At 52.0% G+C, this 69135-nt stretch overlaps 2 protein-coding genes across 9 annotated transcripts in view; both read left to right on the top strand.

Moving 5' to 3' along the window:
* Positions 1 to 12400: 12400 nt before the first annotated feature.
* WDR1 (WD repeat domain 1) lies at positions 12401 to 56438 on the top strand. The gene is made up of 15 exons (XM_059380940.1): positions 12401 to 12555; positions 13008 to 13129; positions 25668 to 25758; positions 30749 to 30896; positions 31880 to 32060; positions 39589 to 39666; positions 40039 to 40119; positions 40434 to 40667; positions 43406 to 43495; positions 44882 to 45036; positions 46361 to 46448; positions 49000 to 49110; positions 51928 to 52101; positions 53596 to 53740; positions 55303 to 56438. Exons 1-15 carry the CDS (start codon positions 12540 to 12542, stop codon positions 55407 to 55409), a joined length of 1821 nt encoding a protein of 606 aa, XP_059236923.1. The 5' UTR covers positions 12401 to 12539; the 3' UTR covers positions 55410 to 56438.
* A 10103-nt stretch (positions 56439 to 66541) lies between these two features.
* SLC2A9 (solute carrier family 2 member 9) overlaps positions 66542 to 69135 on the top strand; it is a 233475-nt gene continuing 230881 nt past the window's right edge. For 6 of the 8 annotated variants that reach the window (XM_059380894.1, XM_059380884.1, XM_059380851.1 and 3 more), the window contains exon 1: positions 66543 to 66787. The gene's annotated coding sequence lies outside the window, so the exon portion shown is untranslated. Of the gene's footprint in view, positions 66788 to 69135 lie in introns of all 8 variants that reach the window. The other 2 variants (XM_059380875.1, XM_059380909.1) reach the window with 1 other exon arrangement.

Here is a 69135-nt window from a genome sequence, read left to right as displayed (position 1 = left end):
AAAAAAAAAAAAAAAAAAAAAAAAAAGAAAAAAAAAAAAAGAAAAATAGAGGCTCTTACTGCTAGGAGAAATAAGGCAGAAGGAGAATTAGTGATATAGAAGACCAAATGATGGAGAATAAAGAAACTGAGCAAAAGAGAAACAACTACTGGATCACAAAGGGAGAATGAGAGGTAAGTGATACCAGAAGATGAAACGATATTAGAATAATTGGGATCCCACAAGAAGAAAGAGGAGCATAAGGTATATTGGAATGAATTATAGTAGAGAATTTCCCTAATATGGCAAAGGGAACAAGCATTGAAACCCAGGAGACACAGAGAACCCCCCTCAAAATCAATAAAAATAGGTCTACACTCCATCATCTAACAGTAAAACTTAAGTCTTAGTGACAAAGAGAAAATACTGAAAGCAGCTCAGTACAATAAATCTGTAACATACAATGGTAGAAATATTAGATTGGCAACAGACTTATCCAGAGACCTGGAAGGCCAGAAAGAACTGGCATGATATATTCAGAGCACTAAGGGAGAAAAATATTTAGCCAAGAATATTATATCCAGCTAGGCTATCACTGAAAATAGAGATAAAAAGCTTCCAGGAAAAACAAAAATTACGAGAATTTGCAAACGCCAAACCAGTCCTATAGGAACTATTGAAAGGGATCCTCTAAGCAAAGAGAGAGGCTAAAAGTAGCAGACCAGAAAGTAGCAAAGACAATATACAGTGACAGTCACTTTACAGGAAATGCAATGGCACTAAATTCATATCTTTCAATAGTTACCCTGAATGTTAATGGGCTAAATGCCCCAATAAAAAGACACAGGGTATCCTAATGGATAAAAAAAAAAATATGCGGTGTACAAGGAACTCATTTTAGACCCAAAGACACTTCCAGATTTAAAGTGAGAGGGTGGAAAACAATTTACCATGCTAATGGACATCAAAAGAAAGCTGGGGTGGAAATCCTTATATCAGATAAAGTAGATTTTAAGCCAAGCACTATAATAAGAGATGAGGAAGCACACTAGATCATACTCAAAAGGGTCTGTGCAACAAGAAGATCTAACTATTTTAAATATCTATGCCCCTAACATGGGAGGAGCCAGTTATATAAGCCAATTAATAACAAAATCAAAGATACACATCCACAATAACACAATAATAGCAGGGGACTTTAACACCCCCTCTCACTGCCATGGACAGATCACCCAAGCAAAACATCAACAAGGAAATAAAGGCTTTAAATGACACACTGGACCAGATGGACGTCATAGGTATATTCAGAATATTCCATTCCAAAAAAAAAAAAAAAAACAGAACACACTTTCTTCTCTAGTGCACATGGAATATTCTTCAGAATAGATCACCTCCTGGGTCACAAATCAGATCTCAACCAGTACCAAAAGATTGGGATCATTCCCTGCCTATTTTCAGACTACAATGCTCTGAAGTTAGAACTCAATCACAAAAGGAAATTTGGAAAGAACTCAAATACATGGAGACAAAAGGGCATCCTACTAAAGAATGAATGGGTCAACCAGGAAATTAAAAGAATTGAAAAAATTCATGGAAACAAGTGAAAATGAAAACACAACTGTTCAAAATCCATGAGACACAGAAAATGTGGTCCTGAGAGGAAAGTATACAGTGATACAAGACTTTCTCAAAAAACAAGGTTTCAAGTATACAACCTAACTCTACAGCTAAAGGAGCTGGAGAAAGAACAAAGAAAGCCTAAACCCAGCAGGAGAAGTCATAAAGACCAGAGCAGAAATCAATAAAATAGAAACCAAAAGAACAGTAGAACAAATCAACAAAACTAGGAGCTCATTCTTTGAAAGAATAAGATTGATAAACCCCTGGCCAGAGTTATCAAAAAGAAAAGAGAAAGGACCCAAATAAAATCAAAATGAAAGATCACTACCAATGGCAAAGAAATACAATTATAAGAACATATTATGAGCAGGGGCACCTGGGTGACTCAGTGGATTAAAGCCTCTGCCTTCGGCTCAGGTCATGGTCCCGGGGTCCTGGGATTGAGCCCCCATCAGGATCTCTGCTGAGTGGGGAACCTGCTTCCTCCTCTCTCTCTACCTGCCTCTCTGCCTACTTGAGATCTCTGTCTGTCAAATAAATAAAACCTTAAAAAAATATATTATGAGCAACTATACGCCAGCAAATTTGACAATCTGGAAGAAATGGATACATTCCTAGAGCTGTATAAACTCCCAAGACTGAGCCAGGAAAAAAAGAAAACTGAACAGGGCCAATAACCAGTAAGGAAATTGAAGCAGTCATCAAAAATCTCCCAACAAACAAGAGCCCAGGACCAGACACCTTCCCAGGGGAATTCTACCATTTAAAGAATACCTATTCTGAAATTGTTCCCCAAAAAATAGAAGGAAAATGTCCAAACTCATTTTATGAGACCAGCATTACCTTGATCCCAAAACCAGAAAATGACCCCAACAAAAAGAATTACAGATCAATATACTTAATGAACAGTTGCAAAAATTCTCAACAAAATACTAGCCAATAGGATCCAACAGTACATTAAAAGGATTATTCACCATGACCAAGTGAGACTTATTCCTAGACTGCAAGTTTGGTTCAACATCCACAAAATCAATCAATGTGATACAATACATTAATAAAAGAATGAACAAGAACCATATGATACTCTCAATAGATGCTGAAAAAGCATTTGACAAAGTATAGCATCCTTTCTTGATCAAAACTCTTCAAAGTATAGGGATAGAGGGTACATACCTCAATATCATCAAAGCCATCTATGAAAAACCCACAGAGAATATCATTCTCAATGGGGAAAAACTAAGAGCTTTTCCCCTAAGATCATGAACATGGCAGGGATGTCCATTATCACCACTGCTATTCAACATAGTACTAGAAGTCCTAGACTCCACAATCAGAAAACAAAAAGAAATAAAAGGCATCTGAATCAGGAGTGAGGACATCAAACTCTTGCTCTTTGCAGATGACATGATACTTTATGTGGAAAACCCAAAAGACTCCACTCCAAAACTGCTAGAACTCATACAGGAATTCAGTAAAGTGTCAGGATATAAAATCAATGCACAGAAGTCTGTCGCATTTCTATACACCAACAATAAGACAGAAGAAAAGGAGTCAATCCCATTTACAATTGCACCAAAAACCATAAGATACCTAGGAATAAACCTAACCAAAGAGGCAAAGAATTTGTACTCAGAAAACTATAAAGTACTCATGAAAGAAATTGAGGCAGACACAAATAATTGGAAAAATGCTCCATGCTCATGGATTGGAAGAACAAATAATGTCTATACTACCTAGAGCAATTATACATTTAATGCAATCCATATCAAAACACCAATTTTTTTTTCAAAGAAATGGAACAAATAATCCTAAAATTAATATGGAGCCAGAAAAGACCCCGAATAGCCAGAGGGAATGTTGAAAAATAAAGCCAAAGCTGGTGACATCACAATTTCAGACTTCAAGCTCCATTACAAAGCTGTCATCACAACAGTATGGTACTGTACTATGGTACAGACACATAGATCAATGGAACAGAATAGAGAGCCCAGAAATAGACCCTAAACTCTATGGTCACCCAATCTTTGACAAAGCAGGAAAGAATGTCCATTGGAAAAAAAGTCTCTTCAAAAAGATGGTGGCGGAAAAATTAGCCACATGTAGAAGAATGAAACTGGGCCATTTCCTTACACCACACACAAAAATAGACTCAAAATGGATGAAGGACCTCATGTGAGAAAGGAATCCATCAAAATCCTTGAGAACACAGGTAGCAACCTCTTCGACCTCAGCCGCAGCAACTTCTTCCTAGGAACATCACCAAAGGCAAGGAAAGCAAGGGCAAAAATGAACTATTGGGGCTTCATCAAGATCAAAAGCTTCTGCACAGCAAAGGAAACAGTTAACAAAACCAAAAGACGACGGACAGAATGGGAGAAGATATTTACGACATATCAGATAAAGGGCTAGTATCCAAAACCTATAAAGTTCTCAAACTCAACACCCAAAAAACAAATAATCCAGTCAAGAAATGGACAGAGAACATGAACTGACATTTCTGCAAAGAAGACATTCAGATGGCCAACAGACACACGAAAAAGTGCTCATCACTTGGCATCGGAGAAATACCAACCAAAACCACAGTGAGATACCACCTCACACCAGTCACAGAATGGCTAAAATTAACAAGTCAGGAAAGGACAGATGCTGGCGAGGATGCAAAGAAAGGGGAACCCTCCTACACTGTTGGTGAGAATTCAAGCTGGTACAGCCACTCTGGAAAACAGCATGGAGGCTCCTCAAAAAGCTGAAAATAGAGCTACCCTATAACCCAGCAATTGCACTACTGGGTATTTACCCTAAAAATACAAATGTAGTGGTCTAAAGGGGCACATGCACCCAAATGTTTATAGCAGCAATGTCCACAATAGCCAAACTAGGGAAAGAACCTAGATGTCCATCAATAGATGAATGGATAAGGAAGATGTGGTGTATATATACACACAAAATGGAATACTATGCAGCCATCAAAAGAAATGAAATCTTGGCATTTGCAACCATGTGGATGGAACTAAAGGGTATTATGTTAAATAAAATAAGCCAATTAGTGAAAGTATTATATGATCTCTCTGATAGGAGGAATTTGAGAGGCAAGGCAGGGGGTTTTGGGGGTAGGGAAGGAAAAAAATGAAACAAGATGGGATTGGGAGGGAGACAAACCATAGGAGACTCTTAATCTCACAAAATAAATTGAAGGTTGCTGGCCCGGTGGGGTGGGGGGGGGGGTAGAAAGGATGGTTTAGTTATGGACATTGGGGAGCTATGTGCTATGGTGAGTGCTGTGAAATGTGTAAGCCTGATGATTCACAGACCTGTAGCCCTGGGGCAAATAATATATGCTAATAAAAATAATCAATAAAAAATGTGTGTATACACACACAGGTATATTACTCAGCCATAAAAACATATGAATTCGTGCCATTTGCCAGAACAGAGCTAGAGATTATTGTAACACTAAGTGAAATGAGTCAGAAAGACAACTACCTTGGGATTTCACTCATCTGGAATTTTAAAAACCAGCAAATTTGGGGGGGGGGGGGACATCAAGGAACAGACTCCACTCTAGAGAACAAACTGACGATCACCAGAGGGGAGGTGGGTGGGGATTTAGGAGAGCACTTGTCAAAAGCACCAGGTGTTGTATGGGAGTGGTGAATCACTATGTTCTACGCTGAAGCCAATAGAACACTTAACTAGTTTTAAAGACTTAAAACTAGGGGGGCCTGGGTGGCTCAGTCAGTTAAGCAGCTGCCTTCAGCTCGGATCATGATCCCAGGGTCCTGGGATTGAGTCCCACGTTGGGCTCCCTGCTCAGGAGGCAGTCGGCTTCTTTCTCCCTTGCCTCCCTTCCCCCCTACTGTGCTCTCTGGCTCTATCTCTGTTGAATAAATAAAATCTTTAAAAGATAAGAATTAAAACCAAATGCCAGTCATCTCCAAGTGCACAGTGGTGCATTCCATCCACTCTGATACCCGAGTCAGAGCTCCTTCCATCTCCAGCCTCCCACTTTGCAGTCTCCCTGTAGAGCTGCTGCTTTGAAAAGAAACACTGCCGTATAGAATTCAAGTTGTCCTTGGACAGAGGCCTACCACCCCAGTCCCAACAATGCCATCAGTAGGTCCCAGAGCCCACCCAACCAGGACAAGGGGCCTAGGCCTTCCTGAGGACATTGAAGCCAAGCAGCAGCTCCTGGTTATCTACAGTTGCCATCACCCTGAAGCTGCACTTGGACGCAGAAGCCCCTTCTCAGCCACGCCAGCAGGGCTAAGGAATTGGGCTCAGAGCCCTAGGGGCAGCACCACATGCCAAGTAGCTCCAAAACATGACAAAAATGTTCTGGTGCCTATTTTAAAGGCTGCTATTCTAAGCTATTCTAAGCTGCTGCATTGAAGCATTTTGGAATGGAAGTTGGATTGGGGGTAGGATGGGGAATAGCTGTTTGATCATTTCTTTGGGGAACCTTTGCCAGGATACCTGCCCGTGGATCAGTTTGTATCCTAGTTGGTGGTTTTCCTCAAGGGCATCTACTCCAAAGTGGGTGGCAAAGCTCTAGTGTCAAAACTATTGTCCCTGCCTATTGTGCATGTCTGCATACTTAGGCATCTTGTGTCTTTCCCTCCAAGGAGGCCTCAGACTAGCAGTCAAAGGCACATAGAGGGAAGGAGGACAGAGGGGTGGAACAGGCAACCCTTTTACCTACTTTCATGGATTGAAATGTATCCCAATGATACAGTCAAGTCTTAATCCCCAGTACCCTCAGAAGGTTAATTGGATATCAGGCCACTGTATGTGTAATCCATTACAATGGGGTCCTTCTGGAGGAGGGAGGCCTCAGTCCCAAATGGCTAGGGTCCTTAGAGAAAGTGGGGGTAGTGGTTGGCTCAGAGCCTCAAGGAGATGTCACATGACCGTGAAGGCAGAGATCAAAGTGATGCTTGCATATAAATCAAAGATTGTCAAAAATCACAAAAGCTGGGGGACGAGTATAGAACAGACTTTTCCTCATGCCCTGCAGAGGGAATTAACAATTCTGCCATCACCAGATGGAGATCGTCTGCTGCTTAAGTCCTTCAGCTTGTGGTACTTACGGACAGCAGGTCTAGCAAACAAATACACTTTCCCAGCCACAGGCAGACTTAGTGGGCCTGGTTTCAGGGGCTGGGCAGTCTATATGCCAACACTCAACCAGTTGGAGGAAGCAAAGCACCTGTTTTCAGAATGCAGGCAAAACAAGTGCTCAGCAATGCTTAGCCAGTTCCCTAAGCTGACCTATTGGTCTGATCACTCCCCGCAGAAGGACAAAAACAGATTATGTCCAGCTAATCCATGTCCCTCTCTGTGGAAGCAAAAGGCCAAAGTCCTCTCAGCTACCAATAAAGCCAGCTTTGGGTTTTCTGTGCTTTGGAAAATATGGAGACTGGTTTAGGTCTTGGAGCAGACTAAAGTCTGCTCCTAAATGGCCAGTGACTCCTTTAATCAAGCAGGAAGTGTTGGCAGAAGCCAGGATGGATTTCTGGAGTGCTCTGGCACTTCCCAAGATCCTCAGCTATTGGGGAAGTAGCCTAGAGCCAGTTCTGCAGAACTGGGGCTTAAGTACGCCCTGTACTTCCATACACAGAGGTCCAGGAACTCTCCATGCCTGCAACAGCCAGGGAGAAGGACCCCAGTGCTGACCAGACCAGAGAAGGACAGACCTGGGGGTTGTACCAGGGTTTCTACACAAAGCAGAGCTCCCTTCACCCAAGGCTCTAGGTCATCAGGAAGGAGGCCAGCATGGCCCTCAGGCCAAATACCCCACAGCACTGCAGAATGTCAAGTGACATGCAGCCACATGCCTGCTTGATGGCAGCTACTGGGACAGGGGCAGCACCCAAAGCCAAGCAGATCACGACTGACCTAACAGACGGCTGGATCATTTTCTAGTGTAAGTCAGCAAAAAGAAAAGACAGTAGTATTGTAATCGAGTATTTGTCCCAGGTCACAGTTTTCAACTGAACAAGGACATCCTTGCACTTGACTGAAGAGCTACTGGATTCTATCGTTCACTGGAATGAAATAAAGTTGCCTGTTCAAGAACACAGGTTCACAAGTGTTGGTCTGGTTCACTTTAAGATTTTGGGGGTGGAGGGCGGTGGGAGGTGGGAAGCAGGGGGGTGAGAGATAAACAGACTCGTTCTGAGCTCAGAGCCTAATGCAGAACTCACATCTCATGACCCTGAGATCATGACCTGACCTGAAGTCAAGAGTCAGACACTTAATTGAGCCACCCAATTGCCTCTGGATCACGCCTTTTTACTAAGGAAAACAGCTGGGCTTTGGAGAAAGCGGACCCAAGCTTTAATCCTGCCTGTAGCCCTTTGCTTGGAAACTTGGGCAAGTCCTAACCTTCGAGCCAAAGGACATGCAAGCCAGCACCTGGCTCATGGGAAGTGGCTGGGGAAGTCCTCAGTTGTAGAAAGCCCTTCAGAGAGGCAGAGTTGAGGACAGCCCTCAGGGCACCACTTCAACCAAAGTTCTGAGTATCAGGCAGCAGAGAGAAGCAAAACAGCTGCTGTGTTCTTTCTACAAGCTACAGGAGTTCTTAGTGCAAAGAACAGACAAGGAAGTGGTGGGACTGCCCCAGAGGCTTCACAGCTCTATGCTGAAGGAGTGAAGTCGCGCAGGTTCAAGTCTCAAGCCAGGTTTGCTGTCTCCGGCTGATGGACCTCACCCAGACCTTAGGAAGATCAGATAGTGAAGGTTTAGTGGTCTGTGAAGCATGGCTTATAAAGAACTAAGATAGGTCAGTGACTGGAATAAGGGTATATTTCCTGAACATGCAGGAATGAACATGCAGGAATATGGAGTATATTTCCTGAACATGCAGGAATATGGAGTTTTCTCCTACAAATACATCTACTGTTGATCATCTTCACGGGAAAGTAACTTATGCTAAAGTTCCTGTAGCTTGCAGGAATTTGACCTCCCCACCCCCCCCCAAAAAAAAATCTTATAGCGGTTACAGGGGTTAGTCATTCAATTGACAAAGCCCAGGTCTCCTGTGGGATCCCAGTTTATGGAAGAGGAAACCAAGTCTCCTGAGCTAAGCACGCTCAGGAAGTGGTGGATTCATGTAGAGCTACGTATCCTGCGCCTTCATATTTCAGCACAAAGCATCCAGCAGAACTGACCCAAAAAGGAAGCATCAAGGCCTTGTACTGACACCTGGAAGCCGATCTAAGGGTTTTGTTGGGGTTACCTAAGTAACCGACACCAGATTACCCAGAGCCAGCCTAGGAGTTTAAGATTTAAGGAATCACTTAAGTAGGTTTTTAAGACACTAATTGCTTTGAAATTCAATGCAAATTCAGGGGATGCTCGGATTCCTCATTCCCTCTAGGGCAACCTGGTGGGCCCTTAGCTAAATATTCAAAAATCTTGCAGCCCCTCAACAGGGGGCCCCTGTTCTCAGTTCACAGTGGGGGTGGGGAAGCAAGTCAATCCAGCAAGGAGAGGGCTTAATTTGGCCTTAATCTGAGAGTTGACTGACTGGCCTTAAACTGGGCTGTGCAGGAAAGGCTCAGAAATAGCAGGGACAATAGGCCCAGGCAGGCGCTGTGCAGAGCAGCAGAGCTGAAAGGCCCTGGGGGTGGCCCCTTGTGACCCAAAGGAACCCAGGCACAGAGCTACTAGAAAGCTAGGCTGAGGCTGGATCCCCACAGGGCCTTAGAGACCAACATCCTCTTGAGATAGAAGATGTGTGGGGGTGCTGACAAGGTTTGAGATTACTGTGAGGATTCACAGTGCCTGGATAGAGGAGATTTAAGGGAAATGGGTCTCCCAAGAGAAGACTGATTACGAAAAACAAAGGAGGGGGGCCTGGAACGCTGGGTCTGCTTTGAAGTTTGAGCTGAAAACAGCCAGAGTCAGATCCTTACTGCAGCTCAAAGCTCTCACCTAGGGAGTAAACATTTAACTTAAATGAAAAACACTCTCAACCTTAAGGTCATGTATGCATCATACCCTTAGCCTGTATCCACAGCAGATGCCACTTGCTGTGGACGCCTGGACCCATAGGTCTAGGTCTTGATTACTAAAACCTCACATTCCTTTCTGCTTTTCTGCTCTTACTTGATGTATTGAGACTTGCAATAAAAATGGGAGTCTGAGTCTAGCTCGGGATCTGTTCACCGCTAGAGCCTCTCTCCCTCTCCTTTCTCCTATTTAGGTGTCTGAAATAATCTTTTCATTCGCTACCTCAGGGTTTACTGGCCACACCCAGTAGGTTAATCTGGCTCTGAGTGGACACAGTAGTTAGGAAGTGGTTAAAGGAGACTGGATGAAGCGTAGAAGCTCAGAACCTGGTGGTGTTGAGATGAAGGGATAGATTTGAGAAATGCAGGCATTCAAAGAATCAGATTTGGTGAGGGGTTGAACGCAGGGTGAGGGTGGAGGGGGTGAGGACAGGGCTGGAGCCAAAATAGTCAGAAAAACAGGGTCACCATGGGAAGGGAGGGAGGCCTCAGAGAAACAGCCCTATGGAAGGAGGGAGTGGGTGTGATCTTAGGCTGGTTTAATCTCAAGAAGTGCCTTGTGGACTTCCCTACAGAGATGCTGGGGAGGCAGTTGGTAACAGGTGATATGCTAAGAGAAGTAGCTGGACAGACATGTAGAAAAGGAGCCACCAGGATACTGACATCCAGGGTCCCTCCTAGAGAGGGGAAGCAGGCTGTTGGTTGTATCAACAAAGGTGTATGTAGAGGAACCCAAGGAAAAAGTGCCAGACAGCTAGCCACAGCTGATACTACTCAGGTGTTACTGAGCCTTTACAGCTGAGAGACAACCAAGCCTACAAATCCTGAGACAAGCCAGAGGAAGAATGTCCTGGGGTCCCTTTTCCCTTTCAACCTTGTAACTTTCTACCTCTTCCTGCTGTCCAGACAGGTTTTTGCTTTGTTTTTAAAGTAAGGGAAGCATTCCTACCCCCACCTAAACTTCAAGCCCCCAGATCAATAGGACTTCCTAGGATAGCAGCAAACCCTCCTACCAGCATTTTGAGAATGTTCTACGTTGAAGTTTTAGTCTCCTTGTGAAGTAGCGTTAAGTTCAACAAGGCTTTGTACGTGAGCTAAAGGTTACCAGCTTGCAAGAGTCCAAGGCTGGTGCCTTAGATTTACTTGCACGAGGGTCCTTCTGTTACATAAATATCCCAGGGGTGATTTTGAATTCACCTCTTCTAAACCCAAGTCTCATTAGGGGCTGATAATCAAACCCTGGTTTCTCCAGAGTTACAGCTACCACTTGTTTCAGGAATCACCATTTGATATCAAGACTTAACATTTCTAGGGTCCTTCACAAAACTACCTTCACAGCCACTGCTTCCTGATCAAAGGGCACACGTGGGGTACCGGGGTCACCCGTTTGAACATCTGCCAGGTGAACACTTAGACAAGTCACAGGAAAGTTAATATCAGGAATATGTTCCTAAGGGCTGGAAGCTTGGGATTTAAAATAAGGTGGTCAGGGAAAGAGACCTTCACTGAGCAAGTGATACTGTAGCAATTAGTTTCTTCTGGAGAAAAGAGTAAATTGCCAAGGACCTAGGGCAGGCCTATCTTGGGGCATTCCTGGAACAAGGCAGACAGTGTGCAAGAGAAAGGTACAGCTGAGAGCAGTAGATGGGAGTCTCTCCTAACCTTGAGACTTGTTACCTAGGGCCCAGTCAGCCGTCTTAAAGACTTTAGCTTGGGGACTTGGGAGTTCCTATAAACTTTAAGGTGAAAAGTAGGTTTCAGTTTATAGAACACACAGACTGCAACCTGAAGAACAGACTGAGGTGAAGGTGGGGGACGGTGGTAGGAGCAGAACAGGCACATAACACCTGCGATAACCCAGGTGAGCCCTGGTTCTGTGAGACTAACAGTCAAGGAGGCAAGAAATGGTTAACCTGGGTAGATCTGGAAACAGAGCTAACAGGTCTTTCCAGTACATCAGAGAAAGGTTTTTCAGGTTGGACTTCAGTACCCACAGGTGCTTTACATACCCTCACTTAGCCGCCCCTCAGGAAAGCTGTGCCCCCCTACTGAAAAAGAAGGCTTAAAGCAACATCTCAGAGCCCTTGCTTTTCCCATTTTCACGCTGCCTTGATCGTGAAAGTGGAAGCCCCCCCTTTCTTTCTGCCTCCTGACTCATAAACCCTGGTTTTCTGAGCCTACATGCCCTTCGCTCTCCTCGGCTTCTTAGGTTTCTAAAGGAAGTTATGAGAGAGTTCAGGCCCAGCAAGGCATTTCCCTGAAATCTATGCTGCCAGCGGCTGCTTTAGAGGAAGGGCGACTCCTACTCAGGCATGTTTTTAAGAAAAGAAAAACCAGTTTGCAATCCCTGCGCGGGCCTTGACTCTGCCAGAATGCTAGCGGCCCAGGATCGCCCGCTGCGCACACACAGGGTCGGAAACGGCTCCCCCAACACCCCGCGGCCCCCCGCACTTCAGCCTGGAGCGGCCGGAGCAGCCCCCCCTACCCCACCCTACAGTCCGCAAACTCAGCAGCACCCAGAAGGGACCCGACACTCAGCCCGCTGCCCGCGCCACATTTTTACGGGGCCGCGTGCAACGTCACTTCCGGGGCAGGACCCACGCGGGGGTGGGGGAGGTGCGGCCCGGTCCGCGCAGCCTCACGCGGGCTGCAGTCGCCGAGCTGAGCGCTTGACTATATATGGTCAAAGCTGGGGGCGAGCCGCGCGCGGGACCGCGCTTCCGGGTTCGGCGCGTCCGCAGCGGCAGCGCGCAGGGCAGGGCGCGAGCCGGCCTCGGAGCCCCGGCCTCGGACCGCCCCCTCCGCGCCCGGCACGCCCGGCGCCGCCTCTCGGCCCCCGGTCCCTGGCCCGGCCTCTGCCAGTCTGCTTCGCGGCGCGGGCGGCTCCGGAGGTCTTAGCGAGCGGGGCGCGGTAACAAGTGGGCGAGGATGCCGTACGAGATCAGTAAGTGCCGCGGCCCGGTGCCCCCGGGGATGGGCGTCCACGCCGCCGGACCCCCTCGGCCATCGGCGTGGCGTGGGGCGCGAGCGGCCTGCCTGAGTCCCGGGCCGCGGGGGAGGGGAGAGGGAGCGAGCGAGCGAACGCCTCTCCGCCCTCAGGGCGCCCGGCGGCGATCCCCGGCCCAGGGGGTGCCCCAAAGTTGGTGCTGCGGGCTGGGCCCGTGGGAGCCCCCGCGTTCCTGAAGGGCCTGGTCGGGAGCGCGGACCAGGAAGTCGCGCGGTCCCCTGCGCTCCTTCAAAGTGGCGGCCGCCCCTCCCGGTGGAGGCAACAGGTGACCGGCTGAGACCGGTCCAGGTCCCCTCTCTCGTCCGCTCCCGGCCCCCTGTTGTCAGTTCGGCCGGGGGCCAAGGTGGAGGGTGCCCCTAACGCGCTCTGCCTGGTTTGTGTCTCCGCAGAGAAGGTGTTCGCTAGCCTCCCCCAGGTGGAGAGGGGCGTCTCCAAAATCATTGGTGGAGACCCCAAGGGCAACAATTTTCTTTACACCAATGGAAAGTGCGTCATTCTAAGGAACATCGACGTGAGTAACCCCTTCCCACCTACTCCCTAGGCGCGGGTTCAGACCCTGGGTGCAATTCCCAGGTTCATTCTCCCTCCCCGCTCCCCACCTCTTCTCCCGCCCGGCAGCCTGGGGAGGGTGAGAACGCCACGCCCCCTCAGCCTTGGGACCACACCTCGGAAGCCTAGAAGACTGTTTTAGGCTTATTTAGGCTCTCTTCCTGGGGAAACTGAGGCTTGGATTAGTTAGACCAGAAGTATAAGGGCTCTGGATTGGGGGGATCAGACACACCCAGTCAGCAGCTGCTTGACCTTGGGGCCGTTGGTGACTTAGGCATCTGAATCCCAGTGTCCTCATCTGTAAAATGGAAGTGATGATGAGATGAGGCTCCCTTCCCCCCTCTTCCCCGGACTGCCTGTGCCTGCTGAATGAAATGATGTGTCCCTCCAGTCCAGCATGCCTGGCGCACACCCAGCACTTGGTAAATGGTACTTATGTATGATCATTATTAACACCCAGGGTCTCAGTGTGGCAGAGCCAGCAGGACCCATGTTCAGAGCTTTGCACTTCAACCTGGTGTGAGCCCCAGTGCAAAATCAGGAACCAGTTTATTCCCATGAATCATTTAGACAGACGTCCTGTACCCAGGCTGAGAATGCTGCTTGAGCCAATTTTGTGGGAAATCCTTCCAAATTCTTACTCCTCTGTAATTACTGAAATGACCCAGTCTGCTTTTTGGTCTCCACACTGCTGGGATTGCACACTGAAATCTTTCTTTTCCCTTCCTCAGGCCGAGTTACCGTATAGGGGAGGGAAGGTGGAAGTACCAGCACAGCCATTTGTCGGGGGAGGGGTTCTCCTGCACTGTGCTTAGGGTTGGGCCTCTGCACAGTATGTAGGTGGATGATTCTGATTGGTCATGCTCCCAAGGGATGTCAGTTTAGATTCACATCTGTTGCAAGTGATTACCCCTGGTGGACCAGGATTGTTGCTGATCAGATGCATTTGCCCTCAGGACCTCACAACTGGCTAAGGGAGTAAAGGGTCTCTGGGAGCCATGCTTTTCTTGCATGTAAAAAGAGAGGGCTCTGCATGATCTGAGGTGCTGTTGGCACTTCCCTCATCTCTGGGCAATCTAGCCGGTCACTGTCGTTCCTCTGCTGAAGGACCGAGCTCCGAGTGGCAGTTTCAGCCCTGCCCTGGATTGCCGGGCATGTCAAACGAAGAGGTGGGCGGGTGTGAATGCTCCCCGGAGGTGCCACACTCTGTTGTGCTAGTCTTACGGATTCCTAGAAAGCTGATCTGGCCTCACCCAGAACTGAGGGAAACCTTACCAGGGACTTAGATGGTAATGATGGAGATACCCAGGGTGCGGTCCTGAGATTGTGAGTAAATAAAAGTTTGATGGCCCAAAGTAGGTACTTGCTTGTAGTTGGGCAGACAGAATGGACTAAACCATTCTCAGGGATATATAGGGTGGGGAACGCTTGAGTTGGCCCCTAAAATTCCTGGACGGGTCATGGCAGTCTACATGTGCATCCAGGTGGGGGGCCTCATGTGACGTACCTGCCCTTTGTCGGGTGCCACGAAAGTTCTTGACCAGATGCATCTTTCAGCCCTGTGGGCCCATTGCTCTGCAGAGGGGTCAGGCCAGCACAGTGAAGGAGGCCGATCCTTGGAGCTGCTTCAAGTGAGAATTATTCACAGCTGCACACAAGCACCTCCACCCCCCTGCAAACATTCCCCTGCTTGTGAAACCCAGTTTGCTCATTCTTCGGAGGTGTTTCGTTTTTGTTTTTGTTCTTTAAATATATATTTATTTGACATTTGACATTACAAGAAGGCAGAGAGGCAGGCAGAGAGGGGGGTTAGGCAGGCTCCCTTCTGAGTAGAGAGCCCAGTGCAGACGTGAGCAGACGGCAGAGGTTTAACCCACTGAGCCACCCAGGCGCCCCTCTTCAGAAGTCTTTAGTTTTGCTGGTTCCTGAGTTCACCATTCTCTCTTGAGGGTGCGTCTGCTTTTCTTTCCCAGCTATTTGTCGGGCCCAGACAGCATGGGGAGCTGCTAATGTGTTCCTGTTCTGGGTGAAAATTAGGCCCTTAGGCTCTTTTTGGATTGGGGGATAATTGGTACTCAGTTAAAGATGGATACCATTTTTAGTGGGGTACAGCATTCCTGGGAAAAAGCTATGGGGAACTCTCATAACCATTCAGGGAATAGGAAAGATGATGGTCTGGTTATATTACAGGCTTGGGAAAGAGAGGAAACCCAGAAGAAAAGATTGGAATTAGGTCAAGGAATGTCCAACAGATGTCTGCTTGGCCTGTCCAAACCACATTCAGGTTCCTCATGTGTCCTTCCCCCAAAACAGCAGTGCCATTTCTCCAGCCGTTCGGGCCCCAAACCTGGGACTTCTGGATTTCCCTCTTTTTCTTCCATTCCATAGTTCCTTCGTCAGTGGATCCTAGTGTCTGTTGTCAAGCTAACTTCAGAATCTGACATTTTTTTCTACCTGTTATGTTTTTCACCTTCCTCCAAGCTACCATCCTTTCCGGATTGCAAAACAGAAAACCCAAACTGGTCTTCTTGATTCCAAGGTGGCTGTGCTCCAGTCTGCTCTCAGAGCTCAGCTGGACCAGTTACGTTAAAATACGAGATGGTGTCCATTGCCCCTTTGCTGTGCCGTAATTACCGTGCCTGATACAGCTTCACCATCTAGCCTGTCTCTTCCGGTCTCACCCCCAAACCTCCCTCCCCCACCCTTCCCACTCAGCTCCAGGCACTCTTGCTTCTATGCGCTTTCTGAGATCTGTCACCTATCTGTCTCAGGGCATAGGTCTCTGTAGCACTCCCATCCTGGCCTTTTCTGCCCCTCTGTGCTAACGCAAAGCGAGCCAGCAGGCAGACAAGTAGAAGAAGTAGAAGACAAGTGCCTGTCTTCTGGGACTGGACTGGAAACTCCTTGAAAGCAGGGCTTGGCTCTCCCCTGTTTCATTCACTGCTGTGTCCTCACCCAGGAAAGTACCTGGCCCGTAACAGGTGCTCAGTAAGTTTATCCATTGGTTAAAAGGCCTTGAAAGTGAAGCTGTGTCATGGAGATAATAGGCAGCCGTCGCAGGCTTTATTTCCTGGAAATTAAAGAAGCTCAGCTTGCTTGAGGTTGCTGGAGCTCAGTTTTGTGGCATTCCCCTCCTTTCAAACCAAACAGGTATCCATACCCGTATGACTTCCTTCCCACTTGGGACCACTGCCGCCGCTCATTGTGTTGACTTAAAAGTTGTTTTGTGAACCCAGTATAAAGGCATTTTATAAGCTCATGGAGAAGAATGTTTCTTACCTATTTTCTTTCAACTCACCTGAATTAAAGTATGCAGTGGTGTGGCTATCTACCAGAAGGGGAGAGCCTGGTATATTCTCAGCATGGGGCGGGCATGGCCACTGCTCCTGCTGATTCTGCAACGACAGGAAGAGTTACTCCCAGTGACCGTGAAGGAGGCTCTTCAGGATTCTGAGCTGCCCAGCATCACATCCCTGTACAGAACAGCTTTGGCACATAAACTTCCCAGCAGAGGCCCCTCGAAAGCTGCCAAAAGCAGCCAGCAGATTTGCTACGAGGGCAGGTTTGGATCTCGCTTTTAAAGCAGTCCAGGCCCTAGATTGTAGAACTAAAATATGTATGTTTGACAAAGTTATGTATATAAAATCCAATTCCAGGAAGTGATACATTGTAGTTCAACACAGTCTGCTTCAAAGCACAGTGTGAAGTTCAGGGTTGTTTTTTTTGTTGTTGTTGTTGTTTTAAGATTTTATTTATTTATTTGACAGAGAGAGATCACAAGTAGGCAGAGAGGCAGGCAGAGAGAGAGAGGAGGAAGCAGGCTCCCTGCTGAGCAGAGAGCCCGATGCGGGACTCGATCCCAGGACCCTGAGATCATGACCTGAGCCGAAGGCAGCGGCTTAATCCACTGAGCCACCCAGACACCCCTGAAGTTCAGGGTTGTTGAACATGAGTGCTGAGTTTGTCCTGGGGTGATCTGCCAGCCCTGTGCGGAAGGACCACCTGTGCGTGTGCCCCCAAGGGGTGGGGGGTGTCTGCGAAAGGACAGATGGCTCCAGAAGGATAGACATTGTCCCTTCTGTCTATTTGCACATGCCTCTTGAGTCCTTGCTATACATCCAGGATGACCACCAGCCCTGTGGGGAGTCCAGATACAGGGGAGGTCTGTCTAAACTGGTCTTGGGAGCGACATAAGCTTCCAGGTGGTAGGAGGGAGTGGCGTGTTGGAGTACCACCTGGACACGTGAGTAGGCAACACATGCATGAGATTGAACCAGAAGAGACCTGGGGGTTGGATCTTTAAGAAGTGAGGAGACAGGCTCAGACCAGGCCACGGGGCTGCCTGGAGCCCAAGTGACGTGGTGGTGACTTACTTCGTGGGCCAGTGATTCTTGGGTGCTTTGGCTGTCCCACATCCAGTCTCATAGGGTTCCCTGAGTGTTGCCTGACCCAGGATAGGCATTTCCTTTCCATCCCTGTCCCACTGCCCTGCCCCCCCACCTCCTGTACCTCAAGCTCCAGTGAACCGTGTTATAAGTACTTACCAAGCATCTGCTTTGTAGCAGAGCCCATGGGCCTTTCCTCACAGAGCTCGCAGTCCAGTGGGGAAAACTAACTCTGGAAACTGGATGGGACTGACCCTGAGAGGAAGCACAGGCGCTGTGCTGCCAGACAAATGAGGCAGGTTTGAGAAAGAGGGCCTCTACAGGGTTGTCGAGTTCCAGGGTCGGAGCCTGGGTGTGGGAGGGGCTCTAGCTGTCAGCGATCAAGCAGCCCTGTGTCAGAGGCTACCAGAACCATTAAGAGGTTAGGCAGACTAGTAATAGGATTGAATCTGTAGTTGAGATTGTTCTGTACCTAAGATTTGAGATTCAAGATGAAAACACCCAAGCAAATGCTTATCAGCACTTGGTAGAACCGCTCTTTGGTTCCTTTTTTTTTTTTAATTTATTTATTTTTTTTTTCAGCATAACAGTATTCATTATTTTTGCACCACACCCAGTGCTCCATGCAATCTGTGCCCTGTATAATACCCACCACCTCGCTCTTTGGTTCTTAATGTTTCCTGCATTCATGAAGCTTGTCTTGCTGAGCCCTGCCTGTGACCACAGTGCCCAAGATTCAAATCAATGTGAGGAGATTTTGCCCCCGCCCCATCCCCTAAGATACTTGGCAACGTCTGAAGATGTTTTGTGTGCTGCGGGTATCTGTCTAGTTGGTAGAAGCCAGGCGTGTCGCCAAGCATCCCACAATCCACAGGGCTGTGCTACAAGTTATCTGGCCCACAACATCAGTAGTGTTGAGATTGAATGTTGTTACCCTTGGTGGATAACATTCTAATGATCTGGTAAAGCACTTTAAAAGAATGTCCTGGTGATTTGGGAACAAGAAAGAAGAACCGGTTGTGCCACAGAGCAGCAGGGAAGGTTTTTGGAGAAGGGGAACATTTGAGTTGTGTTTTGGAGGATGAGTTAGAGTTTTCCAGGAGGAGGAGTGAGAAAGTGGAGATGGGAGAGAATCTAGAGAGGAAGCCAAGTGTGCAGCAAGGTTAGAAGTTAGACTTGTGTGCTCTCACACAGTTAGGGGCTCCTGCAGGGGGGTCCATGGTTTTGATACATTTCTTAGGCGTTTCTGTTCCTGGAGGTATAGAGAGGGATAGCAAGGTCTTCAAGGGTACAAAGAAAACAAGGCTATGACCTCATCTCTGAAGCCAGCAGAAAGGTGGTACTGGTTCTGCTTGGGTTATGGAAGTCAACCCTGTCCTGAAATGGTTGGAGATGCCCATTTGGGTCCCTGTGCAGTCTTGACCCCCAGACTGTTCCCCCACCAACCCATCTTTCCCCATAGGGCCTCATTATAGAGGATATGTAGACGCTGGAGGGAAGAGGGCTCTTTTTGCTTCTCTTCTAAAAGTCCCAGTGGTGGAACCTGCACACTTTTGGTTGTGGTGATAGCCCCTGTAGAAGAACCTAGACCTCAAGCTCTGGTCAGCCTACTAGTAGCTTCTACCCACTGATTTTGTCCCTGCTCCTTAGGATCCTACCCAGAAGATGGCAATTTCTCCACCATATACCATCCCATCATGGGCACTCCAGTCCTCTCCCCACCTCCCCACCAGCCCTGCCCATGTTCATCTGTTCTTCAGGGAACACAGATGTGTGCCAATCCAGCAGCAGCCCTGAGCCCTGCCTCTGGCAGAGGAGCTCCTTGTGCTTGAGTACATTTTGTGCTGGGCAGTGGCTGTACTTAAACCGGTTTGGTTTTCTGATCTGGAAGAGTAGGGAGAATAATCATGGGGTCATCATGGGCTTTAGAAGAGTTCATTCACAAGTATCCCTAGAGGGTTGCCTGAGCTGTGACGGTCCACAGTGCCTTCCTCACAAGTCTCTAGGCAACACAACCGCCGTGTTGCCTAGAGACTTGCTCTTTTTAAAAATGTGGACACCAGACCCCAGGAGGTGCTGGCATCTGACCCTGAGCAGCCTTCCCCAGACTCTACGCAGGACTGCTCAGTAAGGCTCTGGGCAGACAAGAGGAAAAGAGGGAGGGCAGGAAGGAAGGTGCCACTGTCCTGTGTGCAGAGGTCCCTGTGTTACAGCTTGATTTGCTGCACTGGGAAGGGATTGAGCTTGGAGGCAAGAGGGACAGGCCCTCAGGGAGCAGCAGACCATGCAGGACTGCTGAATGGCCCCACGCCAGTTCTGGAATCCTTACCTGTCGGCCAGACTAAAGTGCTCCTCTGAGTCAGAGAATCAGGCTGACGATGGTACCAACCACAGGTAAGAGAATAGAACTGAGGAACAAACGCCCTTACCTGACTTCAGGTCCCCACGCACACTGCTTACCAGCCGGGTAGCCTTGCACACATCCCGTTCTCTGTGTGCAGCTTTTGCCTGTGAAGTGGGTTATAAGGTTACCTTCCTGTGAGGTTTCAGAGAAGTCAATAGAAGGGTCCACCCTCATGGCTGAGAGTGAACCATCTGGGCACGATGTTTCAGAACCGGTTCTCAGGGTCTAGCCAGCCTTGGCCTTCTGGGGCCTTTGGAGGTGGCCGTGTTGGGTCACTTCCAGGCCCTGCCCTTGCGGGGCCCGCTTAGGGAGAAGGCACATGGGTGTAAGTGTGGCATGTGGTGCAAGGTGGTAAGTGGTGAGGGTGGCGGGGTGGGTGGCGAGGGCACATGGTGGGCATTCAGGGCTGGGTGAGATCATTTCCAGTTGGGGCAGCAGGGAAGGATTCTCGGAGGTGGCCTTTGCTTGTGTGGTAGAAGCTAATTAGGAGATGTCATTGAGGACCAGGGAGGAGGGAAGGAGTTCCAGACAGAGGCAGATAAAGTGAAAAAACAAAGTCACTCAGTGATTTCCTGACGGAAGGAGCAGGCATAATGGAAGATGGACTTTGGATTGTCAGTGGGAGGTGCCATTCTTCGGGCCAGCTACCTTGGTGGCCTGTTGGACTCGTACAGAGTACAGAGCATTCGTTCACTGCTGGATCCACAGGGCCAGCCCCAAGTGGGTGCAGGGAGTTCTTGGAAGGAGTGAATGAGCCACACTTACATGTTCTGTCTTTTGAGGCAGCGAGGTCGGGGCTCGGCTTCTGGGCCCCAGCTTGCGCTCTGGAAGCATACTTATCTGTGTGGCTGCTTCTCACTGGACTGCTGCGCAGTAATTCAAGTTTGTCCTTAGTCATCTATAGAGATCTCTGCACATTGTGTTGGATGCACAGGTCCAGCTACCAGGACTGCTTTTAGGAACTAGAAGTTGTTAGAAAGTCCATGCTCTGAAACGCAATCCTCCGGGAAGGTCACGCTCACAATGCCTGGGCTGGGTTCGGAGTTGCCCAGGGCTTTCTCTTTCTCTCTGGAGGCTCTAGGGACCATGAGCTGCTCCAGGAGAGCACAGAGGCCCCTCTTGCCATGCCAGGTCCAACAGCTTCTACACTGGTTGCTCAGGGAGGCCTTCCCAATCTCCTGATACGTCCACCAGGCTCCCTGTGGTTCAGGAGCTGAGGTCAGAGCTGCCACGCCCTGTGACCTGGGCCAGTCACTGACCTCACTGTGGATGGTGTGGTGACCTCTGATCCCTCTTCAGCCCTGAGGTTGAGAGGACATAGGACCTGAAAGAGCTTTGGGGAGTCGGTGGCTCAGTTAGACACTGCCCATATGAAGTGAGTTTTGGGAATCCTCCCTTGATGGAGGGAGTCTCCTTGGGCAAGGTGGAGACCTGGAGGGCGTGGGGGTTTGGATTTGTTTCCTGTTTGACAGGATTGGCGGAAGAAAGTCTGGTCTTGGGGATGGGTGTCTGCGCAGGTGGGAGGCTGGGTGGTATGTAGTCTGCAGGGGAGAGGGCCGCCTCAGGTTGGGCCAAGGTGCCTCCTGTCGTCTGGCTCCCACTGTGGCCAGAGCGCCCCCACCTTGCTGTCCCCACAGGTGTTTGCAGGGTCTGCAAGGCACATGGTAGGCCCTCCATGCCCGTGTCTTTCCTCAAATCTGTGCCTCTGTGTCCTCTCATGTCTTCTGTGAGACTCCCGACCTCCCCCAAGTGTGGGGCAGCCTTCCGGGGCTTATGCCAGGGCCTTAACAGCCCTGAGCTCTGCCCCTCACCTAGCAGTGTTGCTGAGTGCCCCCTGCCAGACCCTGAGCTGCAGGTGGTAGGGGGAGCGGGTGCCCCTGTTATATAGCCCTAGGTTGGCTTGGGGAGTAAAGGGGCCTTGGCCCCATAAGGGCATCAGCCCAGGGAGCGGCTTCTTAGCCTGGAAGGGCAGACCTGTGGGGGTCCTGTGTGGGGGGTGGGGGTCTGAGAAGAGTGGAGGCAGTGGGGTTAGGCCTGTCCTGAACCATCTCCCAAGACTGCCAGGGAGGGGAAGCCCGTGCCTTAGCAGGAATATTCCTTGGTGCACCCAGAATTGGCTTTCTTCCCGTCACTGGCTCATTTCCCCTGTTGCCTAGCCCTGCCCCAAATAAATTACTCACCCAAGTCCTATTCTCCTTGCCTGAGGCAGCAGGAGAGAGAGGGCAAGTGAGGGGAGCCTGCCGCCAGCTATGGCGGGGGGTGTTGGGTACAAATCCTAGTGCCTTGTGGCCTTAGCTGATCTGGAATGAGCCTGAACTGGCAGGACGACAGTGGGACATTTCTGCCTCTAGTAGCCAGCCTCCTTGTGTGTACTAAGCCGAGGTGGGGAGTTTGCAATGGACCCAGATGAGGTCATTATGCTCAATTTGGAGAATTTGGCCCCCTCCCTCACTGGCTTAGTTGTATTTGCAGTGCAGACAAGAGAGATGTCTCATCCAGCCCAGGATTCTGGAGCTGAGCCTGCTGGGGATGACCTTGGGTGTTTCACGCCCCCTGGACTCAGCACCCTGACCATTTAGGGGAAGGAATGTTTAGGGGCAGAACTTCTCCCAGGGCCAGTGCCTACTGATCTCACATGCCCACCCTTTTAAAAGCAGAGCCCAGTGGGGATGAGTGCCAGCATGGGTGGTCATTTGCCCATGGGATGGTTTCTCATCTGTAAAATGGGCTCGTGGTGTCCCCCGTTAGAATGTAAGACCCCTCAGTCAGCCTTGAAACACACCTGGAAAGGATCTCAGTGGGGGTGGCCTGTCCACAGACCACTTTTGGCCCACTTCTTTGCAAGGGATTTTGTCCATGTTGGGGTGTTAGGATAAGAAGCACTAATCTGGGCTGGAATGAGTTGGATTCGGCAGATGTTAATGGATACCAGGCATCTTAATTTTACTGAGGCATAGTTTAGATACAGCAAGATTTATCTGCTGCTCAACGTGACAGATACTCACAGCCCCATAAACACCACCACAGTGATTTCCAGAAGGGCTCTCTTAACCCGTTGCCGTCGGTGGGCTCCCTCCATACCTAACACCTGGAAAGGACCAATCTGCTTTCTGTCCCTGTAAGTTTGCCTTTTCTAGAAAGTCATAAGAAAGGAGTCCTGCAACCCAGTGTTGTCTTTTGTGTCTGACTTTTTTGTAATGCCTTTGCAGTTCACTGGTGTTGCTGGGCGTGTTAGTGTATGCCCCCTTGGTTGCCCGGGTGTGTTCCACTGTGGATATAGGGTGGTGTTTCTTCAGTGTCTATTGGTAGACATTGGGGTTGTTTTCTAATTTGGACGGTTAATGAGTAAAGCAACTATAAACCTTCATGTATATGTATCTTTTTGTGGACGTGTGCTTTGGTTTCTTGGGTAAATACCGAAGGGCGGGATTGCATGTTTGGTGTGTGGTAAGTATATGCTTAATCTCATGAATCACCAGCTAGACAGTTTTCCAGCTACACCATTTTGCATTCCCACCAGCAACACAGAAACTTTCCAGTACACTGCGCCCCCATCCTTGCCAGCATTTGGTGACATCAGTCTTTCGATCTTCCTGATTCTAGCGGGTGTGGAACGGTATATTTCTGTAGTTTCCATTTGCTTTTCCCTAAAGGCCAAAGACTCAAGCACCTTTGCATATACCTGTGTGCCATTTATGACATCTTATTTTGAGTACCTGATACCCTTCTAATTTCATTAGTAAATGTTTATTCCGAGATGGATCAATTTATGAAACACGTATATTAAGTGCTCACTACATCACATTAATGCCAAGTGTTAAGTCTTAGGGTGAAAAAGACTTTGTAACCACCCCCCCCCCCAAATTTATTGACTACTGGCTAGCTGTGAACTGCTTTGATGGCCGAAGAGATAAATGCACTTGAAGCAGGTCGCAGAAAAACTAATTGGAAGCGATGACAAGAAGGTTTGGGACTTCAGGTTTCCCCACTATCCAAAACAGAGCATTCTTTGAAACCTCACGTGAGCCCAAATGGCCTAACGCAAAGAGGCAGTTACCATTGTTACCATTGCTTTATATGAAAAAGAGTATAGAGTGTTCATAGACCCTCCCCAAAAAATCACCTCTCCTGGCGTTTCTGATACTTTAGGATATGTCTTGCTAACAGATGCATGAAATAAATGGAGAGCCCAGGTGCTCCCAGACACGGCTTAGAGTTCTGGCTGTTTGAGACTGAGATGCTGAGTGTGGCTCCTAGGGAAGGAGCTGGGGGTCACCCCACACTGCTCCGGGGTGCCTACTACCCCAGACCAGCTCATCTCACCACAGAAATAGGGCTAAATGCTATTTTGGCTTTTTGCCTTTTTTTATGAAAGTGAAAATCCTGTGTGGCTTGCTTTCGGTTAGTGAAAACTAGTATTAATGTAGATCTTGTGGCATAGTGCAAACTTTGTAAAAGCAGGGAATACCTTTATTGTGTGTCCTGAGTACCTTAGGGAACAAGGTAAATGATTTAAGGGGCATAGGAGGTTTCATGCAGGAAGTAACCCTGCAGTTAAGCCTTGTAAGTAGGGGTCAGAGGGCAGGTGGGGTGGTCCTGGCCAGCCAGGGGAAGGCCAACAGGAATGTCAGAGGTGGCTGGTGGTGGGCGGGGCTAGAATTTAGGGTCAGCTGCTCTGGTCTCAGTCTGGTAGAGTCAGGAGCTGGGGATGCGGTAGCCGGAAGGCTGAGAAAATTGCAGGCCTCTGACCTTGTGGTCAGGTTGGAGAGCAGTGGGGGCAGCTGGGCATCAGGCCAGATGTTCCTGCAGCAGCTGCCTCTAGAAAGCAGAGTGTCTACACTGGAACCTGATGTGTCCTCAGCCTCCAGCCAGGGGGATGTGGCCTCTTTGAAGAGCGCTTGGTTTACCTGACAGCAGGAATGGGGAGTAGATGACCGAGTTTTTATTCCTTCCAGAAAGAAAGCCCAGCCATAGAGACAGATCAGGAGCATCTCAGTGTATGTGTTTCCAGTTTGCTGAGACTGCTTGAGTGTGTGTGGAAGTGGGGGTACCGCAATCTTCTTTTGGTAAATCAGACATTAGAACCTTCTTGGCGAGTAGTGGTCCGGGACGCCAGCCCTGTTCTCGCTGTGAGTCCAGCCAGCCTTCCATCTGGGCTACGAAGCAGGTGGTAAAGTCCACATTTCCCATTGAAGGTTGTGACAGGGGTAGGGTCCCAGTGCTGCGCCCCACCAGGCTGCTGGAGCTAAGAGCCAGGGCTCCATTTCGGGCCACCTGCTGCTTGGCGTCCGGGGCAGAGCTGCTTCTGAACAGGGAGACCAGCACACAGCTGACTCCGGGAAGCTCCCCACCAGGAAGAGAGAGTGGTAGACTTTTCTCCCATGAAACTTGTCTTGAGTGTATCTTACAAGTACATATTTGTACTGTGTCAGGTGCAGAAAAGCAAAGAAAAGACAAGCATCTCCACTTCGACAGCTGCAGACTAAAGAGAAAGAGTTAAAACTACTTCGATTTCTATCACCCGAAGACAGGCAGGCAGGCACTGGGTGTGTGGGTAGGGAGTCATACTGCTGGGATTTTTCTTTATGGAGGTTTTGACTGAGATGTTCGTGCGTGTGTTATTTTTAGCCCCTGAATCCGCTCATCGGGAGAGGGAAAAGCAGTTGACTGCTGCTGCGTTCCTTGTGCTCATTCTGGTCTCCTCCCCGCAGAACCCAGCCCTTGCTGACATCTACACGGAGCACGCCCATCAGGTCGTGGTGGCCAAGTATGCACCCAGCGGGTTCTACATCGCCTCCGGAGGTACCTGTGTGTGCGCCTGGCTGGGGTGCGGGGGTGTGACCCAGGAGTTCCCCAGCCCACCTGGACTCCTAGCTGCAGGGTGGTGGGAGGAGGGGCAGGGGAAGTGTAAAGGAAGGGGTACAGGAAGGGGTGCCAGTCTGATTAATTTCATTTGGGGCTGACAAGGAAAGTACAAGCCACCAAAAAGCCCCGTTGCAGAACTTCATGGCTGGCGGTGTTCCAGCTGGTTCCCGCTCAGAGGTCAGCAGAAATGCTCATGTGAGATTGGCCAGAGGCCTTTGCAGTAGCTGTGTCATGATGTTCAGGAGCTCATTTGTGTATGTGTGTGTGTGTGTGTGTGTGTGTGTGTTTTCTGAGTTGCAGCGTTGTCTTGTGTCACCTTTATTCATTAGCTGCTCCTTTCCCAGTCCCTGCCAGTGCTGGCCTCAGGCAAAGGCTCCATTTCCCTGGGCTTGCTCAGGCCCTCTGCTCTCTCCAGCCAGGCTTTTGTGTGGCTCTGCAGGAGGCTGGCTGGGAGGAGGGACAGAAGGGTCTTTACCATGGTGGATGCTTTGTTCACCTACTTCTTTGAGGCAGATCTTTCACCATTTACAGATGAGAAGGGGAGGCAGTGGGTGTGCGTGCCCCACCCCCTCCGTTGACTTACTCATTCCCTCGTTTGCACGCTCAGCAGATAGTGACTGGTTGCTTTACCAGTCTCCAGCCTCTGGGAAAGCCAAGTGAGTGAGCTGCTGTGGGCCAGGGCCTGGTCAGCCTCCCCAGAGAGCAGCAGAGAGGAATGAATTGCTGGGGCAAAAGAGAGGGGCTGGGGTTCACATGCCCCATGGCTGGTCTGCACTGCCCTCCGCCCCTGCGTGGGAGGTATGTGGGGACCTGTCCCTGCACGGTTCGTCCCTTACTCACTGTGCAGGCTGCCTGGAATAGCTCACCTTCCTAGGCCTTGGTTTGATCTCGGAGAAGCCGGACAGAATCCTGAGCCGTAGTGTGTGTGCAATGCCAGGGACCCTCTCATGCTGGTGGCCTCCTGATAGCCTGTGACCAAGGTGTCTGCCACTAACCCTGGGACACGCCAGAGAGACAGGCGCGCTTGGCTGGTGGCTGAAGCTGGCAGTCAGGCTTGTGTGTGAAGGGCTTGGCCACGAGTCTGGCCCACCATGGGCACTTAATGATGTTGGTGTTTAGACTCACTCCAACTCGATCTATAAAACTTGCTCTAATTTATATGCCTTGGTTTATTTTAGCCATGTGATTTTTTTTCTTTCTTTCTTTCTTTCTTTTTTTCTTTTTTTTTTTTTGGCCAGCCCTGCTTGCCAGCAAAATACCTTTTCCTTGAAAGCCCCAAGATGTGACCCTTTTAAAATCATGTCTTCTCAGAAGAGGAGTGTGGTTGGCGAGGGCCCCGCTGCCTGCTTGGCGTGGTTTCCCCACCCTGGCGCGTGGAGCTGCAGGCCCGGCTGCTGAAGCACGTGGGAGCCCAGGCCTGCAGTCCACGTCCTGGGGCAGGGCCCTCCACCAGCCAGAAGTCTGGGCTCTTCAGATCCTAGTGCTAAATCAATGAGGAAGCCCAGCACAGAGACCGCTGCGAAGGACAGTCCACATAAATAAAGGGTCAGTTGGACATTCTGCTCTCATAAAGGCGCCCTCATTTGGTGGAGGAACTGAGGGAGGTCTGGGCTGCATGCAGATCACATTTACTTTTCTAGCGAGCTGGTCCCTTGAATCGAGTGAAGAGAAGGAAACCTTCATTGCAGAGATTAGGTGCTGGGCTAAAAATAGTAGGGTTGTACAGAGTTGGGAGGGAGAGAGAGGAAGGCTGAGAAAGGGCTTTGCTCTCTGGCTAAGTGGGTTACCTGGTACCTGGAGTTCCCCACATTAGGGCGGGGATCCCAGTACCTCAGGAGGCCTGTGGCTTGCTCCCAGATGGGGTTCCAGCCCTCTGTGGGACCTATAGGTTTCTGTGAGTCTGAATGGTCTGTGTCCACTGAATGAACCTTCTGGAAAGCCTACTATGTAAGAAGCTCATGCCAGAGACTGGATCCCCAGCCCTGAGCAAAATGGTCAGTCTGCCCTTGGGTTGACATGACCCATGGTGTCATGTTTTCTTGTTCAGAACCATTTCCAGGGCAAACCCAGTTCCCTTTTTCTAGCTGTGTCTTCCTTGGGTAATTTTGATGCCACTAGTCTATGTTCTGTGCTCTGTCCCTTGGGTACCCACCAGGGCTCCTGATCCCAGGCTGCCCTCAGAGCAGTGCACCCAGGCCACAGATAATCAGGCTTCCTAGGAGAGGGGCCTCTGCCCAGGGGAGAGGAGAACAGGAGGGTCGCTCAGGTGAGGAACGTAGGAAGAGAGGCCAGGCTGCGGAGCTGGTGAGCAGAGGCCTCCATGGGCACTGGAAGGCCCACCCCACTCCCTGTTGCCACTCAAGTTGCTAAGCTGCTGGGAAGTAGGGGCAGACTGCAGGCTCAGACTGCTCCCCTTGGTGTAGCGTGTTATCTGGAGGAGGAGATGCCTTCCCAGTGAGGGGACAGAAGGAACTCTCTCCCCATCATCTCTGGCTTCTTGCAGGTGTCCTCTGCCCCTGAGCAGGTGTCTTTGTTGTGTCCCCAGCACTCAGCACAGGGCTCGGCACCCATGGACACTTGATCAGATCTCCTGCCTGCACAGGGGCTGCCCTTGTCAGTGGGGCCCGAGCGCCTGGTCCCCGAGCCCCACTTTCTTTTCCTGGCTCTAGCTGCTTCCCAAAAAGAACTAAATGTGTGGAAGCAACCTAAGCTTCCCTCAATAGAGCAACAGATACAGAAAACGTGGTGCACATATACAATGGAGTCACGATGCGGTTGTAAAAAAGGTTGAAAGCATGCCATCTGAGACCCCACAGAGGCCCAAGAGGATAGCCTGAGAAAGACAAAGGCCATATGATTCCACTTAAGAGGGATATCTAGGGGGTAAAAAAGGATAAACAAAAGCAGAATCAGACTCTATAAATATAGAGAACACACGATGGTTGCCAGAGGGGAGGGGCGGGGATGGGGGCAGTGGGATACACAGGCTCCCAGGTGTGGAGTGAGCGAGTCGGGGGGAAAGAAGGGCACTGTCTGGGGAACACAGTCGCAGATGTTGTAGTAGTGATGTCAGGACAGATGGTGGTTACCCCCGTGCTGCACATATCGTAACTTAGGAACTTGTCAGGTCACTGGGTTGTACACCTGAAAGTAATGTGACATTGTCAGCTCTCCTCAGGAGAAACAGAAGGAGGATTAAATAGACGAGCAGGGTCCACGCAGGAGGTGGAGGGTGTGGTGGGGAGGCCATGGGAAAAATAGCTGGCTCCCAGCCCAGAGAGGAGTCTGAGTGCCCCGCACCCACCTGGGAGCGGGAAGGGGGTGGCCGGCTCCATCCTGGCCAAGAAGGTGGGATACAGTCAGCCTGAGCTAAAGACGCTGATGGGGCCAGACTTTAGAGCGACCTGGACCGGCCTGAGCCCAGCTGACAATATGGCTTGGTGTGTGCGTGAGCATGTGCGTGATACTGTGTGCACACGTGTCCTTCCTGCACACACCCTGCTCCGCTCCTGGTACTTCAGCCTCTGCCTCTTTCCTTTCCTGCTGGCCTGTTCACTAGAGACTGAACTAGTTCCAGGTCATCTTTGCAACTCCCTTCGGCCAGGCAGCCTTCCTGGACCTCACCCAGAGAGGCCCAGCACCCCCAGGGCCCCTCAGGTCGTGCTCTTCACATAGCAGCGAGTCTTCCCTTGTCTGCTCTGTGGACTGTGGGCACAGCTGCTTGCTCATGAGGTAGCATCTCTGGTGGCCCTTAGTTTTTTCGCTGGTGAGTGATGACCAGCTTGCAGCGGGCGCCTGCTGTGTATCCAGCACTTGTCTGAGATTTTCCACATGCTGACTCGTGTCACTTCTCAGTAGCCCCCCACCGAGGTGGCCCTGTCCTCCCTCTCTGTTCGGTGCAGCTGTAGGTGTAGGATGCTGTTTGATGCCCTCAGAGCCCCAGGAAGCCTTCGCCTACCTCAGCCTTGTGCCCTGAGCTAGAGGACAGGACCTGTGCTCACAGAGCAGCGGGAGGGTCTCTGTGACGTACTTAAGGGGCCTAGGGACCCTAGGAAGCCCCGGAGCCCCCCTCCTGGGAAGACTGCCCCCCTAAGCCCAATCTGGACTGAGGATTTAAGCCTGAGGAGTTAGCATAAAATCCTCCATCTTCGTGCTAATTTGGGAATTCGGTGCTCTTTTGGAAAGGGCTGTGTGGGGATCAGTCTCAGATCTTGGTGACGGGATCCTGCCTGGAAGGGAGGGGTGTGCCTCTCCCTTGGCTCCCGTGTCTCTTGGTTACTCATCCCCGAGGAGAGGCGTGGCTTTCTGTCTGGAGCACCACTTCTGCCTGCCTGCACCCACCTTGCATGCCTCCCACAAGGCTCCTGTGCTCACCTCACTCGTCTGGGCCAACGGGGGGGTGCGTCACTGTAGATGCGGGGGATGCAGGCGAGTAGCTGGAAGGGAGCCCAGGCGGGGGCTGCAAGCAAGTCCCGGCATGCACCAGCCGCACACAGCTCCACTCCGTTAGCACAGCCACTGCTCGGGAGAGGCGGCTGTCACTGGTCTTGGCCCATTTTGCAACGAAGAAACTGAGTATCAAGCATTCAGAAAGGTGCCTGATCCCCATAGGCCATTTAGACCCCTCTGTGAGGAGACTAGAATCAGACCCAGACAGCTACCTGATGCGTTGGGCCGTGCCTCTGTGTGCCTCAGTGCTCTGGTGCCCACACAGGGTTTATTGTCCAGGGAGTGGCTGGTGAGCTGCAGGGACCCAATAGTGGGCCTCACAGGCCGCGTACTCTGACGGGCCAGTGGCCCATTGTGCTCACTTGAAATGCCGCCTGGGGCAGTGGAGCCCCCGGGCCCTGCTGGACAGGCACGCCTCGTGCCCACATCACCCAGGCCCAGGGATGATCATGGCTGTCACCACCCTTTGTGCCCACAGATGTATCTGGAAAGCTCAGGATCTGGGATACCACGCAGAAGGAGCACCTCTTAAAGTATGAGTATCAGCCTTTCGCTGGGAAGATAAAGGACATTGCTTGGACAGAAGACAGTAAGAGGATCGCAGTGGTCGGGGAAGGAAGGGAGAAGTGAGTCTCTGGCCTTGGCGCCTCCCTGCCTGTGTGTCTTGGCTTTGCTCTCTTTGTGGGTACTCCAGCTGGGAGGGGAGCAGTGACCTCTGGGCCAGCTTGGACCAGTGTGTATTGAGGCCCCATGGGGCTGGGCCCTTCTCTTTCTGTCTCTGACATCCTCAGCCCCTCACCTGGAGCGCCAGCTGTCGTGCCCACACTCTAGGCAACAGGAAATGAGGAGGGGGAAAGGGAGCTCCAATCTCTGTTGGGGTCCCTCCCCGAATGCCAGCAGCCATACCTGGCTGCAGGAGAGCTGGGTACATCACCGAAGGTGGTGACCTTACGAAGGAATAGGGGCCCGGTGGAGACGGGGTACGTGTGCCACAGCGCAGGCTTCCCTCCAGGGCACCACGGCGACTTCAGGCACTCGGACTTGGCAGGCACGCCTCTCGTCTCCCTTACTCGGAGGCTATTTTTAATGCATGTTCTGGCAGGGGTTAGTTCTGCCAGTTTTTCAGGTCATCCTGTTGGTCTTAAGAATTCAGTTTGCCTCCAGACACAAGGAGGAGCCCCTGCAGTACTTACTTACCAGATGCCAGCTGAGAGCAGAGCATCGTCTCCTTTCTGGTAGGGGGTGGTGGCTGCTGATTACCTTGGTCCTGCCCAGTACAACCACTAGGAAACCGAGAAGTCACAGAGCTGTTCCCCAGCATGTGTTTCTAAGGGACTTTCCACATAGGGGAGTCTTGTTGGCCCTGGCCCATACAGATGCAGACATCCAGTCCCTTCCCAGAGCCTCTTATTCTTGGATTCTTTGACCAGCACCACACAGAGCCCAAACCACGGTGTCTCCGGTGTTGGCTCCTTTCACGAATGTGCGTGAAGTGTTGCTGTGAGCATCCCTGCACTGTACCACCCCGCGTACTAGCCTCGCTGCTGCCCACATCTCATCAACCGTCCCCAAGGTTGATTGTTTTCTTCCTGTGACTCTCTGGGTGAAGGTTTGGAGCTGTCTTCCTGTGGGACAGTGGCTCTTCCGTGGGTGAGATCACGGGACACAACAAAGTCATCAACAGTGTGGACATCAAGCAGAGCAGACCCTACCGGCTGGCCACGGGCAGTGACGATAACTGTGCTGCATTCTTTGAGGGGCCACCATTCAAGTTCAAGTTCACAATTGGCGTAAGTGGATGTCCCCCTGGGGATGGTTTGCACGTAAAACCAGCAGTCTTGACCTGCGGGGTTGTGAGCACGTGCTGTTTATGCTGTGGTGTATAGACAGAAGTGGGGTTTGCAGGGGAACGTCCTGTGATGGTGGGACAGCACACTAGCCCCAGGCCAACGTGGCCCTGCCCTCAGGCTGGAAGGGCTGCTTCTGGCAAGGAGGGACCCGCCCTGGGAGATGTGTGTGTGTTTCTGGGGTTGTGGGGTGAATGAGTGGATCTCTGATGGCCTGTGACCAGGGGAGCATCCTGGCCTAGAGGAGCTTTGTCAGAAAGGGGTGGCCCAGGCTTGGCTCTGGTTCTGCCAACTCAAGACCTGCTGGTGAGCTTCCAGGGACACCAGATTCGTCTCCTCTGGTGAGATGATAAGGGCAGGGTCACAGCTGGAATGTGACACTCGATGAGAGTTAGATGCTTTGCCTGTGGAAGACACATGTCAAAACACCTTAGCAGAGTGTCCCAGCTCTGCTCCAGCTCCCTGGTTGGGACAAGGGTCTGAACCTCAGCCTCACTTTTCCTATCTGCAAGGTGAGTGTGGGGGTATCAATAATAGTGCATTTTAACCATGAACTTAACTGCACAGCTGCCCACGGGTCCAGAGCAGTTCTCAGTACTACCTCATCGAGGATTAAATGAGAGAAGGTCCTTTATGAGGCTCCGCGGGGACCACTGTTTACTTTGATGACTGAACACAGTGACTCATAAACCAGGCAGGGTGTGGCTGGAAGGGACGATGCCACTTCCTCAGCAGGTCCCCATGGGGTAGCACTCGGGCAGTGGCAGAATTTCCAGTGCACATCTTGGCTTGGGGATGGAAGAGCTCTGCAGGGCTTCCCTGCTGGTGAAATGGACTCCTTTCTGCCCCCAGGGCTCCTGAGTGGGGCCAGGTGGCTGCATGGAAAGCCCCACGGGGTGTGCAGCTCAGAGCTCCTTTTGTAGCGGTTCTTGGTGGCCGTTCTTGTGGCCGTCCCCTGTGGCTGCTGCCCAGTTGGTAGGTGATGGGGTTTTTGTCAAAGGCTGTGTTCAAGGTCAGTATTCACTAAGTGCAGATCAAGGTTCTGTGGGATGAGTCAGATAGCTAAACTTCATGCCTTGCACCCAGGAGAGAGAGGAGGAGGGGTTGGGTTTCTGTGGCAACAGGAGGCGGTCTTTGCTTCACTGAGACAGCTCAGTGAAGCTGTCCCTATCTCCAAGTCCCCCTCCTCCTCGCTACTGTTTGATGTCACTTGGATGTGATCTGGGCTGTGGGCCAGTGAGGCTCCTCTCCCTGCCCCAGGAAGGGTCACTTCCCCTTTGCAGATGTAGATTAAACCCAGCCAGGAGGAGCACAGCGGCCCGTCAGCAGAGCCGGGTTTGTGCCCAGGCAGCCCGAGGCTGTGACTTCAGCACTCTGCCAGCCTTCCCTCTGCTCACCTGGGGACTTGGCTGGAATAGTCTTTCTCTTTTTGTTTTCCTTTCTAACGTGAGAACACAGCCCTCACCCCAACACTCCAGCCCAGGGCGATCAGATACGAACATTTGCCCCCTGCCTGTGTCCAGGGTGAACACACAGCTTGTCATCAGGTCTGCCTGTGGAGCCTATCGCCCATGGGTCCTGCTTCTGGACCTGGCTGCAGATCAGGAATGGAGGACGTTGGATAGCAGCCCAGCACCACAGCTGGCTGGCTCTGACCGTTGGATGGGCCAGTGGTGTGGCTCGGTCCCCTTGGGAGACAGGACGGTGATGGCCATTCTCCTATGGGAGGATGTAAGATGCTGGTGAACATCAGATCGGAGTGTCCACAAGGAGATCTTCGGGTGCTCCAGACAGGCTCAGGTGGCCAGCAAATGAAGGATGGGGAGAAAAGTGTTCGGGGCCCTACACCCACCCAAAATGGCCTGTCAAGTGTTGACAACTGTGTAGATCAGTCTGACTTTGGCATGTGCATCTCCCCTGGAACCTCAGAGACCCAGAGTGCACCTACCATGGGTGGCTGTCTGCCTGCCCCCCTAGGCTCCAGCTCCTCTCCGTCTCTCCTTCTGCACCATGTCTGAGGCTGTGGGACGAGGACTGAGCATGTCAGGAGCACAGAGGGGTTGAGCTCAAGTTGCTGCTGTGAGAAAGACGAAGTTGTGTTTCCATTTCAGTAAGTGCTAGAATAAAATGCTGGTGGTGTGTGTACCCAAGGGGAGGTGAGGGCAGGGTTAAGCCAGAGTGCCTGAACGTGCTCAGGTCAGCCCTCCCTGGCCATCCTGCTGCCCTACGTGGGGGTGCTGGGTAGCTTTTCTCTTTGGTTCTTGAGCTCATCTGTAAACTGGCTGCTCATGTTGTACAATAAGTGTAGACTCCTGGCTCCTGGGGAGCTGAGTAAGGACCCACTTCATCTCGAGCCAGCCAGGCCCTTGGGCTGTCAGGTCAGCGTCAGCATGAATTTTCCTTTGCCTGGACCTGCGATGGGCTCCAGAAGCTGCAGAAAGATGAGGTGAAGGAACCAGCACTGAAATAGGCTCTGGACCCCCTCATTTCAGAGGCCATGGGCCACTTTGGGCAGATGACATCCCAGGATTGTAGGGGACCGGCTAGGGGACCGAGGCTTGCAGCGTCTCTGTTTCTGCTTCGTGCTGGCATTTTGTGGCAAAGGTTGAGGTTCCCTTGGAGGACCCAAGAAAGAAAGAGCAAGTGTGTGTGCCTTCGCTGCCTCCTGCTTCTGCAGCAGGAATTTCTTCCTGCCATGGCACCTGTCCTTGTGACCAAGGCGCGGCTAGCAACCCACGGGCACATTGGGCAAGGTTCAGCACCTTTCTGGCCTTGCCCTTTTCCATCAGGGACAACCACAGACTCCCCTTCTAGAGCAGGCACCCGGGAGGATTACGTCCTCAGCCTGTCCTGCAGCCAGGTGTGGTGGTCTGTAGGTTACTTTGTCTAACTCAGTGATTGCTTAGGTGGCACTCATGAGGCCCAAGCCTGCTTGTCCAGGCTGTGGTCGTGTGATCTGGAAGTGGAAACTTCCTGCCTGAGCTTCTAAGGGCGGATAGAGTCCACCTGAGGCAGAGGGGACACCTGGTCTTACCTCTCCAGCCAGGCGTGCTGTGCAGCATGGTCAGCTCTGAGAGCAGCTTTCTCCAGCCACCTGTGGTGGGGGGATGGGGTGTCCCGCTTCCTTTGGCACAGTGGAGGTGAGTTGAGCTAGAAATGTGTCTTGGCTATTATTAGAGTCATTGCCTTTCAAGGCAGTTAAGTAAAATTGGACCTCTGCTATGCAGGATTTTCTTGGGGGGTGTTTTTCCCATTTTCTGACTCTAAGCAGGGCAGAATGCCCGTGTCAGGCCTTCGGTGTGTATCAGGTGCCTGCTTTGGACAGGCTCTGGGCTGGGCCTGCAGAATGGTCTGCCTTGTCCTTAGCCGTTCTGCCTTCTGTCCTCATATCTGCCGGTCTTGCTGTTCAGAGAGCTGTGGGTGTGTTAGTCCTGGTCACGTTGGGGGCCAGCGGGATAGGTCTTCTTCCTCCCATTTCCTTCCTGGTCTGCTCTTGCACGGGCTGTGGCTGATGGTGGGGCAGTGACCAGACAAGCCTTCTGCACCTTCCTCTGGTCCTCTTTCTGCAGAGGAAAGTGGTCGCTGAGCCAGTCTGCCCAGGTGGCAGGAGAGGCAGGCAGAGGATGGGGATCACTTGTGTCTCAGCCACGCTGAAGCAGGAAGAGGGTGTGGTGCTCCCCCTCCAACCACTGGACAGGGGAGACTTCCCAGAGGGAGAGGAGGCCAGGTGTGAAGGGGGCAGTCGACTGAAGGAGTGAGGCAGTGTTGCAGTTGAGGACGGAAACCCACTTTCAGAGCACTGTCTAAAGGTGTGTGCTGTGTGCTGAGGGAGGATGAGGAGGTGGGCCCAGGTGTCTGAGCCCATTTCTCCCTCCATGAGTTCATGACAGGGAGCAGGACAGGTGGGCAGGGCACTGTGCTGTGAGAGTTAGTAGCAGCTATATGTTCTGGGGACAGCTGAGGCCAGTGAAACCAGGGAGGGCCTCCCAGAGAGGACACCTGAGCTGACCACCTCATCTGCCTGTGCTCGCTGGAGTCAAGCCACAGAGCCCCGTGGTGCTCTGACCCTGTCGGTGACGGGGGCTCAGGTATGTTACTTATTACCTAATGGCTTCACAGCTCTTCTCAGTGTCAAGAGAGGGCGATGATGGGGGAGGGACAATGACAGTGGGGGTTCTTGGGAGGATCAGCTGATACAGGGCTCCACTGAGAGTCGGCTGTGACTAATGGGCGGGACAGGTGTCGGTCAGACACTGAGGACCTTCCACATCAGGGAACAGCCTGAGGGACCTAGGCCTGCGGGATGGTGCTGCATCTCCTCCAGGGAGCATGGGGAGGGGAGGGCCAGGGGCTGTGAGCCCCAGTCCAATAGGTGGTGGCTGGGTTGAGCAGCCAGAGGAAGGAGGAAGCCCCGCAGGTATGTGAACCCTCCCCATACCCCTCCCACACCCCTCCCCACCTTGATGTTTCCCCAGACCCCTTCCTTCATACTCAGGCCTCACCTCCCTATGGAACAGGCTATTTTTAACCCTCACTTTTTTGGTTAATGAGCCGTTCACTGCTGTTTTCCTTTAAGTGGGCTATTTCAGGAGCAGACATCAGTTTCCTACTCATTTGGACTCTTGGCCCAAGCTGCAGGAAAAGCTGACAGGAGTTTCTAAAGCCAAAGGCCTTGGTTCACACAGTGCCGGGTTCTCTGGGGGCATCCGCTGTTTCTGGCCCTCACTAAACCCAGGCTTTCCCACAAGCTTGCCTTGTTCCAGGGCCTGGGGAGTGATGTGCAGCATTCTTTCGGGGGAGGAGGGCCATGAGCCCATTGTGTGTGATGTCCCCTTCCCATCAGAGATGCTGAGTGCTATAAGGAGTCGGATTCCCGAGAGATGGCAGCCAGGGCAGAGGGCCCTTCTGAGGAGAGGCAGCGGCCTGGCCTCATAATGGGATCACTCGGGCCGCTGGGTGGACATGTGCAGGTATGCAGCTGAGTGTTTGGTGCTACCCTTCAGGAGGGCATCCTGACTTCTGTGAGCTGGGCTTGGGATCCAGGACGTTCCTGTTCTCTCAGGGAAGCAGCGGAAACTGGAGTTCGTTGTGCAGTGGAACTGAGTGGTGGCCAGCCACCTATCTCATGGCGTATTCCTTACACCCGGTGAAGGGGGCCGGCATTGTACTGTAGTGACCCCTGTAGCCGGGGTTCATTCCATTTCTTGTGCCCTCTTTTGGCATCCAAGTTGTTAGGGAGACCAGCTGGCTCCCTCACAGCCCTGGGTGGAAGGCACCATGGTGGCATTTGGCCTGGGGAGGGAAGATCTGACCCAGGTACTCCCCACAGCCAGTGCAGCCAAGCCTAGAGATCTGGAAGAGAAACCAGAGCCCCAGGTTCTCTCTGGGCCTGGCTGTCTCGGAGGGGTTGGAGGTTCCCCAAAGCCCTAACGGTGGTAAGGTGGTGAGTGACAGGTGGCTATGAGGGAGACAGAAGCACCCAGGAGGGCTTGAGAGATCCCGGCTTGGGAAGCAGACTCCTTCCACTGTGGTTCAGCTTGGCAGATTGCACCTGCTCTAAAACCCAGAGGCCAGACCTGGGAGCAGGGAAGGTCAGCCCTCACCCAGATGAGCACACACTGTAAACCCGGCCATAGCCTTGTCACCCTGCAGGCCTGAGCTGGCTGAGGCTGGGCCCTGGGAGTGAGGTGTGTGGCATGTTAGTAGTGGGAACTGCCTCCCAGTGGTCCCAGAATCAGGGCCAAGTTCAGGCTGAAGCTGTGAGCCCATCATAAACCTCCGTCACAGGCACCGGTGATGATGCCCTAGAGGACAGGCTCTTGAGTCAGAACCAAGTTGGCAGCCCCATGATTGTGCTTGCCGAAAAGAGATAGGAAGGCAAGCCAGCTTGGTGGCTCACCAGTGTCACTGCGCTCAGAAGGCTCAGGCTTTCCTGTCCCCAGCCTTGCGGGGGAAACCCCCTGAGGGAGAGGAAATGCTGGCTGCTTCCGGCCTTATTAGCTGAGGGGAGCAGTGGGATCTGAAGAGCAGCATGCCGGGCTGTCTCCGTGCTCCAGCACTGGACCCGAGGCTCGTGGGGCCCGAGGGGCCTGGCCTGGAAGTGTCCTTGGGCAGAGAACACAGTCTCCTGGCTCCGAGGGACGGAGCTGCCTGCAGCAGGGAAACCCCACTGCGGGGCAACTCCTCTGCTCAGCCTCCCAGGTGGACTTTGCAGACACGTGGATTCCTCTGGTCCTGGCCTGTGGCTTCCCTCCTCAGGATCCTGGCCCCAATTTCTCCTTCCTGGCCTGAGCTGCTTCGCCAGTGCATTAAGCATGGTGTCCTTGAAGGGCTCTTCCTCTGGGAGTGTCACAGACGGTGTGCCCCATGCCTGTTCCTGGGCTGCCGTAACAAGGGATGACAAGCCAGGGGTTCAGCATGGGTTTATTCTCGGTTCCTGAAGCCAGAGCCTGAGCTCCCCATGTCAGCAGGCTGGTGTTCCCCAAACTCCGTTGGCCCGAGGGGCACCCTCCCAATCTGCCTATGTCTTCACGGGCTCTTCCCGCACCCGCTATCTGTCTGTCCCAGTCTCCCTCTTCGGAGTGCACCAGTCACTGTAGTGGCGCCGCCCTAAGGACCTCATCATACCTCGACTGCATCTGTATAGACCCTCTTTCCTGAGGTTTCCATTCACAGGTGGCACAGTTTCAGCCCAATTCAGCCCCTTGCATGACACAGACACACATGGAGCCTTCACACGAGCGGCTCCTGACTTAAGTGGACTTGTGCTTGGCCTCAGGGAATGCTGTGGGGCAGGTGATGGGCGGTTAGGTGTTTATGCCCCAGGAGCCCTTAACCCTCCCTGCTTTGAGAAGCGCTTATATTATTAAGTTCACTGAAGGGGTGTTTCTTGAAGGTAGGGGAAGGGGCATGTGGCATTTAGAGGATGTTTTCTTATGCAGACCTTTGATGGGGGAGAGAATGAATCTTTAGGATAGGAAATCATCCCTGGAGGTCGTCTGGAGTCTTAGTCCCCAGAAGTGCAAAACCGTTGTTTAATTTCTTTAAAAGCTCAGTTGTTAACTCCACTCCATCCCAACCCTTCCCAGTACCTGCTGTGTGCCTAACCCTGGAGACTCAGGGGAAGAGGCCTAGGGTTCTGGACTTGAGCTACCTCTGGGGCCCTGACTCTGTCTGCTCTGCAGATTGAGGGTGAGGGGAACTCATGCATCCCACCAAGCATGGGGCTGGGAGGCCTAGCAGAGGACGGCCTGGGCACAGATGGGCCTGGGCCAAGGCAGGCGGGCTGAAGCAGACCTCCTGGTGAGTCAGGAGCTACTTCGGGAGTATTCTGTTTAAGGGCCGAGGTCTTCCTGTGGACTGACCGTTCACACTGGCAGCTGGAGCAGAGGTTTGAAGCAGACTGCGTATTTCATAGAGAACTTTCCAGAACCTCCTGCCATCAGGTGGATAATTGTGCTCTTTCTTGCAGGACCACAGCCGCTTTGTCAACTGTGTGCGATTCTCTCCTGATGGGAACAGATTTGCTACAGCCAGCGCCGATGGGCAGGTGAGAGCCGGGGCCTGGGGGTGGTAGGGGCTCATTTGATCACCTCCCAGCTCTTCAGGGCAGACTAGCCTCCCAAAGCTTGTCTTGCTGGGGGAACTATCGCTTTCCCTCCATTCCATTCCTGGAAGGTGCACAGTTCCCAGGCTGTGTCATCACAGCTTGGTGCGCACCCCCACACCCCCGTTCCCATCTCTCTCCTTTTAAATGGAGCTGGAAACTCCCCCGTTTAGCACGTTTTTCAGATTCCTTTTTTAAGAGTCACAGTAGCAAGCTCTTGACGGTAGAGCAGGGACGGGGAAGAGCTCATCTTGCCTGCCAGCTGGTGAGCGCGTCCTCCCACCTGTGACCCACGTGTGTGTTATTCTTTGAAAGATTTACATCTACGATGGAAAGACGGGAGAGAAAGTGTGTGCCCTGGGAGGCGGCAAGGCTCATGACGGAGGCATTTACGCTGTGAGTATGGATCCGTGGTGTGTGACCGTGTCAGCCACCGTTGGGGGCCGTGTCCATGAGTGCAGTGGTCAGTACACAACTAGAAGTTAGAACCATGAAGTGTGAGGGGGTGAAGTGGAGAGCTTCAGGATCACACAGAAGGGGTGTCGTAGCTTGGAGAAGCCAGTGGCTAGAGCAGGGAGGGGCCTGGACACCTGGTCTCCCCAGCCGTCGCTTCTCCCTGCTCAGAAATGGGGGCTTTGGGCAGGCTGCTTTCCGAGGCCCCTTCCCACTCTGTGTTCTCTGATACCGGGCCCGCTGTTTCATTTGAGTAGATCAGCTGGAGCCCTGATAGCACCCATTTGCTTTCTGCTTCTGGAGACAAAACCTCGAAGATTTGGGACGTCAGTGTGAACTCTGTCGTCAATACGTTTACAATGGGCTCCACCGTTCTGGACCAGCAGCTGGGCTGCTTGTGGCAGAAGGACCACCTCCTCAGCATCTCCCTGTCTGGGTACATCAACTACCTGGACAAAAACAACCCCAGCAAACCCCTGCGGGTCATCAAGGTAAGGCTGCGTGGCAGCCAGTGGGGTGGTGGAAAGGGCTGTGGCCCAGCGAGGAAGAGGGAGAGCTGGCAGGAGGCCGAGTTGGGGACCCACCTTGGGGGTTTGGTCAATGGCAGGAGGCTAGTTGCTTTGGGGTGTGTGTTTAGCAGAAGTGGAAGGCTGGGGCCGAGCTCCCCTTAAGCTTCTAGAAGCACTGGAGGCTCAGGGCCTTGGTCTGCGGACAGTGCCCCTCCCCCTACTGTCAGGAGTCCCTGTGTCCTGGGGTGAATAGCCTCCTTCAGGTAGGAGCTGACAGCTGGAATGCATGGAGCTCCAAGAGCATCACTACAGACTTGGAGGACCAGGAGAGCGCCTAAGGGACGGCCAGGAGGCCTGGGGACTGGACCTGGGCCCTGTGTCTCATTTGAACGTGGGATAGAGTGTGAGGAGGCCTGGAGTGTTACGTGGTTCGAGGAGGGAAGGCACATGGGAAGGAACAAGTTTGGAGAAACAGGCAGATCCTGAGGTTCAGAGGCCTTGAGAGGTGGTCAGGCCCCAGCCCAGCTGCCATCCTGTCACCTGGAGGGCTTCCTCGGGGCAGCTGGTGCCCAGGGTCTGCCCTGGGGACTCCTGCTTCGGGGGTGGGGGAGCATGCCTTCTCCCTGCATCAGCCCTAGTGGTCTTGATATCTCAGGAAGCCAGCAGCCCAGCGAGGACCTAGGAGGTTGGCTCTCGTGCCAGTCCCTGTAGACACTGCCTCTGCCTGGAGTTGATGGAGACAGTTGTCCGAGGTGGGAACTGCTGTGTCTCATTCAGAAGGGGATGTGGCTTGATGAGATTGAAGAGGATTGATGTGGTAACACGGCACTATCTATCCTCACTTTGGGTTCCATGCCTGCTGTCATGCTTCCCCCAGCTTGGACCTAAGCACGGGGCATTGCGGCCTCCTCCTTGATGGGTCCCTAGCTGGCGCAGTGCCTGTATTGTGCAGGTGTGTACAGCCTGGCACAGAGCCGGGGGGCACGCATGACACAGTCACTTGACTGGATCTCTCTCTAGATGGGATGGGGAGAGATTCCTTGAGAGGTTCAGGCCGTTGTCAGCCCACTTGGGCCCAGAAGAGCAGTTTCCCACTGGCCACTGAAAGCATGGAAACTACAAGCTGGGCTTCTGTTGCTCCCAGGCCAGGTTGCAGAATCTTGCAGGCTTTTACAGTCAGCAGTCAGAAAGTCCTTCCCGTTCCCGTTCCTGCCACAGTAGTGTACGTGAATCCCAGGGGGTCCTTGGTGCTGATCTTGTGCTGCAGAGGCATCTGAGCCAAATGTGGGCGCCCCAGAGAAAGCCGGAGTTGGAATAGCAGTTCTTAGCCCTCCCGCTCACGGAGATTGAAAGAGGGCTGGATACCTGGAGACCCTGAAGGAGGACCAGGAGGCCTTGGAACTGGACTTGCCCCAGAGGGATTTGGTCAGAACCTGTAGGGATGGCTCTATCTGTTGGTACCCCGACACCCGCGGCATTTTGCTGTGTAGCTGGAGCAGCAGTTCTCAAGCTAGAAGGTCTGTGAGAGGCAAACATGGTGGCTGGGTCTGTCTAGACACCTGCGGGGCATGTGTTAACTCACAAGTGCCTGGGGAGTGCTGCGGCCCCAGGCAGGGCAGGTGCAGGTCCTGAGTCAGGATGTGCAGGGGGGATGCCCAGTGGGGCTGATCTGGTCTGAGGACCAGATCAGTATCAGGGCTGATAAGTATCAGGGCTGGCAGGACTCTGCCCTAGAAGGAGACAAGAGGTAGAAAGGACCCACTGTGTCCCCTGAGAACTGTGTGTACCTTTCTTGGAAGCTTTTTGCCACAGTGTGGCAACAGGCGGAACCTGCAGAATGCTCGGGAAGCTCTGGGGGTGAGGCCTGTGCAGAATTGTGCCACCCGGCCACAGAGCATTGCTGAGAAAGACCAGACAGAGACCCACCCACCCTGGCCCCCAGGAGCAGTTATAGTGAGGTTATGTGTTCCCTAGTAGCAAGGGACTGGCTACAGAGGAGTTGACTGTGCCCCCCACGTTGCCGGTGAGGGAGGTATTGGGGGTCAGGGTCCGCCAACAGCTTGGGTGGGGAGGGGCATGTTGGGAGAGAAGAAGCTGCCTCACAAGCTAGGAGTCAAAGCTAGGGTTGTATGTTCCAGTTTGGGGAGAGAATAGACAGTAGAACCCGGGACTGTCTGGGTCTCTGAGTGGCTAGGAGGTCTCCCCTGGGTCCTGGGACTGTCTGGGTTCCTGCAGGGCCCGGATGTGTGCCCACCTGCCTCTGTGAGCGATGGACCCCCCTTGTGGCTGATCCCGCTCACTGCTGCTTCCCGTCCACGGGGGCTCAGCTCGGGACTGGGGCTCACCGGCATCTGCCAGATGTGAGCAGCAGTCCCCCCAGTCAAGGGCGCTGCCAGGGTCATTGCACGGACCAGGCACTCAGCTCCTAGGGTTTTATTAGATCCGGTTCTTGGCTGGGGTTGAGGTTGTGTCCTGGGAGGGAAGGGCTTCATGACAAGGTTTTGCCAGATGGGCCGTCAGCTGGGGAAGAGCTGGCCGCGGCTCACAGAGGGGGTTTTCGGGCACATGGGGCTTCAGGGTGTTGGCACAGACAGGCGCCGCGGTGTGGAAGGCCTTGTGTCTCGTCATCCCGCGGGGGGCAGTCAGTGGAGGGCGGCTGGCAGGTGGCAGAGGCAGGAAGGCGTGTTCTCCGCTCACCTGCTCTGTCCTCTCCTGTGCAGGGTCACAGCAAATCCATCCAGTGTCTGACGGTGCACAACAATGGTGGCAAGTCCTATATCTACTCCGGGAGCCACGATGGACACATTAATATCCTTTGACTCACAGAGCTGGCTCTGGGGCCACTGGCAGGACAAGTGGGAGTGTTCTGTCCCTGTGGAGCCGGAGGCCAGGGTAGCAGCAGGGCTGCAACCAGAGGGCCGTGTCCACGCTGAGGTCCCTGGCTCTGGGCTGCAGCCTTGACCCGATGGATCGCTTCTTTGCAGCTCTAAGTGGCTGATAACTGCATCGAGCTGCTGCTCCTGCCTGGGCCCCTAGTGCCGCCCAATCCCTCGCACAGGCCAGGAGTCAGGAGTCTGAGGATTCAGCAGGACCTAGAATCTCAGTACTTTTCCCGTTGTTTTAAAAATAAGAGAACAGAAACCCAGCATGCTCCAGTGCTTTCCCCAAAGTCACCCCACTGGTCGGTAGCAGCTAGAACTGGAACTGGAACCTCCCTTCTGAGTTTCTTTGTGGTCCCGCAAGACTTTCCCTGGAGGCATGTGAAGCAGCCCTTACAGGCCACCCCCACCCCCTTGTTTGAGGCCTGGGGCTCCCCCTCCTCCCACAGCACCCTCGGGTTCTGAGGTGCAGGCTGACGCACCCCTGTTTTCACAAAAGAGCTCTAGCTAGGGAGCTGTCCCTACGGCTCTGGGGTAGGAGGGTGGAGAAGTCACCCTCTATCCACTTAAATGTGAGGAGGGGAGTGTATGATATGTGCCCCTCCTGGAGCGAGGTGCTGGTCTGCAGTCAGGCTGTTTTCAGCTGCCCTGCATTGCTCCCCTCCTGGTGTGACGCCTCCTTTTCCAGATCTTCCCCGAGCACAGCGCCGGGGCAGCCTGGCGTGTATTCCAGTGCTCAGGTATCTAGGTTTCCTCAGGTATCAGGCACTGGGGTCTCCAATCCAAGAGCCTATCAGCCGTGGAGCATACCTGTGACACTCCAGAGGCAACGATAATCCTCAACTTGAAATGAGAACAGTCCACTCACTTACAGCACCCCTCCCCCATGAGCACCTCTGACTCACAGCGTGCAGACCATCCCTGCCAAGGTTGGGAGGCCCCGGGCAGTTCCTAGCTGGTCATCCTCTGAGCAGGGAGGCGCAGCCACCCTCCTGCTCTTGGTCCCAGGCTTCCAGCGCAGATGGGCTGTGGTCCATGGGCCCCGTTAGCCAGTGGGAACCCGCACACTTCCGTGCCCAGCTGCTGCAGGGGGTCCCCGTGCAGGGGTTCCAGCCGGACTGCTCACTCAGCGTGTCCTCCATGGTCCGACCGACCATCACCAGAACATCTGTTCTGAAATTCGGATTCAGACTTGCCATGGACTTCTCCTCAGGCCCCGTGCTCACAGTCTCATCCCGAGTGAGAGGCGGCCAGGCCTCCCCGGTGGGGCTCGCACCGTGTCCTGGAGGTGGCTTTTTCTTAACCCCCGCCCCACATTACTGGGATTCAGAGACAGGGGAGAACGACTCCTTCGCCGGAAAGGGCCACACGAACCAGGTGTCCAGGATGACGGTGGACGAGTCTGGGCAGTTGGTGAGCTGCAGCATGGATGACACAGTGCGCTATACCAGCCTCATGCTGAGGGACTACAGGTGAGGGCTGCCCGGGGCCCAGTCCGCAGTGCACCCCAGAAGAGGGGCTCTCTGCCCACATGGCTTCTGGCTCAATGGCACTTTGCTCTCCTCACTGCTCCCCCCAACTGCTTCTCTTATGGCCATGCTCTCAGCCAGGGGCTGCATGAGAGTCCAGGTAGCCCACCTGGACAGTGACCTGTGTAGACTCTGCCTGGGAAACCTCTCAGCCCAGATGCCCTCCTCACTCTGTTCCTCTACAGCAGAGGAGGGTATCAGTGGGGCCGGCCTTGCGGGCTGTTGGGAAGGCCCAGCAAGGCCCTCACGGCCTCCTGGCATGCGGCAGGTGCTCAAAAGGACACGTAGGCACCCAGGTGCTTTGAGGAAGCGGCCATGTTGTTTGGTTTGGCTCCGGTGCCTTGAATTGGCTGTCCTTGGCACCAGAAGACTAGCTGTTACCAAACTGCGGTTTCCTGTGCAGAGTGAAGAGGTGGGTGAGCAGGGTCTGCTTCGTGAAAGGACAGACTGGACGTCTGCAGCCGTGCCCCTCTTCCCCCTCACTGAGGCAGGGGACTCCAGGAGGACGTGTGACAGGCCTCACCTGCCTGGTGGGACTGGGCACTGGGAACTGGTTGAGCCTCGTGATGCGTGCGGAAAATGCCCCACAGTCTGGTGTCCAGGCCGCAGCCATTCTCTCTGTACTGGTGACCCTGAATTAGCACGGCCCACACGAGAGCCTTCCCGCTGCGTGGGCTGCTGCACCCTCGGCCTCCTCAGAGACCCCCGGGGCAGAGCCACAGCTGGTGACCTGAGCCGCAAGGTCCCCATGCTTGGCCTGGTCACATGGGATTTTTTTCCTTCATTTACTATTTTCAAGTTTTTGTGTGTGTGCAAGATTTCCAGGGCTTGTTTTCACAGCATTAACCAAAAACAAAGACATGATTTTCATCCATGAAAGTATCTGATTCTTCAGAAGAGTCACCCTGCTGAGCAGAGTGGCTGTGACCGTGGGAGCGAGAGGTGGGCTCAGTTCCATCTGTAGCCATGGATCGTCAGGGTCTGTGGCCAGTGGACTCAGGACGAGAGTGGGGTGGAGTTCCTGGGGGCGTCACAGCTATTCCACAGGTCATAGCGACTAGAGCACCACCACCCCCCGCCCCGCTCCCTGCCCCCGCTTAATTTCCAGTCTCTTTCCCTAGAGCTGGGGATCTCTTTCTCTCACTGCTCCTGGGTTTTGGCTCATGACTCCCTCAGTGCAGGTGGATCGGCATCTCTGAGTGTAGGCTTAACATACATGCTGAGCCCTGTGAGGTTGACGTAATGTGTTTTCCCTTGTCTCCACCAGCGGGCAGGGAGTCGTGAAGATGGACGTCCAACCCAAGTGCGTGGCTGTGGGCCCCGGAGGCTATGCCGTGGTCGTCTGCATCGGGCAGGTACAGTTTGCTTCAGAGTGGCGGGGAGCACCAGCCAGGCAGCTGAGCGGAGCTGGTGGGTGAGGCATCTGACCTTTTGCCTCTGGTGCAGTGGGAGCTCTGCTGCGTGTCTGTCCAAGAACCGCGTGCACACACATTGAGTCACTTGGTCAGCAGTTCTCTCCGGTAGCACGGCATCCTCCCTATCCTACAGACACGGAGGCAGAGGGAGGGCTAGTTGCTTGCCCCAGTCTGCAGCTGCCAGAGGGCACAGCTGTCAGGCATCAGCCTCCCTGTGTGTCCATCAGCCCGGGAGCCTGCTGGGTGCCCAGCAGCAGCAACACGGTTGTCTCAGCCATGAGCCCTGGAACCATGTGACTCCACACATGTTCCTTACCATCTGTGAGCTCCCTAACAGCTCCTAGGGGACTTGGGAGGCTCCTCTCAGTGTTGCCCGTTCTTTTTCTGACTTCTCCCGAGGCCACATGGTGTCTAGGGGCACCAGGGCCAGGATGGCATCTGGTGTCCTAGCTCTGTGGCCTGGCTTCTCATTGAAGACAGGTCACTTACAGACCTTTTCTTTTGGAATTTCGGGAACAAAGTGCCCTTGACCCAGACCCTGGTGTGACCCATTTTCTACAAGGTTTTGCTCTGATGCAGGCGGCGTCTGTCAGTAGACCAGGGCATCCAGGAGATCAGGGTGGGCAGGTGTGACTAAGCCCCCCACGGCAGGAGTGACAACCCTGGTAAAGATAGCTGCTGTTCAGGAGCCCACACCCGTCCTGCGTCACGTGCACTTGACGTGCTTCGGGGAGAATGTTTTCTGCGTGTCCTAGATAGCAGAAGCTTCTGCCAAGCAGTTACCGTCAGCAGCCTGGGCAGTTAGTGGGGGAACAATAGTGATGATCTGCATGGAGAGCCAGAGCAGAGTCAGGGTTGGAGGTGCCGAAAGGCAGCCTTCTAGAAGCACAGGCGGGCCTGGGCTGATGCTCCCTGTCTCCAGGCCTCACTTCCCTGTCGGTAGAGGGCAGTCCTGACAAGCCCTCCTCTGAGGCTCAGAGCGAGGCTTGCACAAGGAGGGTCAGAGAGGGGCAACCTGGTGCCACGTGGCGGGGTTGGGGGTATGCAAGGTTGTTCTGTGATGTGCCCCTGCTACGCAGGCTTCCTGCCCCGCTCCGGGTGGGATGTTTCTATAGAATATGCTGGAAGGGGCCTGTGATTTTAGTTCGGGAAATAGCTCGGTTTAAGTCTCACTTCTTAGGCAAGTTTTGGCAAATGCTTGGTCCCCTACTGTTTACCTGTCAGGTGAATCCACTTCCCGAGTCAGGCAGGTGGTAGGTAAACGTTCCTCGGGCTGCATTTTCATAGTAGATCTTAGGGTTCTGCCACCTGTCCACCTCTTCCCTTTTCTCGCCCCCCCACCAACCTCACAATACACACAGAAGCAGAGGCTACTGGAGAGTGGGGTCAGGGGCTGGCCCGCCCTTCATGGGACAGCTGGTAGCCTGGGCAGGGGTACTGTGGGATGAAGCCAGAGTTGTCACAAATCTAGGCCATGCTATCTGGGAGCAGTCCAGTGAGCAAGAAGCAGGAGGGGCAGCAAGAGTGGGGGTGGAGGGCGAAGAGGGTCCCTGTGTACAGAGGGCCTCTTCTGTGAGTGCTTCCAGGTGGCGGTGGGGGATGGTGATCCTGCTATCTCCAGGGGTGTGCCCCACTGTTAGCAATGCGTGTGTCTCACACTTGGTGAACTCGGAGCTGATACTTTTGTTTGCCTTTGCTGAGGACTTTATTTATCCTGAACGTAAAATTCCGGCTTTGTGCTGTGTAGGCACTGGCTGGTTCTTCTGCCCTGGGAAGCTGAGGCTCAGGACAGAGCTGTCCCCATAAGCAGTAGGCGACTGAGCCAGGATCAGGTCCCTGTTTGTGTGTCCACAGGGTGCTGAGGACAGGCTGGGGACTCCGTCCTGCTTCCACCTCTGTTAGAGGGAGGTGAGGCAGGGGCTGGCTGGGGTGGAGCCCCTCCCAGGTACCCTCCGGTGCCTCTGGCTGACTTGCCCTGCACCATCCGTCCTGCCCTCCCATGGGATGAGTCATGCCCTGGTGGGAGGCCAGTGGGGAGCAGAGAGACTCTGTGGAGTGGGAGCCCATGCCTGGGGCCCAGTTTTTGTCCAGAAGACAGGTACCAGCATTGTCCCCCAGCTGTGGGAGACGCTCTGGCTGGCACACGTAGGATGCTTCACGTGCTGCGGGTTGGAGCTGTGAAGGGACTTTTTCGGACCTGGGATACCAGAACTTAGAATCCAGCCTGTCCTGTTCGTTCCTGTTGTTGCCTTAGAGCCCTGCTCTTCCAAACGCTGTGTCCCTTGGATCTCGCAAGAAGGCCATTTGGGAGAGCTCATTCATTATGTGACAGGAGAATGAAAAGTTTAGAGGTCAGATGGCTTCCTGGTCCCCAGCGACTGATGAGGGAGGAAGCACAACACAGGGTCACAGGACGCCCGCCCCCAGTGAGCTTCGGGCCAAGCAATCTGTCCCCGGCCTCTGCACCTTGACCGCTGCCTGTGATTTTCAGATTGTCCTGCTCAAGGACCAGAAAAAGTGCTTCAGCATCGACAGCCCTGGCTACGAGCCGGAAGTGGTGGCAGTACACCCCAGTGGTGACACGGTGGCCATCGGGGGCACGGTGAGTCTCCTGTCCCTCATGTCCTCTGACCCCGGCTATGGGGGCGGTTAGGGGGTGACACAGGCTATGTACAGAGGGTCCTAAGGCAGAAGGGGAGGGAGCTAGTGGGAGACCAAGGGCCTGGGCAGTGAGCAGGGGCTGGGCTTGGGAGCACAGAGCAGGGGAGACTGCTGGGCCATCAACCACGTAAGTCCGTAGGGCACATGTGATTTAGTGTGTTGAGAGGGGACCAGCGTGGGTGACCTGGGCTGGCAGGTTGGAGGTAGGGACATGACAAGAAGATTCCTAACCCGTGTTTAGCAGCAGTAACCCGACGGGCTCAAGGTTTTCCTGTCGTTTTGGCATCTGTCTGGTCCAGTGTGGTGTTCTTGCTCCTCTAAACCTAGAGCGCAGGGACCCTGTGGTCCCTGCCTGCCAGGCTGAGTCCTAAAGTGCTTTACAACTTGGCTCCCTTTGTCCCTTCTGGCGCTGGGAGGCTTGGGTGCCCTGACGAAGCAGCTCTGCAGCAGGTATGGCGGACCTTCATGCCCCAGGGGAGGAAGTCAGTGCTGGGCAGTGCCCAATGTGCCAAAAGCCAACCCAGGGGTCACCTGCTGGTGTCCACTGTGAAACCACCTGCTCCCCAGCTGCTGGAGGAGCCCGGGGTGGATCTCATGGAGCAGGTGTGAGGGCTGAGGAAAGGCTGGACTGTGGGTGGGGCTTTGCTCCCCAGGCGGTCTCACCTTCAACCTCCGAAATGTCCTTGCTGCCCACCCTTCCAGCCTGGAGGAGGACCAGCCAGAGGGGCCCCTGGGTGCTTCGACAGTGGGTCAGGGTACCTGCCCAAGCAGGTGAGGAAGCCCCCAGCCACATCTACAAGCTCTTCCCTCCCCCAAGAGCCCTTGGGCACAGTGTCGAGCCACTGCTGCCCAGACACAGGAGCAGGGCTTGTCAGCCCTTAGCCCCTGCACTCGAGCCCTTCCTCTGTTTTCGTCGTCGTGGCTGTAAGACACGTGGACTTCCCTGGTTTTCAGATGAGTCAGATGTGTCCTGTGTGTGGCTGCCCCTCCACGGGGCACTGCATCCCCTCCTGCCAAACAGCCCCACTGCCTCCCACAGGGTTCCCGACAGCCCTGCTCTCCTGCAGTGCTCTGCCTGGGCTACCGTCCCTGTAGGCCCACACCCCTGCAGTGCTGGCAGTCCCTTCTGGGCCTGTCACCGCTTCTTTCCTAAATCCCCGCTCTCTGGCATGTTTTGAGGAGTTGTCTTCCCTTTTTTAGGGAGAAGTTCACAGCCATGGTCCTGGGGCAGGAGGTCAGAGTCAGACATGGGGTTTAAATCTGGTCTTCCCTCTTGTACTGTGCCCTGCTTACTAGACCTTTACCTTTTTAAAAAGAAGAGAGATGGCTATTCCCATGTTTCCTCAGCTCCTACTTCAAGGTCTTGCCAACTTTGGTCTTTCCTGGTTGTCTGCCAGCCCTGGGCCTGTGAATCTCCGTGATCACACGGAGCACATCTCTGTTTATCCTAGGTTTCCCCATTGTCCTCCACACACCAGTAGTCTCCATTTATTTTAGTGACTTTCCAGCAAGTGGCATTCCCATCACATAGTTAGCCCGGTGGTGGACGTTGGTGCTGTGTGCCTCCTATGACGTCCACTGTGTACAGTCTAAGAGCATAGCCTTTTCCTTTTTTGCAGTGCCTCCTGTAGGCCATGTATTCACAGAACCCTGGAGCCAGGCTCCCACTGTAGGTAGACATCAGGCGAGCATATCACGAGAGCTCAAGGACTTTTGTCCTCATCGACCTGCAGCATCTGGACGTGGCTCTCCCTCCTGCATTAGGGGCAGAGCCAGGGCTGTGTTGTGGCCAGAGCTAGGAGACCTTGGATTATCTTGGCCCCTTGGACAGCTCAGCTGCCCCAAGAGGGTGGCCTGGTCCTTAATCTGACTCCTCCCAGGGAAGCCTTGGACAGTCACAAGGACACTAGTCACAAGGACACCTGTCCTGGTTCCTTTTGTCTGTCCATCTCTGCCCCCTTCATGGATTTATTCCGTGTGTGACACTTCTCAGGCCAGGCCCTGGACAAGTGTGAGGGGTCATGAAATTGGGGAGAGACAGTCCCTGGCCTGGAGGACAGGTGCCCAAGGTATGTCCGCCTGGCTGGGCTCCCACGGCATGGGCAGAACTGTTAGCAAAGATGTCCAGACACCCTCAGAGGCTTCCAGCCGAGGAGAGCTGGGTAGAGCCAGGTGCTTGGGCATCCCAACCTCAGGGACCCCTGGGGCAGTTGGACCCTCTGAGGGTCCCTCTCCCTCAGAGAGCAGGTGTGCCTCCCCTGTGAAGCGCTTGGGTCACGCCAAGGATGGGGAGCTCGCCAGGAGCCAGCAGGTTGGACGGAGCAGGGCGTGGTCAGAGAGCGAGTCGGTGCCTGAAGGAACCTCCAGGGCGCTGGAGAGGGTGGTGTGGATCCAGAGCACAGGGGGCAAGCAGTGTGGCTGGAGGACAGAGCCAGACCAGGGCTACCAGTGCAGCACTAACGTGTATAGGCGGACCTCATGGTTTGCCCTGTGAACACCTGCGTCAGGACTGACTGGAGCGTTGATGGAAAAAGTCAGAGTCCTGGACACCCACACACATGGAATCAGAATTGGGGGTACCTAGCATTCAGCCTCTTAATTACTTCCCTGAGTAGTTCTTCCCACACTGCTGGTATGTCATGGGAACTGCTGACAGGTTTTGGGGGGAAGGTATCGGGAGCATGTGTGTGCACTCACGTATGCTCTCCTGTAGCGTGCACGCCGGGAAGTGACTCACTGCCCCCCTGTCCTCCTGCAGGACGGAAATGTCCGCTTGTACTCCATCCTGGGCACCACGCTGAAGGACGAGGGCAAGCTCCTGGAGGCCAAGGGCCCCGTGACCGATGTGGCATATTCCCATGATGGCGCCTTCCTCGCTGTGTGCGATGCCAGCAAAGTGGTCACGGTCTTCAGCGTTGCTGATGGCTACTCGGTGAGTGGGCGGGTGGGGGGCCGTGGCTTCTCTCCCTTGTCATCAGCCTGGCAGTTGCATGAGACCACAGGGCTGAATGATGCTTCCTTGCTCTCAGGGCTGAATGATGCGAGACGAGACATGCTGCTGTCCAGGGTCTTGGGGTTTTATGAGTGAGGTAGAGCACTTGCCACAAAGTTAGGGCCCTAGACGTCGGTGAGACTTGCCATGAAGACAAGCCGATTGGTTCACCTGGGCTGCCTGGCTGAGTGATTTCCTGGTTTCTTCTCTGTCGAAGGGCTGAGACTAGATTTTCTTCTTGAGTCTCATTACCATTTGGGTCTCACGAGGATGAGCGCGCATCCTCTCAGCACTGCCTCGCGGGGGGCTCAGGGCAGGAGACTGAGCTTGGTTAGGGGGTCGGTCACTTGGCTGGATTTGGCCAGAGCAGGGGGCACAGGCTGGCAGGTCTCCGGTCTCGGGGCCCTGCACCACGCCAGCCCCCCAGCACTTGAACGTTTTGGAATGCAGCAAAGATGAAAGAATTTACCACTGAGGTTTTGCCATTAACATCTCCCTGTATTACACTATCCATCCCATGATCTTAATTCGGGGTGCACTTAAAGTAAATTACAGGCATCTGTATACTTCCCCATAAATACATGCACTTACCCAGTAAATAGGCTTGCGTCTTTTCTTAGTCTGTGTGATGCTATAATGTCACTTCTGGTAAGAGGGGCGGGTGAAGGCAAGTGTCCGCCTGTGTTGGACAGAAAGCTTGTAACTTGCACCTCCATGGACATACACCCTGCCTCCTGGGGGATTTTTCTGCTCCCTTGCCACGTTTCTCAGCTTTTGTGTTTATCTCATTTTTAGTGATTTCATGTATGTACAACAGAAGTCTTGTTGACGTTATGCTAAGTAGGCAGGGTGGTATCAACACAGTATGGAACAGGCAAACTTGAAAAAGAAAATCCTCGGGAGGTCGACCTCATCTAGGGATTAAGGCAATGGAATGCCCTAAAGAAAAACCATCCCTACAGCGTCAGGAAAGTGCTAGTCCTCCAGCTTGCGGGCCCCGTCCAGTCCTCGCCCCACAGAGTAGAGAGTAGCAGGCAGATGTAGTGGGGAGGGGCCGGCTGCCTCCCTCTGCTGCCGTACTTTCCCTGCGCACCCCCTGCCCAAGGTGGGGCCCCTTGAGCCTTCGTGTCAGCGTGATAACCCTGGCTGGGCTGAGGGCCTCGTGAAGGAACGCACACACACCTAGCACCTCAGGGTAGGTGCTGTGGTAGAGGCCGTCTGGTCCCAGGGACACAGTGGCTGCTGCCCAGTGCTGGGCTGCATCCTCCTGGGCCTTGTCACGGAGTAGCGGACACCTCAGGAGGTGTACACGGGTTCTGGCAGGGAGCACTATGTCAGCATTGGCCCTCACTGTGGTCAGAGGGCAGGTGAGATGACACGTGCCCCTCTGGCCTGAACCCTGACCTACCCCCTCTGTTTTTAACCCGAAACTAGGAGAACAATGTTTTTTACGGACACCACGCGAAGATCGTCTGCCTGGCCTGGTCACCAGACAACGAGCACTTTGCCTCTGGTGGCATGGACATGATGGTGTACGTCTGGACCCTGAGTGACCCCGAGACCAGGGTCAAGATCCAAGGTGACTCTCGCTCCTACATCAGCTCCCCAGGCAGCCCCAGAGAGGCTGTCCCCAAGCCCAAGTGTCCTCTTTGTGCTTCTGGGGAAGTTAGCCCTGAGAAGCATGGCCCTCATTCCCCTGGCCCCTGCTTGACACACAGAGGGAGGGATGATGCGTGTGTTCCCTGAAGGAGAGGAGGTGGTGTCCATTCACCGGACACTCACCTTCACAGATGGGGATTCCTCTTGACATCTCTTCCTTATCCCGCTGGGCTCCCATGGCAAAGTACCGCAGACTAGGTGGCTCAGAAACCACAGAACTATTGCTCACAGTTCAGGAGGCTGAAGTCCCAGATGGGGGGTTGCAGGGCTGGGGCGTGGGGGAGCTCTTCCAGGTCAGAGACTTGCAGGGAGGGGCAGTGCTCTGTGGGGTCTGTTTAATAAGGCACTGATCCCCCCAGCCTTGGACATTAGGTTTCCGGCGTACAACGTGGGCGACAGATGCAAGCATTCAGACCACAGCACTGCCCCTTCCCCTACCCCACCCCCTAAATTAAACAGCTGAGCAGGTTTTCCCCACAGTGGGCAGCATTCAATAGGAGTTCAGAGCCGGGTTTTTTTTTTAAAGATTTTATTTATTTATTTGACAGACAAAGATCACAAGTAGGCAGAGAGGCAGGCAGAGAGAAAGAGGAGGAAGCGGCTCCCTGCTGAGCTGAGAGCCCGACGCGGGGCTCGATCCCAGGACCCCGGGACCATGACCCGAGCCAAAGGCAGAGGCCCTAACCCACTGAGCCACCCAGGCGCCCCTCAGAGCCGGTTTTTTAGCAGCCCTGTTTAAAAAACAAAACAACAACAAAAAAGTAAAACTATTCTTAATAGTAAGTTTTATTTAGCCCAGCATATTTTTTTCTCCATGTGGCAATAGCTCACTTCAAGGACTCTGGTCACAAGTGGTTCGTGGGAACTGTGTCTGTCCCGGTGTCACCCCCCCAGGCAGAGGGGATTTACCTGGGCTCCCTGCTCTGTTTGTAGTAAGACCCACCAAGTCAGCAGGGTGGAGGCAGGAGACTGGGGGGGAATGGGGTCACCCCTGGTGCACCTCACACAGGGGGCGACTCTCGGGGTCTTCTGGTCACGAGTCCACCAATTACAGAGGTTTCTCGGCCTTTTCATCCTCCCCCCCACCCCATCACCGCAGATACGCCAGGAGGCTGTGTATCCTCTGTGTAGTGTTGCTTATGCATGAAAAGAAGTAAGACTTTTCTCACACACACACACACACACACACACACACACACACCCCATGGGAGGAGCAGTTCTGTCCCCCAGGGGACCTTGTTGGTTGTTGAGACAGTCCCCATGTCTGGGAGGGACCGGCTTGAGAATGGCTGCACCCACTGTCCACCCAGATAGATGTTCACCCTTCCGGGAGAAGGGCCAGGATTGGATGAACAGCAGTCTGCGGTCAGTTCCTCAGGGCCCGCTGTCAGTGTTGCCACAGCCTGTCCCCTGCTCCTCGTCTGCGGTGTTGCAGGGGCAGAGACACGGGGCTCACCCTCAGCATAACTTCTCTCTCCCCAGATGCGCACCGACTTCACCATGTCAGCAGCCTGGCCTGGCTGGACGAGCACACGCTGGTCACGACGTCTCATGATGCCTCTGTCAAAGAGTGGACAATCACCTACTGAGGACCCCCTCCGTTGGACGGACCGAATCAGGGACTAGAGCTTACGCAGCCGAACACGTCATTTCTCCCAGTCTCTCTGCCATGCGCCCCCACGTCCCCACCCGCTCAAAAGGGGGGGCCTTACCGCGCGTACCCTCAGCTCTCTGCAGGGTGTCCATACCTGTACACGTCCTTCTGAAAGCTTTAGACAGTGACAGTTTGCACATGAAAAATAAAGCAAGCACTTAAACAACGTGTGAAGCGTAACTCAAACCCACCACCCACCCAGACTGAGTGCAGAACATTCCAGAGGCAGAGCCTCGAAAGCACACAGACCCGCCCCCGCGGCTCCTGCTGTCTGGCGGGGGAGGCTGCGGCTGTGGGCCGCACCCCTCTCTGCGAATCCCTCCCCTGCAGACCCCTTCCCCCTGCGCCTGGCCCAGCAAGGGGCCCTGGGACAGCTCAGCCCTGCAGAGTTCTGCAGAGCAGGTGCCGCTGGGAGGCCTGGGTTGCACACCCTGCTGTGTGGCCGCCCTCGCCGCTGACAGGGTGCACTCATATGAATCTTGGAGTCACTGTCTGTTTTTGTGCTTGATTCTAAGAATGGAATTGTGGGACTTTTTTTTTTTTTTTAATGTATCTTAACTGTTGCCTGTCTGTGTTTACAGGCTCGCGCGCCAAGGGTGCCACCGCCTCTGGGCGTTGAGAGCCGGATTAGCCAGACCCAGGAGTCTCGGCCACTGTTTTGCTCTCCTGCTTCAATGTGTTTCTGTCTTTCTTTACCCCTTCTGCCCCCAAGAGCAAAAGTTAATTTAAAGGCAGAGGTGACATCACTGTAAACTAACCTGTTATGGTTTTCACTTTTTTTTTTTTTTCAGTGCAGAAATTAAAAGTAAGTATAAAGCACGGTGATTTGTAGTTTTTTTGCGTGTGTTGGAATTACTGGTAATTGTTGGCTGAGAGCAATCGCTCCCTTTGCACTTGTGAAAACACTTTGAGCGCTTTAAGAGATAAGACCAAGAAGTGATTAAATGTCTTTCTCTTCACTGTGGATGGCTGACTTTGTGTGGTGGTGGGCTGTGGGGAGTGTGGGAAGCTGTGCGGGACCCTCGTGGCTTCTCCCTGGCTTGCAGCCTCAGAGGGATATGTTCCCGAACTGGATTGCTGGATCCACCCAGCTCGGGGAGAGAAGCCCCACAAGGGCCCGGCACATCTGGATCAAATAGCTCTGTGAGCTGGGCCCCCTCACCTCCCTTCTTTGGGCCTAAATTTGTTTTATTTGTAAGTGGAAAACATTGGATCAGATGATCTAGGGATCCCACCTGCTTTGCGAGTTCTGGGGCAGCCCATGACCTTTTTGGCAGTGCCTTCAAAAGAGGGAAGTAGCACGCATTTAGGCACTGAAGAACACTAAATTTCCAAGCATTCCTATTAACCATGAAAGAAGATCTTGGCTAGAAAGATAACACTGTAAAGATGTCTACATTTGCAACTCCAATAAAAAATACTTTCTCCCTTCTGATTTCATCATATTGCTTCCACAGTTCATATATGAAAAGGGACCTAAGAAAGGAAAAGAGAATTAGATGTTACTCTGTAATACATCTAAAGCTGGGGCTGCCTCAGAACAGAGTCTGGAAATGGGCTTCATGCTTCTGTATTCGGATTCCAGACAAATTACTAGATCGATATGGGTACTAATCTGAAAAATAAGATTGCTTACTTGTCCTTACACCAAACTAAATTAAAAGTAGCTCCCAAGATTTTAAATTAGTTTCAAACAATGGAGTTTAAATAATACTGGAAGAAAACTTCAGGGACTTTGTGTCCCCTCAGACGTCATTCTCAGAATGATAAAAACTATAAGGGACAAAAGATTGATACATTTAACTAATTTGTAAGAGTATCGAAGCAGGAAAAAACCCACAGTAATGGCATGCTTTTCTACACATGCTAGGCCAAAGAATGTGTAATGTTTGGGGTTTGTTTGTTTGTTTTAAAGATTTTATTTATTTGACAAAGAGATTACAAGTAGGCAGAGTAGCAGGCAGAGAAAGGGGGAAGCAGGCTCCCTGCTGAGCAGAGAGCCTGATGTGGGGCTCTATCCCAGGATCCTGAGATCATGACCTGAGCCAAAGGCAGAGGCTTAACCCACTGAGCCACCCAGGAGCCCAGAATGTATAATGTTTTGATGCTCAGCCTCATTTTCCTTGAGCACACAGGATTTTTCAAATGGAAATTTGTGCATATGTGGGACAGTTTTCAAAATCTGATAGAAACTCAGTGATAGAATATTGCATATAAACCAACCACGTTTATGGAAAAAGACCACAGGCCTTCAGGTTGAGAAGGGCTGGGAGGTGGGAGGGTACCCACCAGCCAGCCAGGGCCCACCTTCCTCAACTCCACTCCTCGGTAGAGACTTTTCAAAGCAGAACTGGAGTTTGGCCCACAATCCCTACCAGCGGAGGGAGACCTTCATACTGCACCCAGGGGACTCTAAGGGAGAGTAATGGGCACTTCCAGACAGGCACCTGAGGGTGTGTGTCCATCTCTCTCCCCACCCCTGACTTGGGAGGTCACATTCCATAAAGGCTTGGCCACAGGTGGAGGAGGGTCACCAGACCTGCAGAGTGCGGCGTGAACAGCAAGTAAGCCCGTATTCCATCCATCCCCTGAGATAATTTGTTACTGCAGCCGAGCCCATTCCAAGCTGACTTAAGACAGAAATAAAAAAGAACGGCCTGCGTATCGGGGTTGTCAGTGTCCACAACAACATGCATTAGTTTCCACGTCTGGGAGATGAGGGTTATACCAATGAGATACTCCAGGTAAAGCTGAAGTCTGGATTTGGGACACTGTAAACGCAGTAAATGTGACATAAATGTAGAAGGACGTTGGCTAAAATGAAGTAACATACGGTAGTTATCACTGTGTATGCAGGACACAAAATAAGTTTCCATCAGATGATATTGTATGACAAATTGTGACCTGTGCCCCAAGAGGAGCATCTCAGGAAGGAAATCGGGGCAGGCTTTCTGGAATAGGAGGTCTCTCGAAGCTAGGGAGGAGGCTTTCCGAAAGTCAAACAGGAATCAGGTTGTGACATTCCTAAAAAATATCCGGGAATATTTAATATCATCCAATGTCCTTGCTTGAATTCATTCGTCTGTCCATTCTATGGAGATAAACAAGTATAAACTTCATTCTTTAATACAAAAATCTTTTTTTCCCCCTATTCTTGCATTAAGTCCTAGATTTCTGTGACAATGCTGTTTCCTGACTTACCGCTGGCTATCATGATCCTGTCTAAAATGAGTAGTCAGCAGCTACTAAGAAACAAACTGGGAAGAGAAGTTGAATCATGGGTTTACTGTAAGCCAGGATCGTGAGGGGTGCAGGGCACAGAAAATCTCGGTAAAGGATGAGGAAACGGCACTGACCTACAGCTTTCCCCACTATCCGAAAGTACAGTGCACCTGTAGAACTTTTCCTGAGCAAAGAAGCAGTTACCATTAATTCCTCAGGGAAATTTAGTGGCACTCCCAGACCCCCAAATAAAACCTCTCTTAGGTTTTCCTGATACTTAGGACACACCTTGCTAACGGATGCTCACGACAGGGGGAGGTGAAGCCCGGATGCTCACACGCAGTTCAGAGTCGGTGGCCCCACGTGGAAATACTGAGTGTAGTTCCCATGGAAGGCGCTGGGGCCGCCACTCACCGGCCAGGTGTGCGCTGCCTCTGTTCAGGCTCCTCTCAGGGTAAACCCCAATGACCGCTACTTTGGCTTTTACATTTTCATAAAAGTGAAAATCCTCTTTGGATTTCTTTCAGTTCATGAAAATGGGTACTAATGTAGGTCTTTCATACAAGTGAAGGGGCATAACGTCGAGTTTGGAACAGTGAGGGAAACCAGTATGTGTGTCTGTGATCTCCACTTGTTGCGGTGGAAATTTGGGGCCCAGTGTCCCTCCCACTCCTACCTGATGAGGTAAAAGCCTTGTCGCCACAGAAGTGTCCTTGCTAGGGGGCTCGTAACTTATTAATTTACCATTGATTCTTCATTTCTCAATTGATCATCTTAATAACTAAAATCAATACTTCTGTTAATTATTAATAAATATGGATATAAATTAATATTGTTAATACAATTAATTCTTAGCCACTAACTGACTACTTTTTAAAGGAAAAAAGAACCTTGAAAACAATTGACCCCAGCAGGTCCCGAGACTTTAGAAATCCCTTGTCAGGAAGGGGTGCAGATGTAAAAACTTCTTGCCTGAGCGAGCCTAGCTCCAGTGATGCTACTCTGGGTCTTTTATTTTGGATTCTGTGGCATTTTGTAATTGTGAATCTGATCTGGTACCTTCCAAGCCCTAATTAAAAAAACAAAAAGAAAGAAAGAAAGATGATAACCGTTTTGCCCACCAGACTAGTGCCTCGCAGGTAAATGGCCATCATGTTGCAGGGGGAGAGGGGAGCCGCTCAATCCGTTCCTGTAACAGAGCAGGAAATCTTCACAGCCTGGTGAGTGAGGCAGCACTCTTTGTGCCTTTTTCAGGTGTGGGGAATAGAACTGGAGACCAGTTGACTTCTAGGAACTGAGGACACAGAGGGACGGAGTTGGCTGCCAGGCTGGCCTCAGAGGACAGGTCCCACGGCTGCTGCCTGAGGATGGAACAGAGGGTGGGGGCCACAGTGAGCAACGGAGGAGGCCTCAGGACTTGCCTGGAGGCTTAGCCAACCCAAGGAGGCTGCCGTTGGACACATTCAACTTGAAGCCAGCAGAAATATGAATAGTTGTGCATTTCCAGGACCCACCGGCGGTATCAGACTCTGATTAGAACAGCCATTGGTCCTGGATCTGCTTCTCACCTCCTGAGGGATCAGGGACAAGCTAAGTGTGTCCATGCTGAGCCTCCAGGTCTAAAGTGGCAAGGGGTAGGGAAGCCAGATTTGGGATGACTTACAGGGAACCATGGTGATGAACTTACTCTGGGACATGTATTCTTGCATCATAGAGAAGTTAGCTTGAACAAGTACAGCCTTCACAGAAGATTGTGTTATGTATCCTCCAGAAAAGACTGTGAGAAATTTTGGCTAGAACCATCGGTGTGGCCACGTGGAGGGCAGCATAAGCCGTTCACAGGTGGAGACCGACACCACCCTACTGGCAACTGAATTAAAATCATCAGCTGCTTTCCTATGATGTGGTCATAAATTAGACTCGCCTGCATCTGAAGGATAAGTCGGAGACACGTTTTTTTGTTTTTTGTTTTTTTTTTTTAAGTGATAGGGAGTGGGAAAAGTCACACATCTGGCTGTTCCAGGAGAATCGCCAAGGGGCCTTGTCTTCTGACGTTTTGCTTCCCCTGATGTCCTTCATGCTATAGGAAAGCAGGTGAAGCAATGTTCTCCAAATAACTCGTATTTCTGACAGTTACGCCTTCTTTAATTCACTCTTCCTTTCTCCTCTCCCGTCTTCCCCGCTCCTTCCTCCCTCTCTCCCTCCCGCTTTTCCTCCTCCTTCTCTTCCCTTCTTCTTCCCTTCCTTCCTTTCCACTCTAGCATCCAGCTCCCTGGGTATGGGAAAAACACTGATAATATCTCAGGGTTACAAAATACCATTCATCAAAATGAAACCAACACTCCAGGTCTGGCCAAACTAAAAGGCCACACACCACAATCCCTGGTCTGGGAGGAAAGCTGTTTTAGCTACAAGAGGCGAACACATTTCTGGGTTTAGCTGGCACACGTGTCCTACAGAGACACCACCCATTTCCTTCTGGACACACACAGATGGACCAATTCTTTGGCTTCTGCTGATATATAACTTGTGAAATCGTATCTGAGTGATTCTTATCTGGGTCAGTTTTTCAGTCTTGCTTTCAACCAGAGCAAGTTTGTCCCAAGCAGCTTTTGCTGATGCCACTTTGCAGCAAAGCAACGTCACCACTGGCCTCCCAGCAGACTGCCTGCCCACCTCTGGCTCTCTTGGCCCCGACACTATGCACATTTGGCACAGGATATGTCTGTGTTGTGCTGGACCCTCCTGTCCACCTCAGGAGGTGTGCTAGTGTCCCTGACCTCTACACACTAGTTTGTTAATACAATCCCCTGCTTCAATTGTGATGACTTCAGATACCCCCAGTCATTGCCAGTTTGGACAAGAGCACCCGTTTTTATTTTGAAAGAGGGAATTTTTTTTTAGGAAGAAGAGCTTTATAACTCCATGATCCTAGTAGCTTGATTCTCTGAAGAGATATTTGACTTCTTCATTCGTTCATTCCAAGTCCACTCAATTATTAACCTACTCATGTATTCCACAAAATATTCATCGATCATCTATTAGGTACCAGGCAACACATCCTGGGGAAGACAGACACTGTTCATCTTGTTTCACTGGGTTTCTAGAGAAGTGGGGGAGAGAGTGAACAAGAGGACACTCTACCAAAGGAGCTGTGGAGCCCCAGGGAGGGACATGGGGCCCAATCAGGTGGTGGGGAGCAGGTGGGAATTACAGCCCACCTTCCCTGAGCAGAGCCTGGTTCCTTTAACACCCACCTCTCCCTTCCCCTGCCTGCCCCCAAGTGGAAGCCTTTCTCCCATTCTGGGCCCTCACTGTTGTGTCTGGTTCCTGCGGCCCCTGGCTGTAGTACTCAGCTGAGAACAGCAGAGAGCAGCTGGAGATCGTGGCTGGGCCAAGGCTGAGCCAGCCCGCTGAGATTCCTGGAGTCTGGAAAGATAATTGGCTCCTGGAGGCCAATAGGACAGTCAGGGGCTCCCTCCCTCACCTCTGCCAGGCTGCCAGCACGAAGCCCAGTTTTCTGGCCTTCTGACCTCAGTGAAATTGGCTGTGTCTGTGGCAAAATGGCTAGAATCAGCTGAAAGGAATGGTTTTCCTATAATGGCCTCTGCTGTCAGACCTGCTGGGCATTGCCGGAAGAATGCCATCTCTCTTGCTTCCTGCAAGCATCCTCCGGCCTTAAGAGCATGGGGGAAATGGCTTTGCCGTTAGCTTCAGGTGAGTGGAAGGGACCATCGCTCCCCATACAGACAACCCAAGGTCCCAAGCAGATCCCTCTTTTCCAGCCAATAATTGGACATTACTCTAGCTCATAGTTGGGGTGAGAGAGGGCTTGGTTGACGGGGCACAGTGACCTGGATTCTCACCTTCCCACCCCCATCAAAGCTTCCCAGTTCTCAGCAGCTTTCTGAGAGTCATGCATTTTGCATTGCAAAAGTAGTGCATTGCAAGGATTTGTTCCGAAGAGGTGCTAAGAGATGGTGTAAGTTTAATTTCTCATCCTTCCCCCCACCTCCCCAAATCACTTAGCTGGTATCTCACTGGAAGCAAGCTCATACCCCAAGAACACATTCAAGGGAATAATAGGACTTTTAGCTAAGTAGGGTTTCTTAACATGTGGTCCAAGACCACCTGCATCAAAACTCCTCTTATATGGAATTTGAGAACAGACTAAGCTAACCCGTGTTGACAGAATGATGGCTACCTTGGGGAGAGAGGAGGGGCTGTGGATTGGGAAAGGGCATTTGGAATGTTGGAACTGTTCTTCACCCGGATCTGAAGGGTGGTCGGACTGGTATAAACACATGTGAAAGAACATGTTTGTGCAGGTACATATGCTGGTGTATTTCCTATACCGCAATCCATTCTTGCAGCAGGATTACATTTGCCTTTACAATATCTTAAAATAAGAGGATCTATTTTATTATTTTTCTTTTTCAAGATATTTTGTCGTTACTGTCTATCTTTCTACACATTTTTCATGATCAGTTTCAAAGTTCCTTTGTCAAGTTAAAAATTACCTCGTTGGCCATGTCTTCATTATTATTATTACAGAGTTGGGTGTGGGCTCCCCAAACATATCCTATTTAGTGATACCTACATAAATGGTAAATCTACAAAGAAAAGCAGAGGAATGATCAAATGGTTTCTTTAAGTCTGGAGTCTGGGCAGAGCTTAACTGTGTTCTCTCCTGGGCTATGAGTAAGGTGTTGGTTGGGGCTGTGGTCTCATCGGAGGACCTACTGGAGAAGGCTCTACTCCCCAGCTCACACAATTATTGGCAACACTCAGTTTCCCACAAGGTGCTGCGCTGAGGGCCTCAGGGTCTCTCGCTGGCTGTGGACTGAAGGCCGTCCCAGTTCTCACCCGTGTAGCCAACACAGCATGTGAAGGATGTTACCATCTATGTAACATAATCACATACATGCTGTCACATATACTCCCTCACTTTTGTCATATTCTCTATGCCCAGAAGCAGGTCATGGGGTCTACCCACACTCAAGGGAAGGGATCACACAAGTACATGAAAGACAGATCATGGGCACCTGGGTGCCTCAGTCATTAAGCTGAGTCTTCATTAAGTCATTAACCTGAGTCTTCGACTCAGGTCTTGATCTCGGGATCCTGGGATCGAGCCCTGCATCGGGTTCCCCACTTGGCGAGGAGCCTGCTTCTCCCTCTCCCACACCCCCTGCTTGTGTTCCCTCTCTCGCTGTATCTTTCTCTATCAAATAAATAAATAAAATCTAAACAAAAAACAGATCATGGGGTCATCTCAAGAATCTGTCCACCCTAGCTGGTTACATGAGTATTCATGTAATTTTTTGTTAAACTCTCTCTCTCTCTCTCTGTGTGTGTGTGTGTGTGTAATATTTCTAAACCTGCACTATGTTTCACAATTTTAGATTTTTCCAACTGTAAAGCATTTTTCTTTCGATAAATTAGGTTGGATCTGAGTGTGTCCAGCAGTATCCAAGCAAAAAGAGTCTCATGGCCATAAGTGACCAAATCTGAAATGAAGTCTAGAAGTGACTCAAGGTCTCAGGAGAGCTGACTCTTTTCTTTAGAGATACTAGAAGTTGCTCCGAACACAGAAGGTGCTCTGCATGGCACTTGGAAACTTTTGAATTGTTTCAGAATTATTTCGGTGCCTAATTTTTACTTGAAAAAGAAAATTGTTTAAACCTAGAAATAATTTGAAAAGAATCAACATTTTTTCAATGGCACCATGTGCACAGACCATCTCCCCAAAGATTGAATCTTCTCTAATATCCCTCAATAAAGTTTGTTGGTTTTGTTCATTAACCTACCTCAGCTCTCTTGCTAAATTTATCCCTAGTATTTCATATTTTTTGTTGCTATTATGAATAAGATCTTTGTTTTTAAGTATGATTTCTGCTTCCTGTTCCTACTCACCAGGAACATGACTTAATTTTGGATATGAACCAAGATTTTTGTTAAATGACTGTGTTTTTTTTTTTTTTTTTTTAACGAAAGTCTTTGTTAAGTAACTAACGACTCTGCTCCCATACTAATTTTAATTACTGTTTTCGTAGGCTCTCTAGGCACATGATGGGGACATCTGGGAACTCTGGCATGTCTTGCCTCCTCTTTTTCAGTGGTTATAATTCTGATTTATGTCTCCCGGAAGCCAAGTTCTTAAAAAACATTAACCTTCAGAGTCAGATAAATCCAACACTGTCAGCAACATTCTTGGGCAACTTAACCCCTCTGTGTCTCAGTTTCCTCTCTTGTAGCCTGGGTCCATCACAGACTCTTCATTATTGGGTAATTGTGAGGATATGATAATACTTACTTTTAACAGTGTCTGTCTCAAAACTCTGCACATGTTAGATTAAACATAGTTGTTACTATATTTTAAGAGGAACTTAAAAATGATAGAGAAGAGACACCCAGGTTATTAATACCATGCTGAGTGGTAGGGGCTTTCCAAGCATCTTCTTAATTGACCAACAGCCTCAGGGAGGTATAATAGTTGTTCCAACACCACATACCTCACTTGGAGGGAAGCGGGACTCATGCCCAGGCCACCTTGCTGAAAGCTTATGCTTACCTCTGTTATATCCCGAGGAGAACATCAGACATTCATTCTGCCCAGGGGCTCTCAACCTTGGCCAAATATTAGGAACATTTGAGGACTGCTGGCAATGCCTTCATGCCTGAGCCCCACTGCAGACTAAATGGGTCTGGATCTTCAAGGGTGACTCTGACATTGCTATCCTTTCAAGGCTCCCTAGGTGATTATAATGGCCAGGTTTTGAGGACCACTGACGGCCCCCGTGTGACCTGTACAACATTGACATTTCAGACAGTGATCGTGGACATCTGGAAGTCTGGCCCCATTTTCCAGATGAATTCAAGATGAGCTTAAGGCATTCTCCCTTTCTTTAGCATAAATTAGTTCATCCTTGCCACCTGTGATGATTGTTTTATGCACCAACTTAGCTGGGCCACAGTGCCAGATTTGTGATCAAATATTGTCTTGGATATTTCCGTCAAGTTGTTTTTTGGATAAGATAAACATTTAAGTCAGTAGCCTTTGAGTAAAGCAGATTGCCCTCCATAGTGCTGATGGGCCTCATCTAATCAGTTGAAAACTTTCAGAGGAAAAAGACTGACTTCCTCTGAGGAAGAAGGAGCTCTGCAACAGACAGCCTTTGCAATTGCCCTACAACTCAAAACAGCAGCCTGCTGTTTTTCCCTACAGATTTTGGACTTGTGTCTCCACAAATTCATATATATATATATATGTATCATATATATGATAGATATATATCTACCTATCATACACACACACACACACACACACACACACACACATCCTATTGGTTCTGTTTTTCTGGAGAACGCTGACTAATCACTACCATAATGTAAGCTGACCTCTTGTTCAACACAATCATAACTAAAGCACCCTACTTTTGTTTTTCTTTGGAAACCACAACTAGAGAACGGGTGATATAGAGGCATGGATTTTCAGTCTAGGGGAGAATAATACAGATCACTCAGTCCAGATGAAACAGAGGCACGAAGGCAGAATTATCCCTGGGGTGATTTTGCTCCTTAGGAGACATTCGGCAATGTGCAGAGATACTTTTGTTGTTGTCATGGGTGTGGGGGGTGGGGACTGAGGACTGAGGGTTCAAGGGTGCCACTAGCATCAAGTAGGCAGAGGGGTCAGGGATGCCACAAAACATCTTGAAACACACAGAATTATTATTAAGAGGCAAGAGTGCCAGGTTGCGAAACCCTGGTTATGGGGAAAGAGTCGTTAAGGAAATTAACTTCTCACCCGGTGAAAGGAGGGGGGTTGCAGTCACATCAGGAAGGAGCTCGAAAGAGGCCCCTGGAATCTAACAGGCAGACTGGACAAACAGGCGGGGCAAATATCACGGAAAAGGCCAAGAAGCTTCAGGGACGCTCTTGAGAGACCAGCCCTATGTGGAGGGAGGACTGGGAGTCCAGCCAGTAGGAACCTCACAGGCGCGACGTGGCTCGAATTAGGCTCCTAAGCATCCATGAGCTCAGAAGCTCTCCCAGAGACGGCAAGGGCTGAGCACGAGACCAGAGGCGGTAAGTGGCTGTTTTGTGTTTTGTGGCTGTGGTTTGTGCTGTTGTTTTAAGTATTGGGGGGCCCAGTGGGCAGAGCTAGGCAGCCAGAGTTCTGGCCTTCTCCCTCTCCTCTCTTTCTGTCTCTGCACACAGCTACACATGCTCACTTCTCAGCAGCAACGGGGGCTGCATCGGGGGGTTGAGAGCCGTGGGGGATGGTCCAACACAAGCAGACAGCCCACGCTCAGCAAGGTTTAGTAGAACGTTCCTGAAGAAGTACAAAAGGTGAATTAGTGATAAGCAAGCAACACTGCAGCTCCTTCGTCTGTAAAACAGGGATAGGAAAACACCTAAGATAGTCGCGTGAAGCCAGTGGGATGACAGAGGGACAGGGCTGAGAAAGCTCACACCCCAGGGGATGTTTCCAGGAGGAGGAACAAAACACAGGAAACCAGAAACGCAGTGCTGCATTGACATGGATGGCAAGTGGCACACATGTGACCAAGGGCACAGAAGCCGGTCCGACAAACAGGTTGGAGGGGCATGTGAATACCCAGGGAAGCCTTCCAACTCATGGGGAGCTCTGTACGCGACAAGAGTTGGGCGCTGCCTTTAACCCAACTGGAGACTCCGAGACTCGCAGCCTTCGCTGATCAGAGGAGGAGCTAGAAGGGAGGAGCTAGAAGGAGAGGCGGGCCGTCCCTCCCGTCAGGCTCCGGGAGGAGCTGGGTCTCCCCGGACACCACACCCTAGGAGAGCCCGGGGAATGACGGAAACCGGTTGGTAGAGGGACTGAGACCCTATGGACTCACTTCCTCATGATGCAACCAGCAAATCGGAGTGCTGCATTTCTCGTTGCCGCTATAACGAATCCCCACCAACTCAGCGGCTTAAACCACAACGCATTTACTCTCTTACAGTTCTGGAAGTCAGAAGTCTGACATGGGTGCCTTCAGGCTAAAATCAAGATGTTAGCAGGGTCACGGTCCTTTCTGGGGACTCTCAAGGGGAGCATTCATTCCCTTGCGGCTCAGGGCCCCTCCTCCATCTTCTAGGTGGAGGGATGGGGCGGGGGAGGGGTCGGGGAGGGGGGAATTCCTTCCCACGTCCCATGGAGTCTCTCTGACTCTTTCTCTTCTGCTTCCCTCTTCCACTTTAAAGGACCTTTGGGATTATACTGGGCTCGCCTGGATAATCCTAGATAATCTTCCTATATTAGGACCAGTTTATTAGCAACTCTAATTCTGTCTGTGACCTTAATTCCCCCAGGGCCATGCAGCCTAACACAGCCACAAATTCCCGGGATTCACGAGAGGAATCAGGGGTGGGGAGAGAATCGTGGTCCCGGGCTGTGCAAAACATGCCTAGGGCAAATCAGAGGTGGTCTCTTCTCTCATAGCGGGTGTGCCTCCTAGAGAGGAGACAGATACAGAGAAGGAGTCATACGTCCCAAGTTTTAATAAATGATAGAGAACGCCTAGTGTGGTCCAGGTATGGAAAGCTATGGTGCACAGTGTGACAGTTTTCAGCCTCATGGTGTCCGGAAGCCTCTGAAGAGGTAATGTCTGAGTACAGCACGGACTATGGAGGAGGAAAGCCATTCTGAGGCTGAGCTCCAGGCAGAGGGAGAAGCAAACACTATGGCCCTGAGGCATGTTTAGGGGATCGAGAGAAGCCAGCTGTGTTGCTGGAGTAAGGTGACAAGGGGAAGAGAGGAGGGAGATGAGGCTGTTGACAAGTGCAGGCGTCAGATCACTGGGTCTTTGTTGGCCAATTGGCTTGGGTTGAAATCTAAGGAAAATGGGAAACCACAGCTGACATTCAAAATGCTCAGTCTTGGGGCTCCTGGCTGGCTCAGCCAGTAGATGGTGTGACTCTCGATCTCCAGGTCATGAGTTCAAGCACCACACTGGGCATAGAGCCTGCTTAAAAACACACAGGTAGTCTCAAAACCCTGTATCCAGGCATCTTACTAAAGCAGAAAGGTATCAGCGGAAATAACATAAAGGGCTCAATAAACCTATTTTTAAAATAGTGATAAGTATGGGCACTTGGGTGACTCATTCGGTGAAGCATCTGCTTTTGATTTCTGTGTAAGTCATGATCTCAGGGTCCTGGGCTCAAGCCCTGAGACTGGCTCCATGTTCAACCCAGAGTCTGCTTGAGCTTCTCTCTCCCTCTCCCTCATGCATAAGAACTCTCTCTCTCATATGCATAAATAAATCTTTAAAATAATAATAGATACCATGCTCAGTCTTATTGCTGAGAGCCAGTGGATTGCAAGGGAGACAGGGGGAGGCAGGGAGAGCAGGACGGAGTCACTGCAAGTGTGCAGGAGAAAGTGGGGATGGCTGACCCAGCATGGAGTG

Source organism: Mustela nigripes, chromosome 1 (genome assembly GCF_022355385.1).
Source record: "Mustela nigripes isolate SB6536 chromosome 1, MUSNIG.SB6536, whole genome shotgun sequence".
NCBI classification, from domain to species: domain Eukaryota; kingdom Metazoa; phylum Chordata; class Mammalia; order Carnivora; family Mustelidae; genus Mustela; species Mustela nigripes.
Note: the sequence above shows the minus strand (reverse complement) of the source record. Positions and strands in the feature narration are given on the sequence as shown.

What these genes read in the sequence shown, in the direction of transcription:
- WDR1 (XM_059380940.1), top strand. An exon ending in CAGCCAGCGCCGATGGGCAG is followed by an intron (nt 39,667 to 40,038) that starts GTGAGAGCCGGG and finishes ATTCTTTGAAAG; the next exon opens with ATTTACATCTACGATGGAAA. An exon ending in TGGTCGTCTGCATCGGGCAG is followed by an intron (nt 46,449 to 48,999) that starts GTACAGTTTGCT and finishes TGTGATTTTCAG; the next exon opens with ATTGTCCTGCTCAAGGACCA.